Below are 72,089 nucleotides of genomic sequence, written 5' to 3'. Positions count from 1 at the left end.
TACTCTGTTGATGAGGATACTCTGTTGATGAAGATACTCTGGTGATGAGGATCATCTGGTGATGAGGATACTCTGTTGATGAAGAGACTCTGGTGATAAGGATACTCTGGTGATGAAGATACTCTGGTGATGAGGATACTCTGGTGATGAGGATACTCTGGTGGTGAGGATACTCTGGTGATGAGGATACTCTGGTGGTGATGATACTCTGGTGATGAAGATACTCTTGTGGTGAGGATACTCTGTTTATGAACATACTTTGGTGACGAGGATACTCTGGTGATGAAGATACTCTGGTGATGAGGATGCTCTGCTGGTGAAGATACTCTGGTGATGAGGATACTCTGCTGATGAAGATTCTCTGGTGATGAGGATATTCTGGTGATGAGGATACTCTGGTGATGAAGATACTCTGGTGATGAGGATACTCTGGTGATGAAGATACTCTTGTGGTGAGGATACTCTGTTGATGAAGATACACTGGTGACGAGGATACTCTGGTGATGAAGATACTCTGGTGATGAGGATACTCTGTTGATGAAGATACTCTGGTGATTAGGACAATCTGGTGATAAAAGTATTATGGTGATGAGGATACTCTGGTGGTGAGAATACTCTGGTGACGAGGATACTCTGGTGATGAAGATACTCTGGTGATGAGGATACTCTGGTGGTGAGGATACTCTGGTGATGAAGATACTCTGTTGATGAGGATACTCTGGTGATGAAGATACTCTTGTGGTGAGGATACTCTGTTGATGAAGATACTCTGGTGACGAGGATACTCTGGTGGTGAGGATACTCTGCTGACGAGGATACTCTGGTGGTGAGGATACTCTGGTGACGATGATGCTCTGGTGATGAAGATACTCTGTTGATGAGGATACTCTGGTGATGAGGATACGCTGCTGAAGAGGATACTCTGCTGAAGAGGATACTCTGGTGAAGAGGATACTCTGGTGGCGAGGATACTCTGGTGAAGAGGATACTCTGGTGGTGAGGATACTCTGGTGGTGAGGATACTCTGGTGATGAGGATACTCAGGTGATGAGGATACTCTGATGATGAGGATCATCTGGTGATGAGGATACTCTGTTGATGAAGATACTCTGGTGATAAGGATACTCTGCTGAAGAGGATACTCTGGTGGCGATGATACTCTGGTGAAGAGGATACTCTGGTGATGAAGATACTCTGTTGATGAGGATACTCTGGTGAAGAGGATACTCTGCTGAAGAGGATACTCTGGTGAAGAGGATGCTCTGGTGGTGAGGATACTCTGGTGACGAGGATACTCTGGTGATGAAGATACTCTGCTGAAGAGGATACTCTGGTGGTGAGGATACTCTGGTGACGAGGATACTCTGGTGATGAAGATACTCTGTTGATGAGGATATTCTGGTGATGAAGATACTCTGTTGATGAGGATACTCTGGAGATGATGATAATCTGGTGATGAGGATAATCTGGTGATGAAGATACTCTGGTGACGAGGATACTCTGGTGATGGGGATACTCTGGTGATGAGGATACTCTGGTGATGAGGATACTCTGGTGATGAGGATACTCTGATGATGAGGATACTCTGGTGATGAAGATACTCTGGTGATGTAGATACTCTGGTCATGAGGATACTCTGGTGATGAGGATACTCTGGTGATGAAGATACTCTGGTGATTAGGATCATCTGGTGATACAAATATTATGGTGATGAGGATACTCTGGTGATAAAGATACTCTGGTGATGAGGATACTCTGGTGATGAGGATACTCTGGTGATGAAGATACTCTAGTGATGAGGATACTCTGGTGGTGAGGATACTCTGGTGATGAGGATACTCTGATGATGTGGATACTCTGATGATGAGGATCATCTGGTGATGAAGATACTCTGGTGATGAGGATACTCTGGTGATAAGGATACTCTGTTGATGAGGATACTCTGGTGATGTCGATACTCTGGTGATGTAGATACTCTGGTCATGAGGATACTCTGGTGATGAGCATACTCTGGTGATGAACATACTCTGGTGATTAGGATCATCTGGTGATACAAATATTATGGTGATGAGGATACTCTGGTGATGAAGATACTCTGGTGATGAGGATACTCTGGTGATGAGGATACTCTGGTGATGAAGATACTCTGGTGATGAGGATACTCTGGTGGTGAGGATACTCTGGTGATGAGGATACTCTGATGATGTGGATACTCTGATGATGAGGATCATCTGGTGATGAAGATACTCTGGTGATGAGGATACTCTGGTGATAAGGATACTCTGGTGGTGAGGATACTCTGGTGACGAGGATACTCTGGTGATGAAGATACTCTGGTGATGAGGATAGTCTGGTGGTGAGGATACTCTGGTGATGAGGATACTCTGATGATGAGGATACTCTGATGATGAGGATCATCTGGTGATGAGGATAGTCTGTTGATGAAGATACTCTGGTGATGAGGATACTCTGGTGATGAAGATACTCTGGTGATGAGGATACTCTGGTGGTGAGGATACTCTGGTGACGAGGATACTCTGGTGATGAAGATACTCTGTTGATGAGGATACTCTGGTGATGAAGATACTCTGGTGATGATGATACTCTGGTGATGAGGATACTCTGGTGATAGGGATACTCTGGTGAAGAGGATACTCTGGTGGTGAGGATACTCTGGTGGTGAGGATACTCTGGTGGTGAGGATACTCTGGTGATGAGGCTACTCTGGTGGTGAGGATACTCTGGTGATGAGGATACTCTGGTGATGAGGATACTCTGATGATGAGGATCATCTGGTGATGAGGATACTCTGTTGATGAAGATACTCTGTTGATAAGGATACTCTGCTGAAAAGGATACTCTGGTGGCGATGATACTCTGGTGAAGAGGATACTCTGGTGGTGAGGATACTCTGGTGGTTAGGATACTCTTGTGGCGAGGATACTCTGGTGGTGAGGATACTCTGGTGATGAGGATACTCTGGTGGTGAGGATAGTCTGGTGATGAGGATACTCTGGTGGTGAGGATACTCTGATGATGAGGATACTCTGGTGGTGAGGATACTCTGGTGATGAGGATACTCTGGTGATGAGGATACTCTGATGATGAGGATACTCTGGTGATGTAGATACTCTGGTGATGTAGATACTCTGGTGATGAGAATACTCTGGTGATGAGGATACTCTGGTGGTGAGGATACTCTGTTGATGAGGATACTCTGGTGATAAAGATACTCTTGTGGTGAGGATACTCTGGTGATGAGGATACTCTGTTGATGAACATACTCTGGTATTGAGGATACTCTGGTGGTGAGGATACTCTGGTGATGAAGATACTCTGGTGAAGAGGATACTCTGGTGATGAGGATACTCTGGTGATGAGGATACTCTGTTGATGAAGATACTCTGGTGATAAGGATACTCTGGTGATGAAGATACTCTGGTGATGAGGATACTCTGGTGATGAGGATACTCTGATGATGAGGATACTCTGGTGAAGAGGATACTCTGCTGAAGAGGATACTCTGGTGATGAGGATACTCTGGTGATGAAGATACTCTGGTGATGAGGATACTCTGGTGGTGAGGATACTCTGTTGATGAGGATACTCTGGTGATAAAGATACTCTTGTGGTGAGGATACTCTGGTGATGAGGATACTCTGTTGATGAACATACTCTGGTGATGAGGATACTCTGGTGGTAAGGATACTCTGGTGACGAGGATACTCTGGTGATGAGGATACTCTGGTGATGAAGATACTCTGGTGATGAGGATACTCTGGTGATGAAGATACTCTGGTGATGAGGATACTCTGGTGATGATGATACTCTGATGATGAGGATACTCTGATGATGAGGATAATCTGGTGATGAGGATAGTCTGTTGATGAAGATACTCTGGTGATGAGGATACTCTGGTGATGAAGATACTCTGGTGATGAGGATACTCTGGTGGTGATGATACTCTGGTGATGAAGATACTCTGTTGATGAGGATACTCTGGTGATGAAGATACTCTGTTGATGAGGATACTCTGGTGATGAGGATACTCTGGTGATGAGGATACTCTGATGATGAGGATACTCTGGTGATGTAGATACTCTGGTGATGTAGATACTCTGGTGATGAGAATACTCTGATGATGTGGATACTCTGATGATAAGGATACTCTGGTGGTGAGGATACTCTGGTGACGAGGATACTCTGTTGATGAGGATACTCTGTTGATGAAGATACTCTGGTGATGAGGATACTCTGATGATGAGGATACTCTGGTGAAGAGGATACTCTGCTGAAGAGGATACTCTGGTGAAGAGGATACTCTGGTGATGAAGATACTCTGGTGATGAGGATACTCTGGTGGTGAGAATACTCTGGTGACGAGGATACTCTGGTGATGAAGATACTCTGTTGATGAGGATACTCTGGTGATGAAGATACTCTGTTGATGAGGATACTCTGATGATGAAGATACTCTGGTGATGATGATACTCTGGTGATGAGGATACTCTGGTGGTGAGGATACTCTGTTGATGAGGATACTCTGGTGATAAAGATACTCTTGTGGTGAGGATACTCTGGTGATGAGGATACTCTGTTGATGAACATACTCTGGTGATGAGGATACTCTGGTGGTGAGGATACTCTGGTGACGAGGATACTCTGGTGATGAAGATACTCTGGTGATGAGGATAGTCTGGTGGTGAGGATACTCTGGTGATGAGGATACTCTGATGATGAGGATACTCTGATGATGAGGATAATCTGGTGATGAGGATAGTCTGTTGATGAAGATACTCTGATGATGAGGATACTCTGGTGATGAAGATACTCTGGTGATGAGGATACTCTGGTGGTGAGGATAATCTGGTGATGAGGATAGTCTGTTGATGAAGATACTCTGGTGATTAGGATACTCTGGTGATGAAGATACTCTGGTGATGAGGATACTCTGGTGGTGATGATACTCTGGTGATGAAGATACTCTGTTGATGAGGATACTCTGGTGATGAAGATACTCTGTTGATGAGGATACTCTGGTGATGAGGATACTCTGGTGATGAGGATACTCTGATGATGAGGATACTCTGGTGATGTAGATACTCTGGTGATGTAGATACTCTGGTGATGAGAATACTCTGATGATGTGGATACTCTGATGATAAGGATACTCTGGTGGTGAGGATACTCTGGTGACGAGGATACTCTGTTGATGAGGATACTCTGTTGATGAGGATACTCTGGTGAAGAGGATACTCTGCTGAAGAGGATACTCTGGTGAAGAGGATACTCTGGTGATGAAGATACTCTGGTGATGAGGATACTCTGGTGGTGAGGATACTCTGGTGACGAGGATACTCTGGTGATGAAGATACTCTGTTGATGAGGATACTCTGGTGATGAAGATACTCTGTCGATGAGGATACTCTGGTGATGAAGATACTCTGGTGATGATGATACTCTGGTGATGAGGATACTCTGGTGATGAAGATACTCTGGTGATGAGGATACTCTGGTGGTGAGGATACTCTGTTGATGAGGATACTCTGGTGATAAAGATACTCTTGTGGTGAGGATACTCTGGTGATGAGGATACTCTGTTGATGAACATACTCTGGTGATGAGGATACTCTGGTGGTGAGGATACTCTGGTGACGAGGATACTCTGGTGATGAAGATACTCTGGTGATGAGGATAGTCTGGTGGTGAGGATACTCTGGTGATGAGGATACTCTGATGATGAGGATACTCTGATGATGAGGATAATCTGGTGATGAGGATAGTCTGTTGATGAAGATACTCTGATGATGAGGATACTCTGGTGATGAAGATACTCTGGTGATGAGGATACTCTGGTGGTGAGGATAATCTGGTGATGAGGATACTCTGATGATGAGGATACTCTGGTGATGAGGATACTCTGGTGGTGATGATACTCTGGTGATGAAGATACTCTGTTGATGAGGATACTCTGGTGATGAAGATACTCTGTTGATGAGGATACTCTGGTGATGAGGATACTCTGGTGATGAGGATACTCTGATGATGAGGATACTCTGGTGATGTAGATACTCTGGTGATGTAGATACTCTGGTGATGAGAATACTCTGATGATGTGGATACTCTGATGATAAGGATACTCTGGTGGTGAGGATACTCTGGTGACAAGGATACTCTGTTGATGAGGATACTCTGTTGGAGAGGATACTCTGGTGATGAAGATACTCTGGTGATGAGGATACTCTGGTGGTGAGGATACTCTGGTGACGAGGATAGTCTGGTGATGAAGATACTCTGTTGATGAGGATACTCTGGTGATGAAGATACTCTGTTGATGAGGATACTCTGGTGATGAGGATACTCTGATGATGAGGATACTCTGGTGAAGAGGATACTCTGCTGAAGAGGATACTCTGGTGAAGAGGATACTCTGGTGATGAAGATACTCTGGTGATGAGGATACTCTGGTGGTGAGGATACTCTGGTGACGAGGATACTCTGGTGATGAAGATACTCTGTTGATGAGGATACTCTGGTGATGAAGATACTCTGTTGATGAGGATACTCTGGTGATGAAGATACTCTGGTGATGATGATACTCTGGTGATGAGGATACTCTGGTGATGAGGATACTCTGGTGATGAAGATACTCTGGTGATGAGGATACTCTGGTGGTGAGGATACTCTGTTGATGAGGATACTCTGGTGATAAAGATACTCTTGTGGTGAGGATACTCTGGTGATGAGGATACTCTGTTGATGAACATACTCTGGTGATGAGGATACTCTGGTGGTGAGGATACTCTGGTGACGAGGATACTCTGGTGATGAAGATACTCTGGTGATGAGGATAGTCTGGTGGTGAGGATACTCTGGTGATGAGGATACTCTGATGATGAGGATACTCTGATGATGAGGATAATCTGGTGATGAGGATAGTCTGTTGATGAAGATACTCTGATGATGAGGATACTCTGGTGATGAAGATACTCTGGTGATGAGGATACTCTGGTGGTGAGGATAATCTGGTGATGAGGATAGTCTGTTGATGAAGATACTCTGGTGATGAGGATACGCTGGTGATGAAGATACTCTGGTGATGAGGATACTCTGGTGGTGATGATACTCTGGTGATGAAGATACTCTGTTGATGAGGATACTCTGGTGATGAAGATACTCTGTTGATGAGGATACTCTGGTGATGAGGATACTCTGGTGATGAGGATACTCTGATGATGAGGATACTCTGGTGATGTAGATACTCTGGTGATGTAGATACTCTGGTGATGAGAATACTCTGATGATGTGGATACTCTGATGATAAGGATACTCTGGTGGTGAGGATACTCTGGTGACGAGGATACTCTGTTGATGAGGATACTCTGTTGAAGAGGATACTCTGGTGATGAAGATACTCTGGTGATGAGGATACTCTGGTGGTGAGGATACTCTGGTGACGAGGATACTCTGGTGATGAAGATACTCTGTTGATGAGGATACTCTGGTGATGAAGATACTCTGTTGATGAGGATACTCTGGTGATGAGGATACTCTGATGATGAGGATACTCTGGTGAAGAGGATACTCTGCTGAAGAGGATACTCTGGTGAAGAGGATACTCTGGTGATGAAGATACTCTGGTGATGAGGATACTCTGGTGGTGAGGATACTCTGGTGACGAGGATACTCTGGTGATGAAGATACTCTGTTGATGAGGATACTCTGGTGATGAAGATACTCTGTTGATGAGGATACTCTGGTGATGAAGATACTCTGGTGATGATGATACTCTGGTGATGAGGATACTCTGGTGATGAAGATACTCTGGTGATGAGGATACTCTGGTGGTGAGGATACTCTGTTGATGAGGATACTCTGGTGATAAAGATACTCTTGTGGTGAGGATACTCTGGTGATGAGGATACTCTGTTGATGAACATACTCTGGTGATGAGGATACTCTGGTGGTAAGGATACTCTGGTGACGAGGATACTCTGGTGATGAGGATACTCTGGTGATGAAGATACTCTGGTGATGAGGATACTCTGGTGATGAAGATACTCTGGTGATGAGGATACTCTGGTGATGATGATACTCTGATGATGAGGATACTCTGATGATGAGGATAATCTGGTGATGAGGATAGTCTGTTGATGAAGATACTCTGGTGATGAGGATACTCTGGTGATGAAGATACTCTGGTGATGAGGATACTCTGGTGGTGATGATACTCTGGTGATGAAGATACTCTGTTGATGAGGATACTCTGGTGATGAAGATACTCTGTTGATGAGGATACTCTGGTGATGAGGATACTCTGGTGATGAGGATACTCTGATGATGAGGATACTCTGGTGATGTAGATACTCTGGTGATGTAGATACTCTGGTGATGAGAATACTCTGATGATGTGGATACTCTGATGATAAGGATACTCTGGTGGTGAGGATACTCTGGTGACGAGGATACTCTGTTGATGAGGATACTCTGTTGATGAAGATACTCTGGTGATGAGGATACTCTGATGATGAGGATACTCTGGTGAAGAGGATACTCTGCTGAAGAGGATACTCTGGTGAAGAGGATACTCTGGTGATGAAGATACTCTGGTGATGAGGATACTCTGGTGGTGAGAATACTCTGGTGACGAGGATACTCTGGTGATGAAGATACTCTGTTGATGAGGATACTCTGGTGATGAAGATACTCTGTTGATGAGGATACTCTGGTGATGAAGATACTCTGGTGATGATGATACTCTGGTGATGAGGATACTCTGGTGATGAAGATACTCTGGTGATGAGGATACTCTGGTGGTGAGGATACTCTGTTGATGAGGATACTCTGGTGATAAAGATACTCTTGTGGTGAGGATACTCTGGTGATGAGGATACTCTGTTGATGAACATACTCTGGTGATGAGGATACTCTGGTGGTGAGGATACTCTGGTGACGAGGATACTCTGGTGATGAAGATACTCTGGTGATGAGGATAGTCTGGTGGTGAGGATACTCTGGTGATGAGGATACTCTGATGATGAGGATACTCTGATGATGAGGATAATCTGGTGATGAGGATAGTCTGTTGATGAAGATACTCTGATGATGAGGATACTCTGGTGATGAAGATACTCTGGTGATGAGGATACTCTGGTGGTGAGGATAATCTGGTGATGAGGATAGTCTGTTGATGAAGATACTCTGGTGATTAGGATACTCTGGTGATGAAGATACTCTGGTGATGAGGATACTCTGGTGGTGATGATACTCTGGTGATGAAGATACTCTGTTGATGAGGATACTCTGGTGATGAAGATACTCTGTTGATGAGGATACTCTGGTGATGAGGATACTCTGGTGATGAGGATACTCTGATGATGAGGATACTCTGGTGATGTAGATACTCTGGTGATGTAGATACTCTGGTGATGAGAATACTCTGATGATGTGGATACTCTGATGATAAGGATACTCTGGTGGTGAGGATACTCTGGTGACGAGGATACTCTGTTGATGAGGATACTCTGTTGATGAGGATACTCTGGTGAAGAGGATACTCTGCTGAAGAGGATACTCTGGTGAAGAGGATACTCTGGTGATGAAGATACTCTGGTGATGAGGATACTCTGGTGGTGAGGATACTCTGGTGACGAGGATACTCTGGTGATGAAGATACTCTGTTGATGAGGATACTCTGGTGATGAAGATACTCTGTTGATGAGGATACTCTGGTGATGAAGATACTCTGGTGATGATGATACTCTGGTGATGAGGATACTCTGGTGATGAAGATACTCTGGTGATGAGGATACTCTGGTGGTGAGGATACTCTGTTGATGAGGATACTCTGGTGATAAAGATACTCTTGTGGTGAGGATACTCTGGTGATGAGGATACTCTGTTGATGAACATACTCTGGTGATGAGGATACTCTGGTGGTGAGGATACTCTGGTGACGAGGATACTCTGGTGATGAAGATACTCTGGTGATGAGGATAGTCTGGTGGTGAGGATACTCTGGTGATGAGGATAATCTGATGATGAGGATACTCTGATGATGAGGATAATCTGGTGATGAGGATAGTCTGTTGATGAAGATACTCTGATGATGAGGATACTCTGGTGATGAAGATACTCTGGTGATGAGGATACTCTGGTGGTGAGGATACTCTGGTGACGAGGATACTCTGGTGATGAAGATACTCTGTTGATAAGGATACTCTGGTGATGAAGATACTCTGGTGATGATGATACTCTGGTGATGAGGATACTCTGGTGATGAAGATACTCTGGTGATGAGGATACTCTGGTGATAAAGATACTCTTGTGGTGAGGATACTCTGGTGATGAGGATACTCTGTTGATGAACATACTCTGGTGATGAGGATACTCTGGTGGTGAGGATACTCTGGTGATGAAGATACTCTGGTGAAGAGGATACTCTGGTGATGGGGATACTCTGGTGAAGAGGATACTCTGGTGGTGAGGATACTCTGATGGTGAGGATACTCTGGTGGTGATGATACTCTGATGATGAGGATACTCTGATGATGAGGATAATCTGATGATGAGGATCATCTGGTGATGAAGACATTCTGGTGATGAGGATACTCTGATGATGAGGATCATCTGGTGATGAGGATACTCTGTTGATGAAGATACTCTGGTGATAAGGATACTCTGGTGATGAAGATACTCTGGTGATGAGGATACTCTGGTGATGAGGATACTCTGGTGAAGAGGATACTCTGCTGAAGAGGATACTCTGGTGATGAGGATACTCTGGTGATGAAGATACTCTGGTGATGAGGATACTCTGGTGGTGAGGATACTCTGTTGATGAGGATACTCTGGTGATAAAGATACTCTTGTGGTGAGGATACTCTGGTGATGAGGATACTCTGTTGATGAACATACTCTGGTGATGAGGATACTCTGGTGGTGAGGATACTCTGGATATGAGGATACTCTGGTGATGAAGATACTCTGGTGATGAGGATACTCTGGTGATGATGATACTCTGATGATGAGGATACTCTGATGATGAGGATAATCTGGTGATGAGGATAGTCTGTTGATGAAGATACTCTGGTGATGAGGATACTCTGGTGATGAAGATACTCTGGTGATGAGGATACTCTGGTGGTGATGATACTCTGGTGACGAGGATACTCTGGTGATGAAGATACTCTGTTGATGAGGATACTCTGGTGATGAAGATACTCTGGTGATGATGATACTCTGGTGATGAGGATACTCTGGTGATGAAGATACCCTGGTGATGAGGATACTCTGGTGGTGAGGATACTCTGTTGATGAGGATACTCTGGTGAGAAAGATACTCTTGTGGTGAGGATACTCTGGTGATGAGGATACTCTGTTGATGAATATACTCTGATGATGAGGATACTCTGGTGAAGAGGATACTCTGCTGAAGAGGATACTCTGGTGAAGAGGATACTCTGGTGTCGAGGATACTCTAGTGAAGAGGATACTCTGGTGGTGAGGATAATCTGGTGATGAAGATACTCTGTTGATGAAGATACTCTGTTGATGAGGATACTCTGGTGGTGAGGATACTCTGGTGACGAGAATACTCTGGAGATGAGGATACTCTGGTGATGTAGATATTCTGGTGATGTAGATACTCTGGTGATGAGGATACTCTGGTGATGAAGATACTCTGTTGATGAGGATACTCTGGTGATGAGGATACTCTGGTGATGAGGATACTCTGATGATGAGGATACTCTGGTGATGTAGATACTCTGGTGATGTAGATACTCTGGTGATGAGAATACTCTGATGATGTGGATACTCTGATGATAAGGATACTCTGGTGGTGAGGATACTCTGGTGACGAGGATACTCTGTTGATGAGGATACTCTGTTGATGAAGATACTCTGGTGATGAGGATACTCTGATGATGAGGATACTCTGGTGAAGAGGATACTCTGCTGAAGAGGATACTCTGGTGAAGAGGATACTCTGGTGATGAAGATACTCTGGTGATGAGGATACTCTGGTGGTGAGGATACTCTGGTGACGAGGATACTCTGGTGATGAAGATACTCTGTTGATGAGGATACTCTGGTGATGAAGATACTCTGTTGATGAGGATACTCTGGTGATGAAGATACTCTGGTGATGAAGATACTCTGGTGATGAGGATACTCTGGTGGTGAGGATACTCTGGTGACGAGGATACTCTGGTGATGAAGATACTCTGTTGATGAGGATACTCTGGTGATGAAGATACTCTGTTGATGAGGATACTCTGGTGATGAAGATACTCTGGTGATGATGATACTCTGGTGATGAGGATACTCTGGTGGTGAGGATACTCTGGTGACGAGGATACTCTGGTGATGAAGATACTCTGGTGATGAGGATAGTCTGGTGGTGAGGATACTCTGGTGATGAGGATACTCTGATGATGAGGATACTCTGATGATGAGGATAATCTGGTGATGAGGATAGTCTGTTGATGAAGATACTCTGGTGATGAGGATACTCTGGTGATGAAGATACTCTGGTGATGAGGATACTCTGGTGGTGATGATACTCTGGTGATGAAGATACTCTGTTGATGAGGATACTCTGGTGATGAAGATACTCTGTTGATGAGGATACTCTGGTGATGAAGATACTCTGGTGATGAGGATACTCTGGTGGTGAGGATACTCTGGTGACGAGGATAGTCTGGTGATGAAGATACTCTGTTGATGAGGATACTCTGATGATGAGGATACTCTGGTGAAGAGGATACTCTGCTGAAGAGGATACTCTGGTGAAGAGGATACTCTGGTGATGAAGATACTCTGGTGATGAGGATACTCTGGTGGTGAGGATACTCTGGTGACGAGGATACTCTGGTGATGAAGATACTCTGTTGATGAGGATACTCTGGTGATGAAGATACTCTGTTGATGAGGATACTCTGGTGATGAAGATACTCTGGTGATGATGATACTCTGGTGATGAGGATACTCTGGTGATGAGGATACTCTGGTGATGAAGATACTCTGGTGATGAGGATACTCTGGTGGTGAGGATACTCTGTTGATGAGGATACTCTGGTGATAAAGATACTCTTGTGGTGAGGATACTCTGGTGATGAGGATACTCTGTTGATGAACATACTCTGGTGATGAGGATACTCTGGTGGTGAGGATACTCTGGTGACGAGGATACTCTGGTGATGAAGATACTCTGGTGATGAGGATAGTCTGGTGGTGAGGATACTCTGGTGATGAGGATACTCTGATGATGAGGATACTCTGATGATGAGGATAATCTGGTGATGAGGATAGTCTGTTGATGAAGATACTCTGATGATGAGGATACTCTGGTGATGAAGATACTCTGGTGATGAGGATACTCTGGTGGTGAGGATAATCTGGTGATGAGGATAGTCTGTTGATGAAGATACTCGGGTGATGAGGATACTCTGGTGATGAAGATACTCTGGTGATGAGGATACTCTGGTGGTGATGATACTCTGGTGATGAAGATACTCTGTTGATGAGGATACTCTGGTGATGAAGATACTCTGTTGATGAGGATACTCTGGTGATGAGGATACTCTGGTGATGAGGATACTCTGATGATGAGGATACTCTGGTGATGTAGATACTCTGGTGATGTAGATACTCTGGTGATGAGAATACTCTGATGATGTGGATACTCTGATGATAAGGATACTCTGGTGGTGAGGATACTCTGGTGACGAGGATACTCTGTTGATGAGGATACTCTGTTGAAGAGGATACTCTGGTGATGAAGATACTCTGGTGATGAGGATACTCTGGTGGTGAGGATACTCTGGTGACGAGGATACTCTGGTGATGAAGATACTCTGTTGATGAGGATACTCTGGTGATGAAGATACTCTGTTGATGAGGATACTCTGGTGATGAGGATACTCTGATGATGAGGATACTCTGGTGAAGAGGATACTCTGCTGAAGAGGATACTCTGGTGAAGAGGATACTCTGGTGATGAAGATACTCTGGTGATGAGGATACTCTGGTGGTGATGATACTCTGGTGATGAAGATACTCTGTTGATGAGGATACTCTGGTGATGAAGATACTCTGTTGATGAGGATACTCTGCTGATGAGGATACTCTGGTGATGAGGATACTCTGATGATGAGGATACTCTGGTGATGTAGATACTCTGGTGATGTAGATACTCTGGTGATGAGAATACTCTGATGATGTGGATACTCTGATGATAAGGATACTCTGGTGGTGAGGATACTCTGGTGACGAGGATACTCTGTTGATGAGGATACTCTGTTGAAGAGGATACTCTGGTGATGAAGATACTCTGGTGATGAGGATACTCTGGTGGTGAGGATACTCTGGTGACGAGGATACTCTGGTGATGAAGATACTCTGTTGATGAGGATACTCTGGTGATGAAGATACTCTGTTGATGAGGATACTCTGGTGATGAGGATACTCTGATGATGAGGATACTCTGGTGAAGAGGATACTCTGCTGAAGAGGATACTCTGGTGAAGAGGATACTCTGGTGATGAAGATACTCTGGTGATGAGGATACTCTGGTGGTAAGGATACTCTGGTGACGAGGATACTCTGTTGATGAACATACTCTGGTGATGAGGATACTCTGGTGATGAAGATACTCTGTTGATGAGGATACTCTGGTGATGAGGATACTCTGATGATGAGGATACTCTGGTGAAGAGGATACTCTGCTGAAGAGGATACTCTGGTGAAGAGGATACTCTGGTGATGAAGATACTCTGGTGATGAGGATACTCTGGTGGTAAGGATACTCTGGTGACGAGGATACTCTGTTGATGAACATACTCTGGTGATGAGGATACTCTGGTGGTAAGGATACTCTGGTGACGAGGATACTCTGGTGATGAGGATACTCTGGTGATGAAGATACTCTGGTGATGAGGATACTCTGGTGATGAAGATACTCTGGTGATGAGGATACTCTGGTGATGATGATACTCGGATGATGAGGATACTCTGATGATGAGGATAATCTGGTGATGAGGATAGTCTGTTGATGAAGATACTCTGGTGATGAGGATACTCTGGTGATGAAGATACTCTGGTGATGAGGATACTCTGGTGGTGATGATACTCTGGTGATGAAGATACTCTGTTGATGAGGATACTCTGGTGATGAAGATACTCTGTTGATGAGGATACTCTGGTGATGAGGATACTCTGGTGATGAGGATACTCTGATGATGAGGATACTCTGGTGATGTAGATACTCTGGTGATGAGGATACTCTGGTGATGAAGATACTCTGGTGATGAGGATACTCTGGTGGTGATGATACTCTGGTGATGAATATACTCTGTTGATGAGGATACTCTGGTGATGAAGATACTCTGTTGATGAGGATACTCTGGTGATGAGGATACTCTGGTGATGAGGATACTCTGATGATGAGGATACTCTGGTGATGTAGATACTCTGGTGATGTAGATACTCTGGTGATGAGAATACTCTGATGATGTGGATACTCTGATGATAAGGATACTCTGGTGGTGAGGATACTCTGGTGACGAGGATACTCTGTTGATGAGGATACTCTGTTGAAGAGGATACTCTGGTGATGAAGATACTCTGGTGATGAGGATACTCTGGTGGTGAGGATACTCTGGTGACGAGGATAGTCTGGTGATGAAGATACTCTGTTGATGAGGATACTCTGGTGATGAAGATACTCTGTTGATGAGGATACTCTGGTGATGAGGATACTCTGATGATGAGGATACTCTGGTGAAGAGGATACTCTGCTGAAGAGGATACTCTGGTGAAGAGGATACTCTGGTGATGAAGATACTCTGGTGATGAGGATACTCTGGTGGTGAGGATACTCTGGTGACGAGGATACTCTGGTGATGAAGATACTCTGTTGATGAGGATACTCTGGTGATGAAGATACTCTGTTGATGAGGATACTCTGGTGATGAAGATACTCTGGTGATGATGATACTCTGGTGATGAGGATACTCTGGTGATGAGGATACTCTGGTGATGAAGATACTCTGGTGATGAGGATACTCTGGTGGTGAGGATACTCTGTTGATGAGGATACTCTGGTGATAAAGATACTCTTGTGGTGAGGATACTCTGGTGATGAGGATACTCTGTTGATGAACATACTCTGGTGATGAGGATACTCTGGTGGTGAGGATACTCTGGTGACGAGGATACTCTGGTGATGAAGATACTCTGGTGATGAGGATAGTCTGGTGGTGAGGATACTCTGGTGATGAGGATACTCTGATGATGAGGATACTCTGATGATGAGGATAATCTGGTGATGAGGATAGTCTGTTGATGAAGATACTCTGATGATGAGGATACTCTGGTGATGAAGATACTCTGGTGATGAGGATACTCTGGTGGTGAGGATAATCTGGTGATGAGGATAGTCTGTTGATGAAGATACTCTGGTGATGAGGATACTCTGGTGATGAAGATACTCTGGTGATGAGGATACTCTGGTGGTGATGATACTCTGTTGATGAGGATACTCTGGTGATGAAGATACTCTGTTGATGAGGATACTCTGGTGATGAGGATACTCTGGTGATGAGGATACTCTGATGATGAGGATACTCTGGTGATGTAGATACTCTGGTGATGTAGATACTCTGGTGATGAGAATACTCTGATGATGTGGATACTCTGATGATAAGGATACTCTGGTGGTGAGGATACTCTGGTGACGAGGATACTCTGTTGATGAGGATACTCTGTTGAAGAGGATACTCTGGTGATGAAGATACTCTGGTGATGAGGATACTCTGGTGGTGAGGATACTCTGGTGACGAGGATACTCTGGTGATGAAGATACTCTGTTGATGAGGATACTCTGGTGATGAAGATACTCTGTTGATGAGGATACTCTGGTGATGAAGATACTCTGGTGATGATGATACTCTGGTGATGAGGATACTCTGGTGATGAAGATACTCTGGTGATGAGGATACTCTGGTGGTGAGGATACTCTGTTGATGAGGATACTCTGGTGATAAAGATACTCTTGTGGTGAGGATACTCTGGTGATGAGGATACTCTGTTGATGAACATACTCTGGTGATGAGGATACTCTGGTGGTAAGGATACTCTGGTGACGAGGATACTCTGGTGATGAGGATACTCTGGTGATGAAGATACTCTGGTGATGAGGATACTCTGGTGATGAAGATACTCTGGTGATGAGGATACTCTGGTGATGATGATACTCTGATGATGAGGATACTCTGATGATGAGGATAATCTGGTGATGAGGATAGTCTGTTGATGAAGATACTCTGGTGATGAGGATAGTCTGTTGATGAAGATACTCTGGTGATGAGGATACTCTGGTGATGAAGATACTCTGGTGATGAGGATACTCTGGTGGTGATGATACTCTGGTGATGAAGATACTCTGTTGATGAGGATACTCTGGTGATGAAGATACTCTGTTGATGAGGATACTCTGGTGATGAGGATACTCTGGTGATGAGGATACTCTGATGATGAGGATACTCTGGTGATGTAGATACTCTGGTGATGTAGATGATGTGGATACTCTGATGATAAGGATACTCTGGTGGTGAGGATACTCTGGTGACGAGGATACTCTGTTGATGAGGATACTCTGTTGATGAAGATACTCTGGTGATGAGGATACTCTGATGATGAGGATACTCTGGTGAAGAGGATACTCTGCTGAAGAGGATACTCTGGTGAAGAGGATACTCTGGTGATGAAGATACTCTGGTGATGAGGATACTCTGGTGGTGAGGATACTCTGGTGACAAGGATACTCTGGTGATGAAGATACTCTGTTGATGAGGATACTCTGGTGATGAAGATACTCTGTTGATGAGGATACTCTGGTGATGAAGATACTCTGGTGATGATGATACTCTGGTGATGAGGATACTCTGGTGATGAAGATACTCTGGTGATGAGGATACTCTGGTGGTGAGGATACTCTGTTGATGAGGATACTCTGGTGATAAAGATACTCTTGTGGTGAGGATACTCTGGTGATGAGGATACTCTGTTGATGAACATACTCTGGTGATGAGGATACTCTGGTGGTGAGGATACTCTGGTGACGAGGATACTCTGGTGATGAAGATACTCTGGTGATGAGGATAGTCTGGTGGTGAGGATACTCTGGTGATGAGGATACTCTGATGATGAGGATACTCTGATGATGAGGATAATCTGGTGATGAGGATAGTCTGTTGATGAAGATACTCTGATGATGAGGATACTCTGGTGATGAAGATACTCTGGTGATGAGGATACTCTGTTGGTGAGGATAATCTGGTGATGAGGATAGTCTGTTGATGAAGATACTCTGGTGATGAGGATACTCTGGTGATGAAGATACTCTGGTGATGAGGATACTCTGGTGGTGATGATACTCTGGTGATGAAGATACTCTGTTGATGAGGATACTCTGGTGATGAAGATACTCTGTTGATGAGGATACTCTGGTGATGAAGATACTCTGGTGATGAGGATACTCTGGTGGTGAGGATACTCTGGTGACGAGGATAGTCTGGTGATGAAGATACTCTGTTGATGAGGATACTCTGGTGATGAAGATACTCTGTTGATGAGGATACTCTGGTGATGAGGATACTCTGATGATGAGGATACTCTGGTGAAGAGGATACTCTGCTGAAGAGGATACTCTGGTGAAGAGGATACTCTGGTGATGAAGATACTCTGGTGATGAGGATACTCTGGTGGTGAGGATACTCTGGTGACGAGGATACTCTGGTGATGAAGATACTCTGTTGATGAGGATACTCTGGTGATGAAGATACTCTGTTGATGAGGATACTCTGGTGATGAAGATACTCTGGTGATGATGATACTCTGGTGATGAGGATACTCTGGTGATGAGGATACTCTGGTGATGAAGATACTCTGGTGATGAGGATACTCTGGTGGTGAGGATACTCTGTTGATGAGGATACTCTGGTGATAAAGATACTCTTGTGGTGAGGATACTCTGGTGATGAGGATACTCTGTTGATGAACATACTCTGGTGATGAGGATACTCTGGTGGTGAGGATACTCTGGTGACGAGGATACTCTGGTGATGAAGATACTCTGGTGATGAGGATAGTCTGGTGGTGAGGATACTCTGGTGATGAGGATACTCTGATGATGAGGATACTCTGATGATGAGGATAATCTGGTGATGAGGATAGTCTGTTGATGAAGATACTCTGATGATGAGGATACTCTGGTGATGAAGATACTCTGGTGATGAGGATACTCTGGTGGTGAGGATAATCTGGTGATGAGGATAGTCTGTTGATGAAGATACTCGGGTGATGAGGATACTCTGGTGATGAAGATACTCTGGTGATGAGGATACTCTGGTGGTGATGATACTCTGGTGATGAAGATACTCTGTTGATGAGGATACTCTGGTGATGAAGATACTCTGTTGATGAGGATACTCTGGTGATGAGGATACTCTGGTGATGAGGATACTCTGATGATGAGGATACTCTGGTGATGTAGATACTCTGGTGATGTAGATACTCTGGTGATGAGAATACTCTGATGATGTGGATACTCTGATGATAAGGATACTCTGGTGGTGAGGATACTCTGGTGACGAGGATACTCTGTTGATGAGGATACTCTGTTGAAGAGGATACTCTGGTGATGAAGATACTCTGGTGATGAGGATACTCTGGTGGTGAGGATACTCTGGTGACGAGGATACTCTGGTGATGAAGATACTCTGTTGATGAGGATACTCTGGTGATGAAGATACTCTGTTGATGAGGATACTCTGGTGATGAGGATACTCTGATGATGAGGATACTCTGGTGAAGAGGATACTCTGCTGAAGAGGATACTCTGGTGAAGAGGATACTCTGGTGATGAAGATACTCTGGTGATGAGGATACTCTGGTGGTAAGGATACTCTGGTGACGAGGATACTCTGTTGATGAACATACTCTGGTGATGAGGATACTCTGGTGGTAAGGATACTCTGGTGATGAGGATACTCTGGTGATGAAGATACTCTGGTGATGAGGATACTCTGGTGATGAAGATACTCTGGTGATGAGGATACTCTGGTGATGATGATACTCTGATGATGAGGATACTCTGATGATGAGGATACTCTGGTGATGAGGATAGTCTGTTGATGAAGATACTCTGGTGATGAGGATACTCTGGTGATGAAGATACTCTGGTGATGAGGATACTCTGGTGGTGATGATACTCTGGTGATGAAGATACTCTGTTGATGAGGATACTCTGGTGATGAAGATACTCTGTTGATGAGGATACTCTGGTGATGAGGATACTCTGGTGATGAGGATACTCTGATGATGAGGATACTCTGGTGATGTAGATACTCTGGTGATGAGGATACTGTGGTGATGAAGATACTCTGGTGATGAGGATACTCTGGTGGTGATGATACTCTGGTGATGAATATACTCTGTTGATGAGGATACTCTGGTGATGAAGATACTCTGTTGATGAGGATACTCTGGTGATGAGGATACTCTGGTGATGAGGATACTCTGATGATGAGGATACTCTGGTGATGTAGATACTCTGGTGATGTAGATACTCTGGTGATGAGAATACTCTGATGATGTGGATACTCTGATGATAAGGATACTCTGGTGGTGAGGATACTCTGGTGACGAGGATACTCTGTTGATGAGGATACTCTGTTGAAGAGGATACTCTGGTGATGAAGATACTCTGGTGATGAGGATACTCTGGTGGTGAGGATACTCTGGTGACAAGGATAGTCTGGTGATGAAGATACTCTGTTGATGAGGATACTCTGGTGATGAGGATACTCTGGTGATGAAGATACTCTGGTGATGAGGTTACTCTGGTGGTGAGGATACTCTGTTGATGAGGATACTCTGGTGATAAAGATACTCTTGTGGTGAGGATACTCTGGTGATGAGGATACTCTGTTGATGAACATACTCTGGTGATGAGGATACTCTGGTGGTGAGGATACTCTGGTGACGAGGATACTCTGGTGATGAAGATACTCTGGTGATGAGGATAGTCTGGTGGTGAGGATACTCTGGTGATGAGGATACTCTGATGATGAGGATACTCTGATGATGAGGATAATCTGGTGATGAGGATAGTCTGTTGATGAAGATACTCTGATGATGAGGATACTCTGGTGATGAAGATACTCTGGTGATGAGGATACTCTGGTGGTGAGGATAATCTGGTGATGAGGATAGTCTGTTGATGAAGATACTCGGGTGATGAGGATACTCTGGTGATGAAGATACTCTGGTGATGAGGATACTCTGGTGGTGATGATACTCTGGTGATGAAGATACTCTGTTGATGAGGATACTCTGGTGATGAAGATACTCTGTTGATGAGGATACTCTGGTGATGAGGATACTCTGGTGATGAGGATACTCTGATGATGAGGATACTCTGGTGATGTAGATACTCTGGTGATGTAGATACTCTGGTGATGAGAATACTCTGATGATGTGGATACTCTGATGATAAGGATACTCTGGTGGTGAGGATACTCTGGTGACGAGGATACTCTGTTGATGAGGATACTCTGTTGAAGAGGATACTCTGGTGATGAAGATACTCTGGTGATGAGGATACTCTGGTGGTGAGGATACTCTGGTGACGAGGATACTCTGGTGATGAAGATACTCTGTTGATGAGGATACTCTGGTGATGAAGATACTCTGTTGATGAGGATACTCTGGTGATGAGGATACTCTGATGATGAGGATACTCTGGTGAAGAGGATACTCTGCTGAAGAGGATACTCTGGTGAAGAGGATACTCTGGTGATGAAGATACTCTGGTGATGAGGATACTCTGGTGGTAAGGATACTCTGGTGACGAGGATACTCTGTTGATGAACATACTCTGGTGATGAGGATACTCTGGTGGTAAGGATACTCTGGTGATGAGGATACTCTGGTGATGAAGATACTCTGGTGATGAGGATACTCTGGTGATGAAGATACTCTGGTGATGAGGATACTCTGGTGATGATGATACTCTGATGATGAGGATACTCTGATGATGAGGATACTCTGGTGATGAGGATAGTCTGTTGATGAAGATACTCTGGTGATGAGGATACTCTGGTGATGAAGATACTCTGGTGATGAGGATACTCTGGTGGTGATGATACTCTGGTGATGAAGATACTCTGTTGATGAGGATACTCTGGTGATGAAGATACTCTGTTGATGAGGATACTCTGGTGATGAGGATACTCTGGTGATGAGGATACTCTGATGATGAGGATACTCTGGTGATGTAGATACTCTGGTGATGAGGATACTGTGGTGATGAAGATACTCTGGTGATGAGGATACTCTGGTGGTGATGATACTCTGGTGATGAATATACTCTGTTGATGAGGATACTCTGGTGATGAAGATACTCTGTTGATGAGGATACTCTGGTGATGAGGATACTCTGGTGATGAGGATACTCTGATGATGAGGATACTCTGGTGATGTAGATACTCTGGTGATGTAGATACTCTGGTGATGAGAATACTCTGATGATGTGGATACTCTGATGATAAGGATACTCTGGTGGTGAGGATACTCTGGTGACGAGGATACTCTGTTGATGAGGATACTCTGTTGAAGAGGATACTCTGGTGATGAAGATACTCTGGTGATGAGGATACTCTGGTGGTGAGGATACTCTGGTGACGAGGATAGTCTGGTGATGAAGATACTCTGTTGATGAGGATACTCTGGTGATGAGGATACTCTGGTGATGAAGATACTCTGGTGATGAGGTTACTCTGGTGGTGAGGATACTCTGTTGATGAGGATACTCTGGTGATAAAGATACTCTTGTGGTGAGGATACTCTGGTGATGAGGATACTCTGTTGATGAACATACTCTGGTGATGAGGATACTCTGGTGGTGAGGATACTCTGGTGACGAGGATACTCTGGTGATGAAGATACTCTGGTGATGAGGATAGTCTGGTGGTGAGGATACTCTGGTGATGAGGATACTATGATGATGAGGATACTCTGATGATGAGGATAATCTGGTGATGAGGATAGTCTGTTGATGAAGATACTCTGATGATGAGGATACTCTGGTGATGAAGATACTCTGGTGATGAGGATACTCTGGTGGTGCGGATACTCTGGTGACGAGGATACTCTGGTGATGAAGATACTCTGTTGATAAGGATACTCTGGTGATGAAGATACTCTGGTGATGATGATACTCTGGTGATGAGGATACTCTGGTGATGAAGATACTCTGGTGATGAGGATACTCTGGTGATAAAGATACTCTTGTGGTGAGGATACTCTGGTGATGAGGATACTCTGTTGATGAACATACTCTGGTGATGAGGATACTCTGGTGGTGAACATACTCTGGTGATGAGGATACTCTGGTGGTGAGGATACTCTGGTGATGAAGATACTCTGGTGAAGAGGATACTCTGGTGATGGGGATACTCTGGTGAAGAGGATACTCTGGTGGTGAGGATACTCTGGTGGTGAGGATACTCTGGTGGTGATGATACTCTGATGATGAGGATACTCTGATGATGAGGATAATCTGATGATGAGGATCATCTGGTGATGAAGAAATTCTGGTGATGAGGATACTCTGATGATGAGGATCATCTGGTGATGAGGATACTCTGTTGATGAAGATACTCTGGTGATAAGGATACTCTGGTGATGAAGATACTCTGGTGATGAGGATACTCTGGTGAAGAGGATACTCTGCTGAAGAGGATACTCTGGTGATGAGGATACTCTGGTGATGAAGATACTCTGGTGATGAGGATACTCTGGTGGTGAGGATACTCTGTTGATGAGGATACTCTGGTGATAAAGATACTCTTGTGGTGAGGATACTCTGGTGATGAGGATACTCTGTTGATGAACATACTCTGGTGATGAGGATACTCTGGTGGTGAGGATACTCTGGTGACGAGGATACTCTGGATATGAGGATACTCTGGTGATGAAGATACTCTGGTGATGAGGATACTCTGGTGATGATGATACTCTGATGATGAGGATACTCTGATGATGAGGATAATCTGGTGATGAGGATAGTCTGTTGATGAAGATACTCTGGTGATGAGGATACTCTGGTGATGAAGATACTCTGGTGATGAGGATACTCTGGTGGTGATGATACTCTGGTGACGAGGATACTCTGGTGATGAAGATACTCTGTTGATGAGGATACTCTGGTGATGAAGATACTCTGGTGATGATGATACTCTGGTGATGAGGATACTCTGGTGACGAGGATACTCTGTTGATGAGGATACTCTGTTGATGAAGATACTCTGGTGATGAGGATACTCTGATGATGAGGATACTCTGGTGAAGAGGATACTCTGCTGAAGAGGATACTCTGGTGAAGAGGATACTCTGGTGATGAAGATACTCTGGTGATGAGGATACTCTGGTGGTGAGGATACTCTGGTGACGAGGATACTCTGGTGATGAAGATACTCTGTTGATGAGGATACTCTGGTGATGAAGATACTCTGTTGATGAGGATACTCTGGTGATGAAGATACTCTGTTGATGAGGATACTCTGGTGATGAAGATACTCTGGTGATGATGATACTCTGGTGATGAGGATACTCTGGTGATGAAGATACTCTGGTGATGAGGATACTCTGGTGGTGAGGATACTCTGTTGATGAGGATACTCTGGTGATAAAGATACTCTTGTGGTGAGGATACTCTGGTGATGAGGATACTCTGTTGATGAACATACTCTGGTGATGAGGATACTCTGGTGGTGAGGATACTCTGGTGACGAGGATACTCTGGTGATGAAGATACTCTGGTGATGAGGATAGTCTGGTGGTGAGGATACTCTGGTGATGAGGATACTCTGATGATGAGGATACTCTGATGATGAGGATAATCTGGTGATGAGGATAGTCTGTTGATGAAGATACTCTGATGATGAGGATACTCTGGTGATGAAGATACTCTGGTGATGAGGATACTCTGGTGGTGAGGATACTCTGGTGACGAGGATACTCTGGTGATGAAGATACTCTGTTGATAAGGATACTCTGGTGATGAAGATACTCTGGTGATGATGATACTCTGGTGATGAGGATACTCTGGTGATGAAGATACTCTGGTGATGAGGATACTCTGGTGATAAAGATACTCTTGTGGTGAGGATACTCTGGTGATGAGGATACTCTGTTGATGAACATACTCTGGTGATGAGGATACTCTGGTGGTGAGGATACTCTGGTGATGAAGATACTCTGGTGAAGAGGATACTCTGGTGATGGGGATACTCTGGTGAAGAGGATACTCTGGTGGTGAGGATACTCTGGTGGTGAGGATACTCTGGTGGTGATGATACTCTGATGATGAGGATACTCTGATGATGAGGATAATCTGATGATGAGGATCATCTGGTGATGAAGAAATTCTGGTGATGAGGATACTCTGATGATGAGGATCATCTGGTGATGAGGATACTCTGTTGATGAAGATACTCTGGTGATAAGGATACTCTGGTGATGAAGATACTCTGGTGATGAGGATACTCTGGTGATGAGGATACTCTGGTGATGAGGATACTCTGGTGAAGAGGATACTCTGCTGAAGAGGATACTCTGGTGATGAGGATACTCTGGTGATGAAGATACTCTGGTGATGAGGATACTCTGGTGGTGAGGATACTCTGTTGATGAGGATACTCTGGTGATAAAGATACTCTTGTGGTGAGGATACTCTGGTGATGAGGATACTCTGTTGATGAACATACTCTGGTGATGAGGATACTCTGGTGGTGAGGATACTCTGGTGACGAGGATACTCTGGTGATGAGGATACTCTGGTGATGAAGATACTCTGGTGATGAGGATACTCTGGTGATGATGATACTCTGATGATGAGGATACTCTGATGATGAGGATAATCTGGTGATGAGGATAGTCTGTTGATGAAGATACTCTGATGATGAGGATACTCTGGTGATGAAGATACTCTGGTGATGAGGATACTCTGGTGGTGAGGATAATCTGGTGATGAGGATAGTCTGTTGATGAAGATACTCTGGTGATGAGGATACTCTGGTGATGAAGATACTCTGGTGATGAGGATACTCTGGTGGTGATGATACTCTGGTGATGAAGATACTCTGTTGATGAGGATACTCTGGTGATGAAGATACTCTGTTGATGAGGATACTCTGGTGAGAAAGATACTCTTGTGGTGAGGATACTCTGGTGATGAGGATACTCTGTTGATGAATATACTCTGATGATGAGGATACTCTGGTGAAGAGGATACTCTGCTGAAGAGGATACTCTGGTGAAGAGGATACTCTGGTGAAGAGGATACTCTGGTGTCGAGGATACTCTAGTGAAGAGGATACTCTGGTGGTGAGGATAATCTGGTGATGAAGATACTCTGTTGATGAAGATACTCTGTTGATGAGGATACTCTGGTGGTGAGGATACTCTGGTGACGAGAATACTCTGGTGATGAGGATACTCTGGTGATGTAGATATTCTGGTGATGTAGATACTCTGGTGATGAGGATACTCTGGTGATGAAGATACTCTGTTGATGAGGATACTCTGGTGATGAGGATACTCTGGTGATGAGGATACTCTGATGATGAGGATACTCTGGTGATGTAGATACTCTGGTGATGTAGATACTCTGGTGATGAGAATACTCTGATGATGTGGATACTCTGATGATAAGGATACTCTGGTGGTGAGGATACTCTGGTGACGAGGATACTCTGTTGATGAGGATACTCTGGTGACGAGGATACTCTGTTGATGAGGATTCTCTGTTGATGAAGATACTCTGGTGATGAGGATACTCTGATGATGAGGATACTCTGGTGAAGAGGATACTCTGCTGAAGAGGATACTCTGGTGAAGAGGATACTCTGGTGATGAAGATACTCTGGTGATGAGGATACTCTGGTGGTGAGGATACTCTGGTGACGAGGATACTCTGGTGATGAAGATACTCTGTTGATGAGGATACTCTGGTGATGAAGATACTCTGTTGATGAGGATACTCTGGTGATGAAGATACTCTGGTGATGATGATACTCTGGTGATGAGGATACTCTGGTGATGAAGATACTCTGGTGATGAGGATACTCTGGTGGTGAGGATACTCTGTTGATGAGGATACTCTGGTGATAAAGATACTCTTGTGGTGAGGATACTCTGGTGATGAGGATACTCTGTTGATGAACATACTCTGGTGATGAGGATACTCTGGTGGTGAGGATACTCTGGTGACGAGGATACTCTGGTGATGAAGATACTCTGGTGATGAGGATAGTCTGGTGGTGAGGATACTCTGGTGATGAGGATACTCTGATGATGAGGATACTCTGATGATGAGGATAATCTGGTGATGAGGATAGTCTGTTGATGAGGATACTCTGATGATGAGGATAATCTGGTGATGAGGATAGTCTGTTGATGAAGATACTCTGGTGATGAGGATACTCTGGTGATGAAGATACTCTGGTGATGAGGATACTCTGGTGGTGATGATACTCTGGTGACGAGGATACTCTGGTGATGAAGATACTCTGTTGATGAGGATACTCTGGTGATGAAGATACTCTGGTGATGATGATACTCTGGTGATGAGGATACTCTGGTGACGAGGATACTCTGTTGATGAGGATACTCTGTTGATGAAGATACTCTGGTGATGAGGATACTCTGATGATGAGGATACTCTGGTGAAGAGGATACTCTGCTGAAGAGGATACTCTGGTGAAGAGGATACTCTGGTGATGAAGATACTCTGGTGATGAGGATACTCTGGTGGTGAGGATACTCTGGTGACGAGGATACTCTGGTGATGAAGATACTCTGTTGATGAGGATACTCTGGTGATGAAGATACTCTGTTGATGAGGATACTCTGGTGATGAAGATACTCTGTTGATGAGGATACTCTGGTGATGAAGATACTCTGGTGATGATGATACTCTGGTGATGAGGATACTCTGGTGATGAAGATACTCTGGTGATGAGGATACTCTGGTGGTGAGGATACTCTGTTGATGAGGATACTCTGGTGATAAAGATACTCTTGTGGTGAGGATACTCTGGTGATGAGGATACTCTGTTGATGAACATACTCTGGTGATGAGGATACTCTGGTGGTGAGGATACTCTGGTGACGAGGATACTCTGGTGATGAAGATACTCTGGTGATGAGGATAGTCTGGTGGTGAGGATACTCTGGTGATGAGGATACTCTGATGATGAGGATACTCTGATGATGAGGATAATCTGGTGATGAGGATAGTCTGTTGATGAAGATACTCTGATGATGAGGATACTCTGGTGATGAAGATACTCTGGTGATGAGGATACTCTGGTGGTGAGGATACTCTGGTGACGAGGATACTCTGGTGATGAAGATACTCTGTTGATAAGGATACTCTGGTGATGAAGATACTCTGGTGATGATGATACTCTGGTGATGAGGATACTCTGGTGATGAAGATACTCTGGTGATGAGGATACTCTGGTGATAAAGATACTCTTGTGGTGAGGATACTCTGGTGATGAGGATACTCTGTTGATGAACATACTCTGGTGATGAGGATACTCTGGTGGTGAGGATACTCTGGTGATGAAGATACTCTGGTGAAGAGGATACTCTGGTGATGGGGATACTCTGGTGAAGAGGATACTCTGGTGGTGAGGATACTCTGGTGGTGAGGATACTCTGGTGGTGATGATACTCTGATGATGAGGATACTCTGATGATGAGGATAATCTGATGATGAGGATCATCTGGTGATGAAGAAATTCTGGTGATGAGGATACTCTGATGATGAGGATCATCTGGTGATGAGGATACTCTGTTGATGAAGATACTCTGGTGATAAGGATACTCTGGTGATGAAGATACTCTGGTGATGAGGATACTCTGGTGATGAGGATACTCTGGTGATGAGGATACTCTGGTGAAGAGGATACTCTGCTGAAGAGGATACTCTGGTGATGAGGATACTCTGGTGATGAAGATACTCTGGTGATGAGGATACTCTGGTGGTGAGGATACTCTGTTGATGAGGATACTCTGGTGATAAAGATACTCTTGTGGTGAGGATACTCTGGTGATGAGGATACTCTGTTGATGAACATACTCTGGTGATGAGGATACTCTGGTGGTGAGGATACTCTGGTGACGAGGATACTCTGGTGATGAGGATACTCTGGTGATGAAGATACTCTGGTGATGAGGATACTCTGGTGATGATGATACTCTGATGATGAGGATACTCTGATGATGAGGATAATCTGGTGATGAGGATAGTCTGTTGATGAAGATACTCTGATGATGAGGATACTCTGGTGATGAAGATACTCTGGTGATGAGGATACTCTGGTGGTGAGGATAATCTGGTGATGAGGATAGTCTGTTGATGAAGATACTCTGGTGATGAGGATACTCTGGTGATGAAGATACTCTGGTGATGAGGATACTCTGGTGGTGATGATACTCTGGTGATGAAGATACTCTGTTGATGAGGATACTCTGGTGATGAAGATACTCTGTTGATGAGGATACTCTGGTGAGAAAGATACTCTTGTGGTGAGGATACTCTGGTGATGAGGATACTCTGTTGATGAATATACTCTGATGATGAGGATACTCTGGTGAAGAGGATACTCTGCTGAAGAGGATACTCTGGTGAAGAGGATACTCTGGTGAAGAGGATACTCTGGTGTCGAGGATACTCTAGTGAAGAGGATACTCTGGTGGTGAGGATAATCTGGTGATGAAGATACTCTGTTGATGAAGATACTCTGTTGATGAGGATACTCTGGTGGTGAGGATACTCTGGTGACGAGAATACTCTGGTGATGAGGATACTCTGGTGATGTAGATATTCTGGTGATGTAGATACTCTGGTGATGAGGATACTCTGGTGATGAAGATACTCTGTTGATGAGGATACTCTGGTGATGAGGATACTCTGGTGATGAGGATACTCTGATGATGAGGATACTCTGGTGATGTAGATACTCTGGTGATGTAGATACTCTGGTGATGAGAATACTCTGATGATGTGGATACTCTGATGATAAGGATACTCTGGTGGTGAGGATACTCTGGTGACGAGGATACTCTGTTGATGAGGATACTCTGGTGACGAGGATACTCTGTTGATGAGGATTCTCTGTTGATGAAGATACTCTGGTGATGAGGATACTCTGATGATGAGGATACTCTGGTGAAGAGGATACTCTGCTGAAGAGGATACTCTGGTGAAGAGGATACTCTGGTGATGAAGATACTCTGGTGATGAGGATACTCTGGTGGTGAGGATACTCTGGTGACGAGGATACTCTGGTGATGAAGATACTCTGTTGATGAGGATACTCTGGTGATGAAGATACTCTGTTGATGAGGATACTCTGGTGATGAAGATACTCTGGTGATGATGATACTCTGGTGATGAGGATACTCTGGTGATGAAGATACTCTGTTGATGAGGATACTCTGGTGATGAAGATACTCTGTTGATGAGGATACTCTGGTGATGAAGATACTCTGGTGATGATGATACTCTGGTGATGAGGATACTCTGGTGATGAAGATACTCTGGTGATGAGGATACTCTGGTGGTGAGGATACTCTGTTGATGAGGATACTCTGGTGATAAAGATACTCTTGTGGTGAGGATACTCTGGTGATGAGGATACTCTGTTGATGAACATACTCTGGTGATGAGGATACTCTGGTGGTGAGGATACTCTGGTGACGAGGATACTCTGGTGATGAAGATACTCTGGTGATGAGGATAGTCTGGTGGTGAGGATACTCTGGTGATGAGGATACTCTGATGATGAGGATACTCTGATGATGAGGATAATCTGGTGATGAGGATAGTCTGTTGATGAAGATACTCTGATGATGAGGATACTCTGGTGATGAAGATACTCTGGTGATGAGGATACTCTGGTGGTGAGGATACTCTGGTGACGAGGATACTCTGGTGAAGAGGATACTCTGGTGGTGAGGATACTCTGGGTGTTAGGATACTCTGGTGGCGAGGATACTCTGGTGGTGAGGATACTCTGGTGATGAGGATACTCTGGTGGTGAGGATACTCTGATGATGAGGATACTCTGGTGGTGAGGATACTCTGGTGATGAGGATACTCTGGTGATGAGGATACTCTGATTATGAGGATACTCTGATGATGAGGATACTCTGGTGGTGAGGATACTCTGGTGACGAGGATACTCTGGTGATGAAGATACTCTGGTGATGAGGATACTCTGGTGGTGATGATACTCTGGTGACGAGGATACTCTGGTGATGAAGATACTCTGTTGATGAGGATACTCTGGTGATGAAGATACTCTGGTGATGATGATACTCTGGTGATGAGGATACTCTGGTGATGAAGATACCCTGGTGATGAGGATACTCTGGTGGTGAGGATACTCTGTTGATGAGGATACTCTGGTGAGAAAGATACTCTTGTGGTGAGGATACTCTGGTGATGAGGATACTCTGTTGATGAATATACTCTGATGATGAGGATACTCTGGTGAAGAGGATACTCTGCTGAAGAGGATACTCTGGTGAAGAGGATACTCTGGTGAAGAGGATACTCTGGTGTCGAGGATACTCTAGTGAAGAGGATACTCTGGTGGTGAGGATAATCTGGTGATGAAGATACTCTGTTGATGAAGATACTCTGTTGATGAGGATACTCTGGTGGTGAGGATACTCTGGTGACGAGAATACTCTGGTGATGAGGATACTCTGGTGATGTAGATATTCTGGTGATGTAGATACTCTGGTGATGAGGATACTCTGGTGATAAAGAAATTCTGGTGATGAGGATACTCTGGTGATGAGGATACTCTGGTGATGAAGATACTCTGGTGAAGAGGATACTCTGGTGACGAGGATACTCTGGTGATGAAGATACTCTGTTGATGAGGATACTCTGGTGATGAAGATACTCTGTTGATGAGGATACTCTGGTGATGAAGATACTCTGGTGATGATGATACTCTGGTGATGAGGATACTCTGGTGATGAAGATACTCTGGTGATGAGGATACTCTGGTGGTGAGGATACTCTGTTGATGAGGATACTCTGGTGATAAAGATACTCTTGTGGTGAGGATACTCTGGTGATGAGGATACTCTGTTGATGAACATACTCTGGTGATGAGGATACTCTGGTGGTGAGGATACTCTGGTGACGAGGATACTCTGGTGATGAAGATACTCTGGTGATGAGGATAGTCTGGTGGTGAGGATACTCTGGTGATGAGGATACTCTGATGATGAGGATACTCTGATGATGAGGATAATCTGGTGATGAGGATAGTCTGTTGATGAAGATACTCTGATGATGAGGATACTCTGGTGATGAAGATACTCTGGTGATGAGGATACTCTGGTGGTGAGGATACTCTGGTGGTGAGGATACTCTGGTGATGAAGATACTCTGGTGAAGAGGATACTCTGGTGATGGGGATACTCTGGTGAAGAGGATACTCTGGTGGTGAGGATACTCTGGTGATGGGGATACTCTGGTGAAGAGGATACTCTGGTGGTGAGGATACTCTGGTGGTGAGGATACTCTGGTGGTGATGATACTCTGATGATGAGGATACTCTGATGATGAGGATAATCTGATGATGAGGATCATCTGGTGATGAAGAAATTCTGGTGATGAGGATACTCTGATGATGAGGATCATCTGGTGATGAGGATACTCTGTTGATGAAGATACTCTGGTGATAAGGATACTCTGGTGATGAAGATACTCTGGTGATGAGGATACTCTGGTGATGAGGATACTCTGGTGATGAGGATACTCTGGTGAAGAGGATACTCTGCTGAAGAGGATACTCTGGTGATGAGGATACTCTGGTGATGAAGATACTCTGGTGATGAGGATACTCTGGTGGTGAGGATACTCTGTTGATGAGGATACTCTGGTGATAAAGATACTCTTGTGGTGTGGATACTCTGGTGATGAGGATACTCTGTTGATGAACATACTCTGGTGATGAGGATACTCTGGTGGTGAGGATACTCTGGTGACGAGGATACTCTGGTGATGAGGATACTCTGGTGATGAAGATACTCTGGTGATGAGGATACTCTGGTGATGATGATACTCTGATGATGAGGATACTCTGATGATGAGGATAATCTGGTGATGAGGATAGTCTGTTGATGAAGATACTCTGGTGATGAGGATACTCTGGTGATGAAGATACTCTGGTGATGAGGATACTCTGGTGGTGATGATACTCTGGTGACGAGGATACTCTGGTGATGAAGATACTCTGTTGATGAGGATACTCTGGTGATGAAGATACTCTGGTGATGATGATACTCTGGTGATGAGGATACTCTGGTGATGAAGATACCCTGGTGATGAGGATACTCTGGTGGTGAGGATACTCTGTTGATGAGGATACTCTGGTGAGAAAGATACTCTTGTGGTGAGGATACTCTGGTGATGAGGATACTCTGTTGATGAATATACTCTGATGATGAGGATACTCTGGTGAAGAGGATACTCTGCTGAAGAGGATACTCTGGTGAAGAGGATACTCTGGTGGTGAGGATACTCTGGTGACGAGGATACTCTGGTGATGAAGATACTCTGGTGATGAGGATAGTCTGGTGGTGAGGATACTCTGGTGATGAGGATACTCTGATGATGAGGATACTCTGATGATGAGGATAATCTGGTGATGAGGATAGTCTGTTGATGAAGATACTCTGATGATGAGGATACTCTGGTGATGAAGATACTCTGGTGATGAGGATACTCTGGTGGTGAGGATACTCTGGTGGTGAGGATACTCTGGTGATGAAGATACTCTGGTGAAGAGGATACTCTGGTGATGGGGATACTCTGGTGAAGAGGATACTCTGGTGGTGAGGATACTCTGGTGATGGGGATACTCTGGTGAAGAGGATACTCTGGTGGTGAGGATACTCTGGTAGTGAGGATACTCTGGTGGTGATGATACTCTGATGATGAGGATACTCTGATGATGAGGATAATCTGATGATGAGGATCATCTGGTGATGAAGAAATTCTGGTGATGAGGATACTCTGATGATGAGGATCATCTGGTGATGAGGATACTCTGTTGATGAAGATACTCTGGTGATAAGGATACTCTGGTGATGAGGATACTCTGGTGAAGAGGATACTCTGCTGAAGAGGATACTCTGGTGATGAGGATACTCTGGTGATGAAGATACTCTGGTGATGAGGATACTCTGGTGGTGAGGATACTCTGTTGATGAGGATACTCTGGTGATAAAGATACTCTTGTGGTGTGGATACTCTGGTGATGAGGATACTCTGTTGATGAACATACTCTGGTGATGAGGATACTCTGGTGGTGAGGATACTCTGGTGACGAGGATACTCTGGTGATGAGGATACTCTGGTGATGAAGATACTCTGGTGATGAGGATACTCTGGTGATGATGATACTCTGATGATGAGGATACTCTGATGATGAGGATAATCTGGTGATGAGGATAGTCTGTTGATGAAGATACTCTGGTGATGAGGATACTCTGGTGATGAAGATACTCTGGTGATGAGGATACTCTGGTGGTGATGATACTCTGGTGACGAGGATACTCTGGTGATGAAGATACTCTGTTGATGAGGATACTCTGGTGATGAAGATACTCTGGTGATGATGATACTCTGGTGATGAGGATACTCTGGTGATGAAGATACCCTGGTGATGAGGATACTCTGGTGGTGAGGATACTCTGTTGATGAGGATACTCTGGTGAGAAAGATACTCTTGTGGTGAGGATACTCTGGTGATGAGGATACTCTGTTGATGAATATACTCTGATGATGAGGATACTCTGGTGAAGAGGATACTCTGGTGAAGAGGATACTGTTGAGAAAATTAGCTTATTTGCAGTTTAAATAGCCACTAGGTTATGCAGATTTAATAATCATTAGTTTATGCAGATTTAATAATCATTAGTTTATGCAGATTTAATAATCACTCACGCAATACACACAGTACACGCTAGGGCAAGGGAGAAGCCAGTGGGAGATTGATAACTTTAACTGCGTCACAAAGGGATAGGCTGCCATTTTTAGATAAGGTAGAATAATAGAGGAGTGAGACAGGAAAGAGACAGCGCCCTAGCAGTGCCCATTCTCCTTGCCCCCACAGCCGACAACATCTCATACGCACTGACAGATGACTACACCTTCTGGGACGGGCCAGTGTGGGCGGATATGCTCAGGTCCCAACCAGGTTGAATACATGTAAAAACATGCTCAGCCTGCAACTTTGACTTGAACCAATGGGCCTCTAGAGGAAGGACCCTATATAAATGATTACGCTGCTATGTTGAAGCGTGTCTAAATGGTGGAGCTCTGCGAGCGAAGCTATTAGTGACCCGTGCACGTATTACTGCAGGGCTGAATAACTCTGTTGATAAATAAACCTATTGCTTTTAATATAACTATAACGCCTCGTGAGAGCTTTCATTATCCTCTTAAATCCGCTCTGAGTGTGGGAGATAACTTTATTTTTCACAACAATACTCTGGTGTCGAGGATACTCTAGTGAAGAGGATACTCTGGTGGTGAGGATAATCTGGTGATGAAGATACTCTGTTGATGAAGATACTCTGTTGATGAATATACTCTGGTGGTGAGGATACTCTGGTGACGAGAATACTCTGGTGATGAGGATACTCTGGTGATGTAGATATTCTGGTGATGTAGATACTCTGGTGATGAGGATACTCTTGTGATAAAGAAATTCTGGTGATGAGGATACTCTGGTGATGAGGATACTCTGGTGATGAAGATACTCTGGTGAAGAGGATACTCTGGTGATGGGGATACTCTGGTGAAGAGGATACTCTGGTGGTGAGGATACTCTGGTGGTGAGGATACTCTGGTGGTGAGGATACTCTGGTGATGAGGCTACTCTGATGGTGAGGATACTCTGGTGATGAGGATACTCTGGTGATGAGGATACTCTGATGATGAGGATCATCTGGTGATGAGGATACTCTGTTGATGAAGATACTCTGGTGATAAGGATACTCTGCTGAAAAGGATACTCTGGTGGCGATGATACTCTGGTGAAGAGGATACTCTGGTGGTGAGGATACTCTGGTGATGAGGATACTCTGGTGGTGAGGATACTCTGATGATGAGGATACTCTGGTGGTGAGGATACTCTGGTGATGAGGATACTCTGGTGATGAGGATACTCGGATTATGAGGATACTCTGGTGATGTAGATACTCTGGTGATGTAGATACTCTGGTGATGAGAATACTCTGATGATGTGGATACTCTGATGATGAGGATACTCTGGTGGTGAGGATACTCTGGTGACGAGGATACTCTGGTGATGAAGATACTCTGGTGACAAGGATACTCTGGTGGTGAGGATACTCTGTTGATGAGGATACGCTGCTGAAGACGATACTCTGCTGAAGAGGATACTCGTGTGAAGAGGATACTCTGGTGGCGAGGATACTCTGGTGAAGAGGATACTCTGGTGGTGAGGATACTCTGGTGGTGAGGATACTCTGGTGGTGAGGATACTCTGATGATGAGGATACTCTGGTGGTGAGGATACTCTGGTGATGAGGTTACTCTGGTGATGAGGATACTCTGATGATGAGGATACTCTGGTGATGTAGATACTCTGGTGATGTAGATACTCTGGTGATGAGAATACTCTGATGATGTGGATACTCTGATGATGAGGATACTCGGGTGGTGAGGATACTCTGGTGATGAGGATACTCTGGTGATGAAGATACTCTGGTGACGAGGATACTCTGGTGGTGAGGATACTCTGGTGACGAGGATTCTCTGGTGATGAAGATACTCTGTTGATGAAGATACTCTGGTGATGAGGATACTCTGGTGATGAAGATACTCTGTTGATGAGGATACTCTGTTGATGAAGATACTGTGGTGATGAGGATACTCTGATGATGAGGATCATCTGGTGATGAAGAAACACTGGTGATGAGGATACTCTGTTGATGAGGATACTCTGGTGAAGAGGATACTCTGGTGGCGAGGATACTCTAGTGAAGAGGATACTCTGGTGGTGAGGATAATCTGGTGATGAAGATACTCTGTTGATGAAGATACTCTGTTGATGAGGATACTCTGGTGATGAGGATACTCTGGTGGTGAGGATACTCTGGTGATGAAGATACTCTGTTGATGAAGATACTCTGGTGGTGAGGATACTCTGGTGACGAGGATACTCTGGTGATGAAGATACTCTGTTGATGAGGATACTCTGGTGATGAAGATACTCTGTTGATGAGGATACTCTGATGATGAAGATACTCTGTTGATGAGGATACTCTGGTGAAGAGGATACTCTGCTGAAGAGGATACTCTGGTGACGAGGATACTCTGGTGATGAAGATACTCTGTTGATGAGGATAGTCTGGTGATGAAGATACTCTGTTGATGAGGATACTCTGGTGATGATGATAATCTGGTGATGAGGATACTCTGGTGATGAAGATACTCTGGTGAAGAGGATACTCTGGTGATGGCGATACTCTGGTGAAGAGGATACTCTGTTGATGAGGATACTCTGTTGATGAAGATACTCTGGTGATGAGGATACTCTGGTGATGAGGATACTCTGGTGATGAGGATCATCTGGTGATGAGGATACTCTGTTGATGAAGAGACTCTGGTGATAAGGATACTCTGGTGATGTAGATACTCTGGTGATGAAGATACTCTGGTGAAGAGGATACTCTGGTGGTGAGGATACTCTGGTGGCGAGGATACTCTGGTGGTGAGGATACTCTGGTGGCGAGAATACTCTGGTGGTGAGGATACTCTGGTGATGAGGATACTCTGGTGGTGAGGATACTCTGATGATGAGGATACTCTGGTGGTGAGGATACTCTGGTGATGAGGATACTCTGGTGATGAGGATACTCTGATGATGAGGATACTCTGGTGATGAAGATACTCTGTTAATGAGGATACTCTGGTGATGTAGATACTCTGGTGATGTAGATACTCTGGTGATGAGGATAATCTGGTGATGAAGATACTCTGGTGATGAGGATACTCTGGTGATGAAGATACTCTGTTGATGAGGATACTCTGTTGATGAAGATACGCTGGTGATGAGGATACTCTGATGATGAGGATCATCTGGTGATGAAGAAACTCTGGTGATGAGGATACTCTGTTGATGAGGATACTCTGGTGATGAGGATACTCTGTTGATGAGGATACTCTGGTGAAGAGGATACTCTGTTGATGAGGATACTCTGTTGATGAAGATACTCTGGTGATGAGGATACTCTGATGATGAGGATACTCTGGTGATGAGGATACTCTGATGATGAGGATACTCTGGTGAAGAGGATACTCTGCTGAAGAGGATACTCTGGTGAAGACGATACTCTGGTGGCGAGGATACTCTGCTGAAGAGGATACTCTGGTGGTGAGGATAATCTGGTGATGAAGATACTCTGTTGATGAAGATACTCTGTTGATGAGGATACTCTGGTGGTGAGGATACTCTGGTGATGAAGACACTCTGTTGATGAAGATACTCTGGTGATGAGGATACTCTGGTGATGAAGATACTCTGGTGACGAGGATACTCTGGTGGTGAGGATACTCTGGTGACGAGGATGCTCTGGTGACGAAGATACTCTGTTGACGAGGATACTCTGGTGATGAAGATACTCTGTTGATGAGGATACGCTGCTGAAGAGGATACTCTGCTGAAGAGGATACTCTGGTTGCGAGGATACTCTGGTTGCGAGGATACTCTGGTTGCGAGGATACTCTGGTGGTGAGGATACTCTGGTGGTGAGGATACTCTGGTGGTGAGGATACTCTGGTGGTGAGGATACTCTGGTGATGAGGCTACTCTGGTGGTGAGGATACTCTGGTGATGAGGATAGTCTGGTGATGAGGATACTCTGGTGATGAGGATACTCTGGTGATGAGGATACTCTGGTGATGAGGATACTCTGGTGATGAAGATACTCTGTTAATGAGGATACTCTGGTGATGTAGATACTCTGGTGATGTAGATACTCTGGTGATGTAGATACTCTGTTAATGAGGATACTCTGGTGATGTAGATACTCTGGTGATGTAGATACTCTGTTAATGAGGATACTCTGGTGATGTAGATACTCTGGTGATGTAGATACTCTGGTGATGAGGATACTCTGGTGATGAAGATACTCTGGTGATGAGGATACTCTGGTGATGAAGACACTCTGTTGATGAAGATACTCTGGTGATGAGGATACTCTGGTGATGAAGATACTCTGGTGACGAGGATACTCTGGTGGTGAGGATACTCTGGTGACGAGGATGCTCTGGTGACGAAGATACTCTGTTGATGAGGATACTCTGGTGATGAAGATACTCTGTTGATGAGGATACGCTGCTGAAGAGGATACTCTGCTGAAGAGGATACTCTGGTTGCGAGGATACTCTGGTTGCGAGGATACTCTGGTGAAGAGGATACTCTGGTGGTGAGGATACTCTGGTGGTGAGGATACTCTGGTGGTGAGGATACTCTGGTGGTGAGGATACTCTGGTGATGAGGCTACTCTGGTGGTGAGGATACTCTGGTGATGAGGATACTCTGGTGATGAGGATACTCTGATGATGAGGATCATCTGGTGATGAGGATACTCTGTTGATGAAGATACTCTGGTGATAAGGATACTGTGCTGAAGAGGATACTCTGGTGGCGAGGATACTCTGGTGAAGAGGATGCTCTGGTGATGAGGATACTCTGGTCGTGAGGATACTCTGGTGATGAGGATACTCTGGTGGTGAGGATACTCTGATGATGAGGAAACTCTGGTGGTGAGGATACTCTGGTGATGAGGATACTCTGGTGATGAGGATACTCTGGTGATGAGGATACTCTGGTGATGAAGATACTCTGTTAATGAGGATACTCTGGTGATGTAGATACTCTGGTGATGTAGATACTCTGGTGATGAGGATACTCTGGTGATGAAGATACTCTGGTGATGAGGATACTCTGGTGATGAAGATACTCTGTTCATGAGGATACTATGTTGATGAAGATACTCTGGTGATGAGGATACTCTGATGATGAGGATACTCTGTTGATGAGGATACTCTGTTGATGAGGATACTCTGGTGGTGAGCATAATCTGGTGATGAAGATACTCTGTTGATGAAGATACTCTGGTGATGAGGATACTCTGGTGATGAAGATACTCTGGTGATGAGGATACTCTGGTGGTGAGGATATTCTGGTGACGAAGATACTCTGGTGATGAAGATACTCTGTTGATGAGGATACTCTGGTGATGTAGATACTCTGGTGATGTAGATACTCTGGTGATGAGGATACTCTGGTGATGAAGATACTCTGATGATGAGGATACTCTGGTGGTGAGGATACTCTGGTGATGAAGATACTCTGTTGATGAAGATACTCTGGTGATGAGGATACTCTGGTGATGAAGATACTCTGGTGATGAGGATACTCTGGTGGTGAGGATACTCTGGTGACGAAGATACTCTGGTGATGAAGATACTCTGTTGATGAGGATACTCTGGTGAAGAGGATACTCTGGTGGTGAGGATACTCTGGTGAAGAGGATACTCTGGTGATGAGGATACTCTGGTGGTGAGGATACTCTGGTGATGAGGATACTCTGGTGATGTAGATACTCTGGTGATGTAGATACTCTGGTGATGAGGATACTCTGGTGATGAAGATACTCTGGTGATGTAGATACTCTGGTGAAGAGGATACTCTGTTGATGAGGATACTCTGTTGATGAAGATACTCTGGTGATGAGGATACTCTGATGATGAGGATACTCTGGTGATGAGGATACTCTGTTGATGAGGATACTCTGTTGATGAGGATACTCTGGTGGTGAGCATAATCTGGTGATGAAGATACTCTGTTGATGAAGATACTCTGGTGATGAGGATACTCTGGTGATGAAGATACTCTGGTGATGAGGATACTCTGGTGGTGAGGATATTCTGGTGACGAAGATACTCTGGTGATGAAGATACTCTGTTGATGAGGATACTCTGGTGATGTAGATACTCTGGTGATGTAGATACTCTGGTGATGAGGATACTCTGGTGATGAAGATACTCTGATGATGAGGATACTCTGGTGGTGAGGATACTCTGGTGATGAAGATACTCTGTTGATGAAGATACTCTGGTGATGAGGATACTCTGGTGATGAAGATACTCTGGTGATGAGGATACTCTGGTGATGAGGATACTCTGGTGGTGAGGATACTCTGGTGACGAAGATACTCTGGTGATGAAGATACTCTGTTGATGAGGATACTCTGGTGAAGAGGATACTCTGGTGGTGAGGATACTCTGGTGAAGAGGATACTCTGGTGATGAGGATACTCTGGTGGTGAGGATACTCTGGTGATGAGGATACTCTGGTGATGTAGATACTCTGGTGATGTAGATACTCTGGTGATGAGGATACTCTGGTGATGAAGATACTCTGGTGATGAGGATACTCTGATGATGAGGATACTCTGGTGATGAAGATACTCTGTTAATGAGGATACTCTGGTGATGTAGATACTCTGGTGATGTAGATACTCTGGTGATGAGGATACTCTGGTGATGAAGATACTCTGATGATGAGGATACTCTGGTGATGAAGATACTCTGTTGATGAGGATACTCTGTTGATGAAGATACGCTGGTGATGAGGATACTCTGATGATGAGGATCATCTGGTGATGAAGAAACTCTGGTGATGAGGATACTCTGTTGATGAGGATACTCTGGTGAAGAGGATACTCTGTTGATGAGGATACTCTGTTGATGAAGATACTCTGGTGATGAGGATACTCTGATGATGAGGATACTCTGGTGAAGAGGATACTCTGCTGAAGAGGATACTCTGGTGAAGACGATACTCTGGTGGCGAGGATACTCTGGTGAAGAGGATACTCTGGTGGTGAGGATAATCTGGTGATGAAGATACTCTGTTGATGAAGATACTCTGTTGATGAGGATACTCTGGTGGTGAGGATACTCTGGTGATGAAGACACTCTGTTGATGAAGATACTCTGGTGATGAGGATACTCTGGTGATGAAGATACTCTGGTGATGAGGATACTCTGGTGGTGAGGATACTCTGGTGACGAGGATGCTCTGGTGATGAAGATACTCTGTTGATGAGGATACTCTGGTGATGAAGATACTCTGTTGATGAGGATACGCTGCTGAAGAGGATACTCTGCTGAAGAGGATACTCTGGTGATGAAGATACTCTGTTGATGAAGATACTCTGGTGATGAGGATACTCTGGTGATGAAGATACTCTGGTGATGAGGATACTCTGGTGGTGAGGATACTCTGGTGACGAAGATACTCTGGTGATGAAGATACTCTGTTGATGAGGATACTCTGGTGAAGAGGATAGTCTGCTGAAGAGGATACTCTGGTGAAGAGGATACTCTGGTGGCGAGGATACTCTGGTGAAGAGGATACTCTGGTGGTGAGGATACTCTGGTGGCGAGGATACTCTGGTGGTGAGGATACTCTGGTGATGAGGATACTCTGGTGGTGAGGATACTCTGGTGATGAGGATACTCTTTTGGCGAGGATACTCTGGTGGTGAGGATACTCTGGTGGTAAGGATACTCTGGTGACGAGGATACTCTTTTGCTGAAGATACTCTGTTGATGAGGATACTCTGGTGATGAAGATACTCTGTTGATGAGGATACTCTGGTGAAGAGGATACTCTGCTGAAGAGGATACTCTGCTGAAGAGGATACTCTGGTGGTGAGGATACTCTGGTGACGAGGATACTCTGGTGACGAGGATACTCTGGTGATGAAGATACTCTGCTGAAGAGGATACTCTGTTGATGAGGATCCTTTGGTGATGAGAATACTTTGATGATGTGGATACTCTGATGATGAGGATACTCTGGTGATGAAGATACTCTGGTGGTGAGGATACTCTGGTGACGAGGATACTCTGGTGATGAAGATACTCTGGTGACGAGGATACTCTGGTGGTGAGGATACTCTGGTGACGAGGATACTCTGGTGATGAAGATACTCTGTTGATGAGGATACTCTGGTGAAGAGGATACTCTGTTGATGAGGATCCTCTGGTGATGAGGATACTCTGATGATGTGGATACTCTGATGATGAGGATCATCTGGTGATGAAGATACTCTTGTGATGAGAATACTCTGGTGATGAAGATACTCTGGTGATGAGGATACTCTGGTGAGGAAGATACTCTGGTGACGAGGATACTCTGGTGGTGAGGATACTCTGGTGACGAGGATACTCTGGTGATGAAGATATTCTGTTGATGAGGATACTCTGGTGAAGAGGATACTCTGTTGATGATGATACTCTGGTGATGAGGATACTCTGATGATGTGGATACTCTGATGATGAGGATCATCTGGTGATGAATATACTCTGGTGATGAGGATACTCTGGTGATGAAGATACTCTGGTGATGAGGATACTCTGGTGAGGAAGATACTCTGGTGATGAGGATGCTCTGCTGGTGAAGATTCTCTGGTGATGAGGATACTCTGGTGATGAAGATACTCTGGTGATGAGGATACTCTGGTGATGAAGATACTCTTGTGGTGAGGATACTCTGTTGATGAAGATACTCTGGTGATTGGGATAATCTGGTGATAAAAGTATTATGGTGATGAGGATACTCTGGTGATGAAGATACTCTGGTGATGAGGATACTCTGGTGGTGAGGATACTGTGGTGATGAAGATACTCTGGTGATGAAGATACTCTGGTGATGTAGATACTCTGGTGATGAGGATACTCTGGTGATGAAGATACTCTGGTGATGAGGATACTCTGGTGATTAAGATACTCTGGTGATGAGGATACTCTTGTGGTGAGGATACTCTGTTGATGAAGATACTCTGGTGACGAGGATACTCAGGTGATGAAGATACTCTGGTGATGAGGATACTCTGTTGATGAGGATACTCTGTTGATGAAGATACTCTGGTGATTAGGATAATCTGGTGATAAAAATATGATGGTGATGAGGATACTCTGGTGATGAAGATACTCTGGTGATGAGGATACTCTGGTGGTGAGGATAATCTGGTGATGAAGATACTCTGTTGATGAAGATACTCTGGTGATGAGGATACTCTGGTGATGAAGATACTCTGGTGATGAGGATACTCTGGTGGTGAGGATACTCTGGTGACGAAGATACTCTGGTGGTGAGGATACTCTGGTGATGAAGATACTCTGGTGATGAGGATACTCTGGTGGTGAGGATAATCTGGTGATGAAGATACTCTGTTGATGAAGATACTCTGGTGATGAGGATACTCTGGTGATGAAGATACTATGGTGATGAGGATACTCTGGTGGTGAGGATAATCTGGTGATGAAGATACTCTGTTGATGAAGATACTCTGGTGATGAGGATACTCTGGTGATGAAGATACTCTGGTGATGAGGATACTCTGGTGGTGAGGATACTCTGGTGACGAAGATACTCTGGTGGTGAGGATACTCTGGTGATGAAGATACTCTGTTGATGAAGATACTCTAGTGATGAGGATACTCTGGTGATGAAGATACTCTGGTGATGAGGATACTCTGGTGGTGAGGATACTCTGGTGACGAAGATACTCTGGTGATGAAGATACTCTGGTGGCGAGGATACTCTGGTGAAGAGGATACTCTGGTGGTGAGGATACTCTGGTGGCGAGGATACTCTGGTGGTGAGGATACTCTGGTGATGAGGATACTCTGGTGGTGAGGATACTCTGGTGATGAGCATACTCTGGTGGCGAGGATACTCTGGTGGCGAGGATACTCTGGTGACGAGGATACTCTCGTGATGAGGATACTCTGGTGGTAAGGATACTCTGGTGACGAGGATACTCTGTTGCTGAAGATACTCTGTTGATGAGGATACTCTGGTGATGAAGATACTCTGTTGATGAGGATACTCTGGTGAAGAGTATACTCTGCTGAAGAGGATACTCTGGTGAAGAGGATACTCTGGTGGTGAGGATACTCTGGTGACGAGGATACTCTGGTGATGAAGATACTCTGGTGATGAAGATACTCTGCTGAAGAGGATACTCTGTTGATGAGGATCCTCTGGTGATGAGAATACTCTGATGATGTGGATACTCTGATGATGAGGATACTCTGTTGATGAGGATCCTCTGGTGATGAGGATACTCTGATGATGTGGATACTCTGATGATGAGGATCATCTGGTGATGAAGATACTCTTGTGATGAGGATACTCTGTTGATGAAGATACTCTGGTGATGAGGATACTCTGGTGAGGAAGATACTCTGGTGACGAGGATACTCTGGTGGTGAGGATACTCTGGTGACGAGGATACTCTGGTGATGAAGATATTCTGTTGATGAGGATACTCTGGTGAAGAGGATACTCTGTTGATGATGATACTCTGGTGATGAGGATACTCTGATGATGTGGATACTCTGATGATGAGGATCATCTGGTGATGAAGATACTCTGGTGATGAGGATACTCTGGTGATGAAGATACTCTGGTGATGAGGATACTCTGGTGAGGAAGATACTCTGGTGATGAGGATGCTCTGCTGGTGAAGATTCTCTGGTGATGAGGATACTCTGGTGATGAAGATACTCTGGTGATGAGGATACTCTGGTGATGAAGATACTCTTGTGGTGAGGATACTCTGTTGATGAAGATACTCTGGTGATTGGGATAATCTGGTGATAAAAGTATTATGGTGATGAGGATACTCTGGTGATGAAGATACTCTGGTGATGAGGATACTCTGGTGGTGAGGATACTGTGGTGATGAAGATACTCTGGTGATGAAGATACTCTGGTGATGTAGATACTCTGGTGATGAGGATACTCTGGTGATGAAGATACTCTGGTGATGAGGATACTCTGGTGATTAAGATACTCTGGTGATGAGGATACTCTTGTGGTGAGGATACTCTGTTGATGAAGATACTCTGGTGACGAGGATACTCAGGTGATGAAGATACTCTGGTGATGAGGATACTCTGTTGATGAGGATACTCTGTTGATGAAGATACTCTGGTGATTAGGATAATCTGGTGATAAAAATATGATGGTGATGAGGATACTCTGGTGATGAAGATACTCTGGTGATGAGGATACTCTGGTGGTGAGGATAATCTGGTGATGAAGATACTCTGTTGATGAAGATACTCTGGTGATGAGGATACTCTGGTGATGAAGATACTCTGGTGATGAGGATACTCTGGTGGTGAGGATACTCTGGTGACGAAGATACTCTGGTGATGAAGATACTCTGTTGATGAGGATACTCTGTTGATGAAGATACTCTAGTGATGAGGATACTCTGGTGATGAAGATACTCTGATGATGAGGATACTCTGGTGGTGAGGATACTCTGGTGATGAAGATACTCTGTTGATGAAGATACTCTAGTGATGAGGATACTCTGGTGATGAAGATACTCTGGTGATGAGGATACTCTGGTGGTGAGGATACTCTGGTGACGAAGATACTCTGGTGATGAAGATACTCTGTTGATGAGGATACTCTGGTGAAGAGGATACTCTGGTGAAGAGGATACTCTGGTGGCGAGGATACTCTGGTGAAGAGGATACTCTGGTGGTGAGGATACTCTGGTGGCGAGGATACTCTGGTGGTGAGGATACTCTGGTGATGAGGATACTCTGGTGGTGAGGATAATCTGGTGATGAAGATACTCTGTTGATGAAGATACTCTGGTGATGAGGATACTCTGGTGATGAAGATACTATGGTGATGAGGATACTCTGGTGGTGAGGATAATCTGGTGATGAAGATACTCTGTTGATGAAGATACTCTGGTGATGAGGATACTCTGGTGATGAAGATACTCTGGTGATGAGGATACTCTGGTGGTGAGGATACTCTGGTGACGAAGATACTCTGGTGGTGAGGATACTCTGGTGATGAAGATACTCTGTTGATGAAGATACTCTAGTGATGAGGATACTCTGGTGATGAAGATACTCTGGTGATGAGGATACTCTGGTGGTGAGGATACTCTGGTGACGAAGATACTCTGGTGATGAAGATACTCTGGTGGCGAGGATACTCTGGTGAAGAGGATACTCTGGTGGTGAGGATACTCTGGTGGCGAGGATACTCTGGTGGTGAGGATACTCTGGTGATGAGGATACTCTGGTGGTGAGGATACTCTGGTGATGAGGATACTCTGGTGGCGAGGATACTCTGGTGACGAGGATACTCTCGTGATGAGGATACTCTGGTGGTAAGGATACTCTGGTGATGAAGATACTCTGTTGATGAAGATACTCTAGTGATGAGGATACTCTGGTGATGAAGATACTCTGGTGATGAGGATACTCTGGTGGTGAGGATACTCTGGTGACGAAGATACTCTGGTGATGAAGATACTCTGGTGGTGAGGATACTCTGGTGATGAGGATACTCTGGTGGCGAGGATACTCTGGTGGCGAGGATACTCTGGTGACGAGGATACTCTCGTGATGAGGATACTCTGGTGGTAAGGATACTCTGGTGACGAGGATACTCTGTTGCTGAAGATACTCTGTTGATGAGGATACTCTGGTGATGAAGATACTCTGTTGATGAGGATACTCTGGTGAAGAGTATACTCTGCTGAAGAGGATACTCTGGTGAAGAGGATACTCTGGTGGTGAGGATACTCTGGTGACGAGGATACTCTGGTGATGAAGATACTCTGGTGATGAAGATACTCTGCTGAAGAGGATACTCTGTTGATGAGGATCCTCTGGTGATGAGAATACTCTGATGATGTGGATACTCTGATGATGAGGATACTCTGTTGATGAGGATCCTCTGGTGATGAGGATACTCTGATGATGTGGATACTCTGATGATGAGGATCATCTGGTGATGAAGATACTCTTGTGATGAGGATACTCTGTTGATGAAGATACTCTGGTGATGAGGATACTCTGGTGAGGAAGATACTCTGGTGACGAGGATACTCTGGTGGTGAGGATACTCTGGTGACGAGGATACTCTGGTGATGAAGATATTCTGTTGATGAGGATACTCTGGTGAAGAGGATACTCTGTTGATGATGATACTCTGGTGATGAGGATACTCTGATGATGTGGATACTCTGATGATGAGGATCATCTGGTGATGAAGATACTCTGGTGATGAGGATACTCTGGTGATGAAGATACTCTGGTGATGAGGATACTCTGGTGAGGAAGATACTCTGGTGATGAGGATGCTCTGCTGGTGAAGATTCTCTGGTGATGAGGATACTCTGGTGATGAAGATACTCTGGTGATGAGGATACTCTGGTGATGAAGATACTCTTGTGGTGAGGATACTCTGTTGATGAAGATACTCTGGTGATTGGGATAATCTGGTGATAAAAGTATTATGGTGATGAGGATACTCTGGTGATGAAGATACTCTGGTGATGAGGATACTCTGGTGGTGAGGATACTGTGGTGATGAAGATACTCTGGTGATGAAGATACTCTGGTGATGTAGATACTCTGGTGATGAGGATACTCTGGTGATGAAGATACTCTGGTGATGAGGATACTCTGGTGATTAAGATACTCTGGTGATGAGGATACTCTTGTGGTGAGGATACTCTGTTGATGAAGATACTCTGGTGACGAGGATACTCAGGTGATGAAGATACTCTGGTGATGAGGATACTCTGTTGATGAAGATACTCTGGTGATGAGGATACTCTGGTGATGAAGATACTCTTGTGGTGAGGATACTCTGTTGATGAAGATACTCTGGTGATTGGGATAATCTGGTGATAAAAGTATTATGGTGATGAGGATACTCTGGTGATGAAGATATTCTGGTGATGAGGATACTCTGGTGGTGAGGATACTGTGGTGATGAAGATACTCTGGTGATGAAGATACTCTGGTGATGTAGATACTCTGGTGATGAGGATACTCTGGTGATGAAGATACTCTGGTGATGAGGATACTCTGGTGATTAAGATACTCTGGTGATGAGGATACTCTTGTGGTGAGGATACTCTGTTGATGAAGATACTCTGGTGACGAGGATACTCAGGTGATGAAGATACTCTGGTGATGAGGATACTCTGTTGATGAGGATACTCTGTTGATGAAGATACTCTGGTGATTAGGATAATCTGGTGATAAAAATATGATGGTGATGAGGATACTCTGGTGATGAAGATACTCTGGTGATGAGGATACTCTGGTGGTGAGGATAATCTGGTGATGAAGATACTCTGTTGATGAAGATACTCTGGTGATGAGGATACTCTGGTGATGAAGATACTCTGGTGATGAGGATACTCTGGTGGTGAGGATACTCTGGTGACGAAGATACTCTGGTGATGAAGATACTCTGTTGATGAGGATACTCTGTTGATGAAGATACTCTAGTGATGAGGATACTCTGGTGATGAAGATACTCTGATGATGAGGATACTCTGGTGGTGAGGATACTCTGGTGATGAAGATACTCTGTTGATGAAGATACTCTAGTGATGAGGATACTCTGGTGATGAAGATACTCTGGTGATGAGGATACTCTGGTGGTGAGGATACTCTGGTGACGAAGATACTCTGGTGATGAAGATACTCTGTTGATGAGGATACTCTGGTGAAGAGGATACTCTGGTGAAGAGGATACTCTGGTGGCGAGGATACTCTGGTGAAGAGGATACTCTGGTGGTGAGGATACTCTGGTGGCGAGGATACTCTGGTGGTGAGGATACTCTGGTGATGAGGATACTCTGGTGGTGAGGATAATCTGGTGATGAAGATACTCTGTTGATGAAGATACTCTGGTGATGAGGATACTCTGGTGATGAAGATACTATGGTGATGAGGATACTCTGGTGGTGAGGATAATCTGGTGATGAAGATACTCTGTTGATGAAGATACTCTGGTGATGAGGATACTCTGGTGATGAAGATACTCTGGTGATGAGGATACTCTGGTGGTGAGGATACTCTGGTGACAAAGATACTCTGGTGGTGAGGATACTCTGGTGATGAAGATACTCTGTTGATGAAGATACTCTAGTGATGAGGATACTCTGGTGATGAAGATACTCTGGTGATGAGGATACTCTGGTGGTGAGGATACTCTGGTGACGAAGATACTCTGGTGATGAAGATACTCTGGTGGCGAGGATACTCTGGTGAAGAGGATACTCTGGTGGTGAGGATACTCTGGTGGCGAGGATACTCTGGTGGTGAGGATACTCTGGTGATGAGGATACTCTGGTGGTGAGGATACTCTGGTGATGAGGATACTCTGGTGGCGAGGATACTCTGGTGGCGAGGATACTCTGGTGACGAGGATACTCTCGTGATGAGGATACTCTGGTGGTAAGGATACTCTGGTGATGAAGATACTCTGTTGATGAAGATACTCTAGTGATGAGGATACTCTGGTGATGAAGATACTCTGGTGATGAGGATACTCTGGTGGTGAGGATACTCTGGTGACGAAGATACTCTGGTGATGAAGATACTCTGGTGGTGAGGATACTCTGGTGATGAGGATACTCTGGTGGCGAGGATACTCTGGTGGCGAGGATACTCTGGTGACGAGGATACTCTCGTGATGAGGATACTCTGGTGGTAAGGATACTCTGGTGACGAGGATACTCTGTTGCTGAAGATACTCTGTTGATGAGGATACTCTGGTGATGAAGATACTCTGTTGATGAGGATACTCTGGTGAAGAGTATACTCTGCTGAAGAGGATACTCTGGTGAAGAGGATACTCTGGTGGTGAGGATACTCTGGTGACGAGGATACTCTGGTGATGAAGATACTCTGGTGATGAAGATACTCTGCTGAAGAGGATACTCTGTTGATGAGGATCCTCTGGTGATGAGAATACTCTGATGATGTGGATACTCTGATGATGAGGATACTCTGTTGATGAGGATCCTCTGGTGATGAGGATACTCTGATGATGTGGATACTCTGATGATGAGGATCATCTGGTGATGAAGATACTCTTGTGATGAGGATACTCTGTTGATGAAGATACTCTGGTGATGAGGATACTCTGGTGAGGAAGATACTCTGGTGACGAGGATACTCTGGTGGTGAGGATACTCTGGTGACGAGGATACTCTGGTGATGAAGATATTCTGTTGATGAGGATACTCTGGTGAAGAGGATACTCTGTTGATGATGATACTCTGGTGATGAGGATACTCTGATGATGTGGATACTCTGATGATGAGGATCATCTGGTGATGAAGATACTCTGGTGATGAGGATACTCTGGTGATGAAGATACTCTGGTGATGAGGATACTCTGGTGACGAAGATACTCTGGTGATGAGGATGCTCTGCTGGTGAAGATTCTCTGGTGATGAGGATACTCTGGTGATGAAGATACTCTGGTGATGAGGATACTCTGGTGATGAAGATACTCTTGTGGTGAGGATACTCTGTTGATGAAGATACTCTGGTGATTGGGATAATCTGGTGATAAAAGTATTATGGTGATGAGGATACTCTGGTGATGAAGATACTCTGGTGATGAGGATACTCTGGTGGTGAGGATACTGTGGTGATGAAGATACTCTGGTGATGAAGATACTCTGGTGATGTAGATACTCTGGTGATGAGGATACTCTGGTGATGAAGATACTCTGGTGATGAGGATACTCTGGTGATTAAGATACTCTGGTGATGAGGATACTCTTGTGGTGAGGATACTCTGTTGATGAAGATACTCTGGTGACGAGGATACTCAGGTGATGAAGATACTCTGGTGATGAGGATACTCTGTTGATGAGGATACTCTGTTGATGAAGATACTCTGGTGATTAGGATAATCTGGTGATAAAAATATGATGGTGATGAGGATACTCTGGTGATGAAGATACTCTGGTGATGAGGATACTCTGGTGGTGAGGATAATCTGGTGATGAAGATACTCTGTTGATGAAGATACTCTGGTGATGAGGATACTCTGGTGATGAAGATACTCTGGTGATGAGGATACTCTGGTGGTGAGGATACTCTGGTGACGAAGATACTCTGGTGATGAAGATACTCTGTTGATGAGGATACTCTGTTGATGAAGATACTCTAGTGATGAGGATACTCTGGTGATGAAGATACTCTGATGATGAGGATACTCTGGTGGTGAGGATACTCTGGTGATGAAGATACTCTGTTGATGAAGATACTCTAGTGATGAGGATACTCTGGTGATGAAGATACTCTGGTGATGAGGATACTCTGGTGGTGAGGATACTCTGGTGACGAAGATACTCTGGTGATGAAGATACTCTGTTGATGAGGATACTCTGGTGAAGAGGATACTCTGGTGAAGAGGATACTCTGGTGGCGAGGATACTCTGGTGAAGAGGATACTCTGGTGGTGAGGATACTCTGGTGGCGAGGATACTCTGGTGGTGAGGATACTCTGGTGATGAGGATACTCTGGTGGTGAGGATACTCTGGTGATGAGGATACTCTGGTGGCGAGGATACTCTGGTGACGAGGATACTCTCGTGATGAGGATACTCTGGTGATGAAGATACTCTGGTGGTGAGGATACTCTGGTGACGAGGATACTCTGGTGATGAAGATACTCTGGTGACGAGGATACTCTGTTGATGAGGATCCTCTGGTGATGAGGATACTCTGATGATGTGGATACTCTGATGATGAGGATCATCTGGTGATGAAGATACTCTGGTGATGAGGATACTCTGGTGATGAAGATACTCTGGTGATGAGGATACTCTGGTGAGGAAGATACTCTGGTGACGAGGATACTCTGGTGGTGAGGATACTCTGGTGACGAGGATACTCTGTTGATGATGATACTCTGGTGATGAGGATATTCTGATGATGTGGATACTCTGATGATGAGGATCATCTGGTGATGAAGATACTCTGGTGATGAGGATACTCTGGTGATGAAGATACTCTGGTGATGAGGATACTCTGGTGAGGAAGACACTCTGGTGATGAGGATGCTCTGCTGGTGAAGATTCTCTGGTGATGAGGATACTCTGGTGATGAAGATACTCTGGTAATGAGGATACTCTGGTGATGAGGATACTCTGGTGATGAAGATACTCTGGTGATGAGGATACTCTGGTGATGAAGATACTCTTGTGGTGAGGATACTCTGTTGATGAAGATACTCTGGTGACGAGGATACTCTGTTGCTGAAGATACTCTGTTGATGAGGATACTCTGGTGATGAAGATACTCTGTTGATGAGGATACTCTGGTGAAGAGTATACTCTGCTGAAGAGGATACTCTGGTGAAGAGGATACTCTGGTGGTGAGGATACTCTGGTGACGAGGATACTCTGGTGATGAAGATACTCTGGTGATGAAGATACTCTGCTGAAGAGGATACTCTGTTGATGAGGATCCTCTGGTGATGAGAATACTCTGATGATGTGGATACTCTGATGATGAGGATACTCTGTTGATGAGGATCCTCTGGTGATGAGGATACTCTGATGATGTGGATACTCTGATGATGAGGATCATCTGGTGATGAAGATACTCTTGTGATGAGGATACTCTGTTGATGAAGATACTCTGGTGATGAGGATACTCTGGTGAGGAAGATACTCTGGTGACGAGGATACTCTGGTGGTGAGGATACTCTGGTGACGAGGATACTCTGGTGATGAAGATATTCTGTTGATGAGGATACTCTGGTGAAGAGGATACTCTGTTGATGATGATACTCTGGTGATGAGGATACTCTGATGATGTGGATACTCTGATGATGAGGATCATCTGGTGATGAAGATACTCTGGTGATGAGGATACTCTGGTGATGAAGATACTCTGGTGATGAGGATACTCTGGTGAGGAAGATACTCTGGTGATGAGGATGCTCTGCTGGTGAAGATTCTCTGGTGATGAGGATACTCTGGTGATGAAGATACTCTGGTGATGAGGATACTCTGGTGATGAAGATACTCTTGTGGTGAGGATACTCTGTTGATGAAGATACTCTGGTGATTGGGATAATCTGGTGATAAAAGTATTATGGTGATGAGGATACTCTGGTGATGAAGATACTCTGGTGATGAGGATACTCTGGTGGTGAGGATACTGTGGTGATGAAGATACTCTGGTGATGAAGATACTCTGGTGATGTAGATACTCTGGTGATGAGGATACTCTGGTGATGAAGATACTCTGGTGATGAGGATACTCTGGTGATTAAGATACTCTGGTGATGAGGATACTCTTGTGGTGAGGATACTCTGTTGATGAAGATACTCTGGTGACGAGGATACTCAGGTGATGAAGATACTCTGGTGATGAGGATACTCTGTTGATGAGGATACTCTGTTGATGAAGATACTCTGGTGATTAGGATAATCTGGTGATAAAAATATGATGGTGATGAGGATACTCTGGTGATGAAGATACTCTGGTGATGAGGATACTCTGGTGGTGAGGATAATCTGGTGATGAAGATACTCTGTTGATGAAGATACTCTGGTGATGAGGATACTCTGGTGATGAAGATACTCTGGTGATGAGGATACTCTGGTGGTGAGGATACTCTGGTGACGAAGATACTCTGGTGATGAAGATACTCTGTTGATGAGGATACTCTGTTGATGAAGATACTCTAGTGATGAGGATACTCTGGTGATGAAGATACTCTGATGATGAGGATACTCTGGTGGTGAGGATACTCTGGTGATGAAGATACTCTGTTGATGAAGATACTCTAGTGATGAGGATACTCTGGTGATGAAGATACTCTGGTGATGAGGATACTCTGGTGGTGAGGATACTCTGGTGACGAAGATACTCTGGTGATGAAGATACTCTGTTGATGAGGATACTCTGGTGAAGAGGATACTCTGGTGAAGAGGATACTCTGGTGGCGAGGATACTCTGGTGAAGAGGATACTCTGGTGGTGAGGATACTCTGGTGGCGAGGATACTCTGGTGGCGAGGATACTCTGGTGATGAGGATACTCTGGTGGTGAGGATACTCTGGTGATGAGGATACTCTGGTGGCGAGGATACTCTGGTGACGAGGATACTCTCGTGATGAGGATACTCTGGTGATGAAGATACTCTGGTGGTGAGGATACTCTGGTGACGAGGATACTCTGGTGATGAAGATACTCTGGTGACGAGGATACTCTGTTGATGAGGATCCTCTGGTGATGAGGATACTCTGATGATGTGGATACTCTGATGATGAGGATCATCTGGTGATGAAGATACTCTGGTGATGAGGATACTCTGGTGATGAAGATACTCTGGTGATGAGGATACTCTGGTGAGGAAGATACTCTGGTGACGAGGATACTCTGGTGGTGAGGATACTCTGGTGACGAGGATACTCTGTTGATGATGATACTCTGGTGATGAGGATATTCTGATGATGTGGATACTCTGATGATGAGGATCATCTGGTGATGAAGATACTCTGGTGATGAGGATACTCTGGTGATGAAGATACTCTGGTGATGAGGATACTCTGGTGAGGAAGACACTCTGGTGATGAGGATGCTCTGCTGGTGAAGATTCTCTGGTGATGAGGATACTCTGGTGATGAAGATACTCTGGTAATGAGGATACTCTGGTGATGAGGATACTCTGGTGATGAAGATACTCTGGTGATGAGGATACTCTGGTGATGAAGATACTCTTGTGGTGAGGATACTCTGTTGATGAAGATACTCTGGTGACGAGGATACTCTGGTGATGAAGATACTCTGGTGATCAGGATACTCTGTTGATGAAGATACTCTGGTGATTGGGATAATCTGGTGATAAAAGTATTATGGTGATGAGGATACTCTGGTGATGAAGATACTCTGGTGATGAGGATACTCTGGTGGTGAGGATACTGTGGTGATGAAGATACTCTGGTGATGAAGATACTCTGGTGATGTAGATACTCTGGTGATGAGGATACTCTGGTGATGAAGATACTCTGGTGATGAGGATACTCTGGTGATTAAGATACTCTGGTGATGAGGATACTCTTGTGGTGAGGATACTCTGTTGATGAAGATACTCTGGTGATGAGGATACTCTGGTGATGAGGCTACTCTGGTGGTGAGGATACTCTGGTGATGAGGATACTCTGGTGATGAGGATACTCTGATGATGAGGATCATCTGGTGATGAGGATACTCTGTTGATGAAGATACTCTGGTGATAAGGATACTCTGTTGATGAGGATACTCAGGTGATGAGGATACTCTGGTGATGAGGCTACTCTGGTGGTGAGGATACTCTGGTGATGAGGATACTCTGGTGATGAGGATACTCTGATGATGAGGATCATCTGGTGATGAGGATACTCTGTTGATGAAGATACTCTGGTGATAAGGATACTCTGCTGAAAAGGATACTCTGGTGGCGATGATACTCTGGTGAAGAGGATACTCTGGTGGTGAGGATACTCTGGTGGTTAGGATACTCTGGTGGCGAGGATACTCTGGTGGTGAGGATCATCTGGTGATGAGGATACTCTGTTGATGAAGATACTCTGGTGATAAGGATACTCTGGTGATGAGGATACTCTGGTGATGAAGATACTCTGGTGATGAGGACACTCTGGTGGTGAGGATACTCTGGTGACGAGGATACTCTGGTGATGAAGATACTCTGTTAATAAGGATACTCTGGTGATGTCGATACTCTGGTGATGTAGATACTCTGGTCATGAGGATACTCTGGTGATGAGGATACTCTGGTGATGTCGATACTCTGGTGATGTAGATACTCTGGTCATGAGGATACTCTGGTGATGAGGATACTCTGGTGATGAAGATACTCTGGTGATGAGGATACTCTGGTGATGAAGATACTCTGGTGATTAGGATCATCTGGTGATACAAATATTATGGTGATGAGGATACTCTGGTGATAAAGATACTCTGGTGATGAGGATACTCTGGTGATGAGGATACTCTGGTGATGAAGATACTCTGGTGATGAGGATACTCTGGTGGTGAGGATACTCTGGTGATGAGGATACTCTGATGATGTGGATACTCTGATGATGAGGATCATCTGGTGATGAAGATACTCTGGTGATGAGGATACTCTGGTGATGAAGATACTCTGGTGATGAGGATACTCTGGTGGTGAGGATACTCTGGTGATGAAGATACTCTGGTGATGAGGATACTCTGGTGATAAGGATACTCTGTTGATGAGGATACTCAGGTGATGAGGATACTCTGGTGATGAGGCTACTCTGGTGGTGAGGATACTCTGGTGATGAGGATACTCTGGTGATGAAGATACTCTGTTGATGAAGATACTCTGTTGATGAGGATACTCTGGTGATTTAGATACGCTGGTGATGTGGATACTCTGGTGATGAGGATACTCTGGTGATGAGGATACTCTGATGATGAGGATCATCTGGTGATGAGGATACTCTGTTGATGAAGATACTCTGGTGATAAGGATACTCTGGTGATGAAGATACTCTGGTGATGAGGATACTCTGGTGGTGAGGATACTCTGGTGACGAGGATACTCTGGTGATGAAGATACTCTGTTGATGAGGATACTCTGGTGATGAAGATACTCTGTTAATAAGGATACTCTGGTGATGTCGATACTCTGGTGATGTACATACTCTGGTCATGAGGATACTCTGGTGATGAGGATACTCTGGTGATGAAGATACTCTGGTGATTAGGATCATCTGGTGATACAAATATTATGGTGATGAGAATACTCTGGTGATAAAGATACTCTGGTGATGAGGATACTCTGGTGATGAGGATACTCTGGTGATGAAGATACTCTGGTGATGAGGATACTCTGGTGGTGAGGATACTCTGGTGATGAGGATACTCTGATGATGTGGATACTCTGATGATGAGGATCATCTGGTGATGAAGATACTCTGGTGATGAGGATACTCTGGTGATAAGGATACTCTGTTGATGAGGATACTCTGGTGATGTCGATACTCTGGTGATGTAGATACTCTGGTCATGAGGATACTCTGGTGATGAGGATACTCTGGTGATGAACATACTCTGGTGATTAGGATCATCTGGTGATACAAATATTATGGTGATGAGGATACTCTGGTGATGAAGATACTCTGGTGATGAGGATACTCTGGTGATGAAGATACTCTGGTGATGAGGATACTCTGGTGGTGAGGATACTCTGGTAATGAGGATACTCTGATGATGTGGATACTCTGATGATGAGGATCATCTGGTGATGAAGATACTCTGGTGATGAGGATACTCTGGTGATAAGGATACTCTGGTGGTGAGGATACTCTGGTGACGAGGATACTCTCGTGATGAAGATACTCTGGTGATGAGGATAGTCTGGTGGTGAGGATACTCTGGTGATGAGGATACTCTGATGATGAGGATACTCTGATGATGAGGATCATCTGGTGATGAGGATAGTCTGTTGATGAAGATACTCTGGTGATGAGGATACTCTGGTGATGAAGATACTGTGGTGATGAGGATACTCTGGTGGTGAGGATACTCTGGTGACGAGGATACTCTGGTGATGAAGATACTCTGTTGATGAGGATACTCTGGTGATGAAGATACTCTGGTGATGATGATACTCTGGTGATGAGGATACTCTGGTGATGAAGATACTCTGGTGATGAGGATACTCTGTTGGTGAGGATACTCTGTTGATGAGGATACTCTGGTGATAAAGATACTCTTGTGGTGAGGATACTCTGGTGATGAGGATACTCTGTTGATGAGGATACTCTGGTGATGAGGATACTCTGGTGATGAGGATACTCTGGTGATGATGATAATCTGGTGATGAGGATAATCTGGTGATAAAGAAATTCTGGTGATGAGGATACTCTGGTGATGAAGATACTCTGGTGAAGAGGATACTCTGGTGATGGGGATACTCTGGTGAAGAGGATACTCTGTTGATAAGGATACTCTGGTGATGAGGATACTCTGGTGATAAGGATATTCTGTTGATGAGGATACTCAGGTGATGAGGATACTCTGGTGATGAGGCTACTCTGGTGGTGAGGATACTCTGGTGATGAGGATACTCTGGTGATGAGGATACTCTGATGATGAGGATCATCTGGTGATGAGGATACTCTGTTGATGAAGATACTCTGGTGATAAGGATACTCTGCTGAAAAGGATACTCTGGTGGCGATGATACTCTGGTGAAGAGGATACTCTGGTGATGAGGATACTCTGGTGATGAACATACTCTGGTGATTAGGATCATCTGGTGATACAAATATTATGGTGATGAGGATACTCTGGTGATGAAGATACTCTGGTGATGAGGATACTCTGGTGATGAAGATACTCTGGTGATGAGGATACTCTGGTGGTGAGGATACTCTGGTGATGAGGATACTCTGATGATGTGGATACTCTGATGATGAGGATCATCTGGTGATGAAGATACTCTGGTGATGAGGATACTCTGGTGATAAGGATACTCTGGTGGTGAGGATACTCTGGTGACGAGGATACTCTGGTGATGAAGATACTCTGGTGATGAGGATAGTCTGGTGGTGAGGATACTCTGGTGATGAGGATACTCTGATGATGAGGATACTCTGATGATGAGGATCATCTGGTGATGAGGATAGTCTGTTGATGAAGATACTCTGGTGATGAGGATACTCTGGTGATGAAGATACTGTGGTGATGAGGATACTCTGGTGGCGAGGATACTCTGGTGACGAGGATACTCTGGTGATGAAGATACTCTGTTGATGAGGATACTCTGGTGATGAAGATACTCTGGTGATGATGATACTCTGGTGATGAGGATACTCTGGTGATGAAGATACTCTGGTGATGAGGATACTCTGGTGGTGAGGATACTCTGTTGATGAGGATACTCTGGTGATAAAGATACTCTTGTGGTGAGGATACTCTGGTGATGAGGATACTCTGTTGATGAGGATACTCTGGTGATGAGGATACTCTGGTGATGAGGATACTCTGGTGATGATGATAATCTGGTGATGAGGATAATCTGGTGATAAAGAAATTCTGGTGATGAGGATACTCTGGTGATGAAGATACTCTGGTGAAGAGGATACTCTGGTGATGGGGATACTCTGGTGAAGAGGATACTCTGTTGATAAGGATACTCTGGTGATGAGGATACTCTGGTGATAAGGATACTCTGTTGATGAGGATACTCAGGTGATGAGGATACTCTGGTGATGAGGCTACTCTGGTGGTGAGGATACTCTGGTGATGAGGATACTCTGGTGATGAGGATACTCTGATGATGAGGATCATCTGGTGATGAGGATACTCTGTTGATGAAGATACTCTGGTGATAAGGATACTCTGCTGAAAAGGATACTCTGGTGGCGATGATACTCTGGTGAAGAGGATACTCTGGTGGTGAGGATACTCTGGTGGTTAGGATACTCTGGTGGCGAGGATACTCTGGTGGTGAGGATACTCTGGTGATGAGGATACTCTGGTGGTGAGGATACTCTGGTGGTGAGGATACTGTGGTGATGAAGATACTCTGGTGATGAAGATACTCTGGTGATGTAGATACTCTGGTGATGTAGATACTCTGGTGATGAGGATACTCTGGTGATGAAGATATTCTGGTGATGAGGATACTCTGGTGATGAAGATACTCTGGTGGTGAGGATACTCTGGTGGTGAGGATACTCTGGTGACGAGGATACTCTGGTGATGAAGATACTCTGGTGCTGAAGATACTCTGTTGATGAGGATACTCTGGTGAAGAGGATACTCTCTTGATGAGGATCCTCTGGTGATGAGGATACTCTGATGATGTGGATACTCTGATGATGAGGATCATCTAGTGATGAAGATACTCTGGTGATGAGGATACTCTGGTGATGAAGATACTCTGGTGATGAGGATACTCTGGTGATGAGGATACTCTGGTGATGAAGATACTCTGGTGATGAGGATACTCTGGTGATGAGGATACTCTGGTGATGAGGATTGTCTGGTGATGAGGATACTCTGGTGATGAACATACTCTGGTGATTAGGATCATCTGGTGATACAAATATTATGGTGATGAGGATACTCTGGTGATGAAGATACTCTGGTGATGAGGATACTCTGGTGATGAAGATACTCTGGTGATGAGGATACTCTGGTGGTGAGGATACTCTGGTGATGAGGATACTCTGATGATGTGGATACTCTGATGATGAGGATCATCTGGTGATGAAGATACTCTGGTGATGAGGATACTCTGGTGATAAGGATACTCTGGTGGTGAGGATACTCTGGTGACGAGGATACTCTGGTGATGAAGATACTCTGGTGATGAGGATAGTCTGGTGGTGAGGATACTCTGGTGATGAGGATACTCTGATGATGAGGATACTCTGATGATGAGGATCATCTGGTGATGAGGATAGTCTGTTGATGAAGATACTCTGGTGATGAGGATACTCTGGTGATGAAGATACTGTGGTGATGAGGATACTCTGGTGGTGAGGATACTCTGGTGACGAGGATACTCTGGTGATGAAGATACTCTGTTGATGAGGATACTCTGGTGATGAAGATACTCTGGTGATGATGATACTCTGGTGATGAGGATACTCTGGTGATGAAGATACTCTGGTGATGAGGATACTCTGTTGGTGAGGATACTCTGTTGATGAGGATACTCTGGTGATAAAGATACTCTTGTGGTGAGGATACTCTGGTGATGAGGATACTCTGTTGATGAGGATACTCTGGTGATGAGGATACTCTGGTGATGAGGATACTCTGGTGATGATGATAATCTGGTGATGAGGATAATCTGGTGATAAAGAAATTCTGGTGATGAGGATACTCTGGTGATGAAGATACTCTGGTGAAGAGGATACTCTGGTGATGGGGATACTCTGGTGAAGAGGATACTCTGTTGATAAGGATACTCTGGTGATGAGGATACTCTGGTGATAAGGATATTCTGTTGATGAGGATACTCAGGTGATGAGGATACTCTGGTGATGAGGCTACTCTGGTGGTGAGGATACTCTGGTGATGAGGATACTCTGGTGATGAGGATACTCTGATGATGAGGATCATCTGGTGATGAGGATACTCTGTTGATGAAGATACTCTGGTGATAAGGATACTCTGCTGAAAAGGATACTCTGGTGGCGATGATACTCTGGTGAAGAGGATACTCTGGTGATGAGGATACTCTGGTGATGAAGATACTCTGGTGGTGAGGATACTCTGGTGGTGAGGATACTCTGGTGACGAGGATACTCTGGTGATGAAGATACTCTGGTGCTGAAGATACTCTGTTGATGAGGATACTCTGGTGAAGAGGATACTCTCTTGATGAGGATCCTCTGGTGATGAGGATACTCTGATGATGTGGATACTCTGATGATGAGGATCATCTAGTGATGAAGATACTCTGGTGATGAGGATACTCTGGTGATGAAGATACTCTGGTGATGAGGATACTCTGGTGATGAGGATACTCTGGTGATGAAGATACTCTGGTGATGAGGATACTCTGGTGATGAGGATACTCTGGTGATGAGGATTGTCTGGTGATGAGGATACTCTGGTGATGAACATACTCTGGTGATTAGGATCATCTGGTGATACAAATATTATGGTGATGAGGATACTCTGGTGATGAAGATACTCTGGTGATGAGGATACTCTGGTGATGAAGATACTCTGGTGATGAGGATACTCTGGTGGTGAGGATACTCTGGTGATGAGGATACTCTGATGATGTGGATACTCTGATGATGAGGATCATCTGGTGATGAAGATACTCTGGTGATGAGGATACTCTGGTGATAAGGATACTCTGGTGGTGAGGATACTCTGGTGACGAGGATACTCTGGTGATGAAGATACTCTGGTGATGATGATACTCTGGTGATGAGGATACTCTGGTGATGAAGATACTCTGGTGATGAGGATACTCTGTTGGTGAGGATACTCTGTTGATGAGGATACTCTGGTGATAAAGATACTCTTGTGGTGAGGATACTCTGGTGATGAGGATACTCTGTTGATGAGGATACTCTGGTGATGAGGATACTCTGGTGACGAGGATACTCTGGTGATGAAGATACTCTGTTGATGAGGATACTCTGGTGATGAAGATACTCTGGTGATGATGATACTCTGGTGATGAGGATACTCTGGTGATGAAGATACTCTGGTGATGAGGATACTCTGTTGGTGAGGATACTCTGTTGATGAGGATACTCTGGTGATAAGATACTCTTGTGGTGAGGATACTCTGGTGATGAGGATACTCTGTTGATGAGGATACTCTGGTGATGAGGATACTCTGGTGATGAGGATACTCTGGTGATGATGATAATCTGGTGATGAGGATAATCTGGTGATAAAGAAATTCTGGTGATGAGGATACTCTGGTGATGAAGATACTCTGGTGAAGAGGATACTCTGGTGATGGGGATACTCTGGTGAAGAGGATACTCTGTTGATAAGGATACTCTGGTGATGAGGATACTCTGGTGATAAGGATATTCTGTTGATGAGGATACTCAGGTGATGAGGATACTCTGGTGATGAGGCTACTCTGGTGGTGAGGATACTCTGGTGATGAGGATACTCTGGTGATGAGGATACTCTGATGATGAGGATCATCTGGTGATGAGGATACTCTGTTGATGAAGATACTCTGGTGATAAGGATACTCTGCTGAAAAGGATACTCTGGTGGCGATGATACTCTGGTGAAGAGGATACTCTGGTGATGAGGATACTCTGGTGATGAACATACTCTGGTGATTAGGATCATCTGGTGATACAAATATTATGGTGATGAGGATACTCTGGTGATGAAGATACTCTGGTGATGAGGATACTCTGGTGATGAAGATACTCTGGTGATGAGGATACTCTGGTGGTGAGGATACTCTGGTGATGAGGATACTTTGATGATGTGGATACTCTGATGATGAGGATCATCTGGTGATGAAGATACTCTGGTGATGAGGATACTCTGGTGATAAGGATACTCTGGTGGTGAGGATACTCTGGTGACGAGGATACTCTGGTGATGAAGATACTCTGGTGATGAGGATAGTCTGGTGGTGAGGATACTCTGGTGATGAGGATACTCTGATGATGAGGATACTCTGATGATGAGGATCATCTGGTGATGAGGATAGTCTGTTGATGAAGATACTCTGGTGATGAGGATACTCTGGTGATGAAGATACTGTGGTGATGAGGATACTCTGGTGGCGAGGATACTCTGGTGACGAGGATACTCTGGTGATGAAGATACTCTGTTGATGAGGATACTCTGGTGATGAAGATACTCTGGTGATGATGATACTCTGGTGATGAGGATACTCTGGTGATGAAGATACTCTGGTGATGAGGATACTCTGGTGGTGAGGATACTCTGTTGATGAGGATACTCTGGTGATAAAGATACTCTTGTGGTGAGGATACTCTGGTGATGAGGATACTCTGTTGATGAGGATACTCTGGTGATGAGGATACTCTGGTGATGAGGATACTCTGGTGATGATGATAATCTGGTGATGAGGATAATCTGGTGATAAAGAAATTCTGGTGATGAGGATACTCTGGTGATGAAGATACTCTGGTGAAGAGGATACTCTGGTGATGGGGATACTCTGGTGAAGAGGATACTCTGTTGATAAGGATACTCTGGTGATGAGGATACTCTGGTGATAAGGATACTCTGTTGATGAGGATACTCAGGTGATGAGGATACTCTGGTGATGAGGCTACTCTGGTGGTGAGGATACTCTGGTGATGAGGATACTCTGGTGATGAGGATACTCTGATGATGAGGATCATCTGGTGATGAGGATACTCTGTTGATGAAGATACTCTGGTGATAAGGATACTCTGCTGAAAAGGATACTCTGGTGGCGATGATACTCTGGTGAAGAGGATACTCTGGTGGTGAGGATACTCTGGTGGTTAGGATACTCTGGTGGCGAGGATACTCTGGTGGTGAGGATACTCTGGTGATGAGGATACTCTGGTGGTGAGGATACTCTGGTGGTGAGGATACTGTGGTGATGAAGATACTCTGGTGATGAAGATACTCTGGTGATGTAGATACTCTGGTGATGTAGATACTCTGGTGATGAGGATACTCTGGTGATGAAGATATTCTGGTGATGAGGATACTCTGGTGATGAAGATACTCTGGTGGTGAGGATACTCTGGTGGTGAGGATACTCTGGTGACGAGGATACTCTGGTGATGAAGATACTCTGGTGCTGAAGATACTCTGTTGATGAGGATACTCTGGTGAAGAGGATACTCTCTTGATGAGCATCCTCTGGTGATGAGGATACTCTGATGATGTGGATACTCTGGTGATGAGGATACTCTGGTGATGAAGATACTCTGGTGATGAGGATACTCTGGTGGTGAGGATACTCTGGTGATGAGGATACTCTGATGATGTGGATACTCTGATGATGAGGATCATCTGGTGATGAAGATACTCTGGTGATGAGGATACTCTGGTGATGAAGATACTCTGGTGATGAGGATACTCTGGTGGTGAGGATACTCTGGTGATGAAGATACTCTGGTGATGAGGATACTCTGGTGATAAGGATACTCTGTTGATGAGGATACTCAGGTGATGAGGATACTCTGGTGATGAGGCTACTCTGGTGGTGAGGATACTCTGGTGATGAGGATACTCTGGTGATGAGGATACTCTGATGATGAGGATCATCTGGTGATGAGGATACTCTGTTGATGAAGATACTCTGGTGATAAGGATACTCTGCTGAAAAGGATACTCTGGTGGCGATGATACTCTGGTGAAGAGGATACTCTGGTGGCGAGGATACTCTGGTGGTGAGGATACTCTGGTGATGAGGATACTCTGGTAATGAGGATACTCTGGTGATGAGGATCATCTGGTGATGAGGATACTCTGTTGATGAAGATACTCTGGTGATAAGGATACACTGGTGATGAAGATACCCTGGTGATGAGGATACTCTGGTGGTGAGGATACTCTGGTGACGAGGATACTCTGGTGATGAAGATACTCTGTTGATGAGGATACTCTGGTGATGAAGATACTCTGTTAATAAGGATACTCTGGTGATGTCGATACTCTGGTGATGTAGATACTCTGGTCATGAGGATACTCTGGTGATGAGGATACTCTGGTGATGTCGATACTCTGGTGATGAAGATACTCTGGTGATGAGGATACTCTGGTGATGAAGATACTCTGGTGATTAGGATCATCTGGTGATACAAATATTATGGTGATGAGGATACTCTGGTGATAAAGATACTCTGGTGATGAGGATACTCTGGTGATGAGGATACTCTGGTGATGAAGATACTCTGGTGATGAGGATACTCTGGTGGTGAGGATACTCTGGTGATGAGGATACTCTGATGATGTGGATACTCTGATGATGAGGATCATCTGGTGATGAAGATACTCTGGTGATGAGGATACTCTGGTGATGAAGATACTCTGGTGATGAGGATACTCTGGTGGTGAGGATACTCTGGTGATGAAGATACTCTGGTGATGAGGATACTCTGGTGATAAGGATACTCTGTTGATGAGGATACTCAGGTGATGAGGATACTCTGGTGATGAGGCTACTCTGGTGGTGAGGATACTCTGGTGATGAGGATACTCTGGTGATGAGGATACTCTGATGATGAGGATCATCTGGTGATGAGGATACTCTGTTGATGAAGATACTCTGGTGATAAGGATACTCTGCTGAAAAGGATACTCTGGTGGCGATGATACTCTGGTGAAGAGGATACTCTGGTGGTGAGGATACTCTGGTGGTTAGGATACTCTGGTGGCGAGGATACTCTGGTGGTGAGGATACTCTGGTGATGAGGATACTCTGGTGGTGAGGATACTCTGGTGATGAGGATACTCTGGTGGTGAGGATACTCTGATGATGAGGATACTCTGGTGATAAAGATACTCTTGTGGTGAGGATACTCTGGTGATGAGGATACTCTGTTGATGAGGATACTCTGGTGATGAGGATACTCTGGTGATGAGGATACTCTGGTGATGATGATAATCTGGTGATGAGGATAATCTGGTGATAAAGAAATTCTGGTGATGAGGATACTCTGGTGATGAAGATACTCTGGTGAAGAGGATACTCTGGTGATGGGGATACTCTGGTGAAGAGGATACTCTGTTGATAAGGATACTCTGGTGATGAGGATACTCTGGTGATAAGGATACTCTGTTGATGAGGATACTCAGGTGATGAGGATACTCTGGTGATGAGGCTACTCTGGTGGTGAGGATACTCTGGTGATGAGGATACTCTGGTGATGAGGATACTCTGATGATGAGGATCATCTGGTGATGAGGATACTCTGTTGATGAAGATACTCTGGTGATAAGGATACTCTGCTGAAAAGGATACTCTGGTGGCGATGATACTCTGGTGAAGAGGATACTCTGGTGGTGAGGATACTCTGGTGGTTAGGATACTCTGGTGGCGAGGATACTCTGGTGGTGAGGATACTCTGGTGATGAGGATACTCTGGTGGTGAGGATACTCTGGTGGTGAGGATACTGTGGTGATGAAGATACTCTGGTGATGAAGATACTCTGGTGATGTAGATACTCTGGTGATGTAGATACTCTGGTGATGAGGATACTCTGGTGATGAAGATATTCTGGTGATGAGGATACTCTGGTGATGAAGATACTCTGGTGGTGAGGATACTCTGGTGGTGAGGATACTCTGGTGACGAGGATACTCTGGTGATGAAGATACTCTGGTGCTGAAGATACTCTGTTGATGAGGATACTCTGGTGAAGAGGATACTCTCTTGATGAGGATCCTCTGGTGATGAGGATACTCTGATGATGTGGATACTCTGATGATGAGGATCATCTAGTGATGAAGATACTCTGGTGATGAGGATACTCTGGTGATGAGGATACTCTGGTGATGAAGATACTCTGGTGATGAGGATACTCTGGTGATGAGGATACTCTGGTGATGAAGATACTCTGGTGATGAGGATACTCTGGTGATGAGGATACTCTGGTGATGAGGATTGTCTGGTGATGAGGATACTCTGTTGATGAAGATACTCTGGTGATAAGGATACTCTGGTGATGAAGAGACTCAGGTGATGAGGATACTCTGGTGATGTAGATACTCTGGTGATGAGGATACTCTGGTGATGAAGATACTCTGGTGATGAGGATACTCTGGTGGTGAGGATACTCTGGTGATGAAGACACTCTGTTGATGAAGATACTCTGGTGATGAGGATACTCTGGTGATGAAGATACTCTGGTGATGAGGATACTCTGGTGGTGAGGATACTCTGGTGACGAGGATGCTCTGGTGATGAAGATACTCTGTTGATGAGGATACGCTGCTGAAGAGGATACTCTGGTGGTGAGGATACTCTGGTGGTGAGGATACTCTGGTGATGAAGATACTCTGGTGATAAGGATACTCTGCTGATGAGGATACTCTGGTGATGAAGATACTCTGCTGATGAGGATACTCTGGTGATGAGGATACTCTGGTGATGAAGATACTCTGGTGATGAGGATACTCTGGTGATGAAGATACTCTTGTGGTGAGGATACTCTGTTGATGAAGATACTCTGGTGATGAAGATACTCTGGTGATGAGGATACTCTGTTGATGAAGATACTCTGGTGATTAGGATAATCTGGTGATAAAAGTATTATGGTGATGAGGATACTCTGGTGATGAAGATACTCTGGTGATGAGGATACTCTGGTGGTGAGGATACTGTGGTGATGAAGATACTCTGGTGATGAAGATACTCTGGTGATGTAGATACTCTGGTGATGAGGATACTCTGGTGATGAAGATATTCTGGTGATGAGGATACTCTGGTGATGAAGATACTCTGGTGGTGAGGATACTCTGGTGGTGAGGATACTCTGGTGACGAGGATACTCTGGTGATGAAGATACTCTGGTGCTGAAGATACTCTGTTGATGAGGATACTCTGGTGAAGAGGATACTCTCTTGATGAGCATCCTCTGGTGATGAGGATACTCTGATGATGTGGATACTCTGGTGATGAGGATACTCTGGTGATGAAGATACTCTGGTGATGAGGATACTCTGGTGGTGAGGATACTCTGGTGATGAGGATACTCTGATGATGTGGATACTCTGATGATGAGGATCATCTGGTGATGAAGATACTCTGGTGATGAGGATACTCTGGTGATGAAGATACTCTGGTGATGAGGATACTCTGGTGGTGAGGATACTCTGGTGATGAAGATACTCTGGTGATGAGGATACTCTGGTGATAAGGATACTCTGTTGATGAGGATACTCAGGTGATGAGGATACTCTGGTGATGAGGCTACTCTGGTGGTGAGGATACTCTGGTGATGAGGATACTCTGGTGATGAGGATACTCTGATGATGAGGATCATCTGGTGATGAGGATACTCTGTTGATGAAGATACTCTGGTGATAAGGATACTCTGCTGAAAAGGATACTCTGGTGGCGATGATACTCTGGTGAAGAGGATACTCTGGTGGCGAGGATACTCTGGTGGTGAGGATACTCTGGTGATGAGGATACTCTGGTAATGAGGATACTCTGGTGATGAGGATCATCTGGTGATGAGGATACTCTGTTGATGAAGATACTCTGGTGATAAGGATACACTGGTGATGAAGATACCCTGGTGATGAGGATACTCTGGTGGTGAGGATACTCTGGTGACGAGGATACTCTGGTGATGAAGATACTCTGTTGATGAGGATACTCTGGTGATGAAGATACTCTGTTAATAAGGATACTCTGGTGATGTCGATACTCTGGTGATGTAGATACTCTGGTCATGAGGATACTCTGGTGATGAGGATACTCTGGTGATGTCGATACTCTGGTGATGAAGATACTCTGGTGATGAGGATACTCTGGTGATGAAGATACTCTGGTGATTAGGATCATCTGGTGATACAAATATTATGGTGATGAGGATACTCTGGTGATAAAGATACTCTGGTGATGAGGATACTCTGGTGATGAGGATACTCTGGTGATGAAGATACTCTGGTGATGAGGATACTCTGGTGGTGAGGATACTCTGGTGATGAGGATACTCTGATGATGTGGATACTCTGATGATGAGGATCATCTGGTGATGAAGATACTCTGGTGATGAGGATACTCTGGTGATGAAGATACTCTGGTGATGAGGATACTCTGGTGGTGAGGATACTCTGGTGATGAAGATACTCTGGTGATGAGGATACTCTGGTGATAAGGATACTCTGTTGATGAGGATACTCAGGTGATGAGGATACTCTGGTGATGAGGCTACTCTGGTGGTGAGGATACTCTGGTGATGAGGATACTCTGGTGATGAGGATACTCTGATGATGAGGATCATCTGGTGATGAGGATACTCTGTTGATGAAGATACTCTGGTGATAAGGATACTCTGCTGAAAAGGATACTCTGGTGGCGATGATACTCTGGTGAAGAGGATACTCTGGTGGTGAGGATACTCTGGTGGTTAGGATACTCTGGTGGCGAGGATACTCTGGTGGTGAGGATACTCTGGTGATGAGGATACTCTGGTGGTGAGGATACTCTGGTGATGAGGATACTCTGGTGGTGAGGATACTCTGATGATGAGGATACTCTGGTGGTGAGGATACTCTGGTGGTGAGGATAATCTGGTGATGAAGATACTCTGTTGATGAAGATACTCTGTTGATGAGGATACTCTGGTGATTTAGATACTCTGGTGATGTGGATACTCTGGTGATGAGGATACTCTGGTGATGAGGATACTCTGATGATGAGGATCATCTGGTGATGAGGATACTCTGTTGATGAAGATACTCTGGTGATAAGGATACTCTGGTGATGAAGATACTCTGGTGATGAGGATACTCTGGTGGTGAGGATACTCTGGTGACGAGGATACTCTGGTGATGAAGATACTCTGTTGATGAGGATACTCTGGTGATGAAGATACTCTGTTAATAAGGATACTCTGGTGATGTCGATACTCTGGTGATGTACATAATCTGGTCATGAGGATACTCTGGTGATGAGGATACTCTGGTGATGAAGATACTCTGGTGATTAGGATCATCTGGTGATACAAATATTATGGTGATGAGAATACTCTGGTGATAAAGATACTCTGGTGATGAGGATACTCTGGTGATGAGGATACTCTGGTGATGAATATACTCTGGTGATGAGGATACTCTGGTGGTGAGGATACTGTGGTGATGAAGATACTCTGGTGATGAAGATACTCTGGTGATGTAGATACTCTGGTGATGTAGATACTCTGGTGATGAGGATACTCTGGTGATGAAGATATTCTGGTGATGAGGATACTCTGGTGATGAAGATACTCTGGTGGTGAGGATACTCTGGTGGTGAGGATACTCTGGTGACGAGGATACTCTGGTGATGAAGATACTCTGGTGCTGAAGATACTCTGTTGATGAGGATACTCTGGTGAAGAGTATACTCTCTTGATGAGGATCCTCTGGTGATGAGGATACTCTGATGATGTGGATACTCTGATGATGAGGATCATCTGGTGATGAAGATACTCTGGTGATGAGGATACTCTGGTGATGAAGATACTCTGGTGATGAGGATACTCTGGTGATGAGGATACTCTGGTGATGAAGATACTCTGGTGATGAGGATACTCTGGTGATGAGGATACTCTGGTGATGAGGATTGTCTGGTGATGAGGATACTCTGGTGATAAGGATACTCTGGTGATGAAGAGACTCAGGTGATGAGGATACTCTGGTGATGTAGATACTCTGGTGATGAGGATACTCTGGTGATGAAGATACTCTGGTGATGAGGATACTCTGGTGGTGAGGATACTCTGGTGATGAAGACACTCTTTTGATGAAGATACTCTGGTGATGAGGA

Source organism: Melanostigma gelatinosum (genome assembly GCF_949748355.1).
Source record: "Melanostigma gelatinosum genome assembly, chromosome: 10".
Lineage (NCBI taxonomy): Eukaryota > Metazoa > Chordata > Actinopteri > Perciformes > Zoarcidae > Melanostigma > Melanostigma gelatinosum.
This window is presented reverse-complemented; position numbering follows the sequence as displayed.